Here is a 55,442-nt window from a genome sequence, read left to right on the forward strand (position 1 = left end):
GCCGCCCCCGGCCTGGCAGTCTTGTTTTGTAATTTAATTGTTATTTTAATTAAAGTTATACATTAACATAGGTTTTTTAAAAAAGGCAAAGAGTAGTACTAGTTTATAAGGAAAACAGATGGCTCTACCCTGTTCTTCCCTAACCCCAGGAGAAGCTATTTTTCACTCTTTCACAGCTTCTTCTCACAATTCCCAATACACACTTACACTCTGGGTTGGCAGAATAGTTGTCCTTCCTAACCCAAAGGTGTCCATGTCCTAATTCCCACAACCTGTGAATATGTTAGTTTATATGGCAAAGGGGAATTAAGGCCACCAGTGGAATCACGGCTGCTAATCAGTTGACTTTAAAATAGGAAAATTATCCAGGATTCTCTGGATGAAGCCAATGTAATCATAAGGGACCTTAAAAGTGGAAGAAGAAAGCAGAAGTTAGAACTCAGACTTGATACATCATCACTGGCTCTTTGCCATGAGCCAAGAGATGGGAGCAGCCTCCAGCAGTTCAAAGAGCAAATAAATGGTTTCTCCTCAGAGTCTCCAGAAAGAAACAGAGCCCAGCTGACCCCTAGATTTTGCCTGGATGGTCACTCCAGTGAGACTGGTGTTCGGTGTTAGATTTCTTTTTTTTTTTTTTTTTTTTTTGAGACGGAGTTTTGCTCTTGTCACCCAGGCTAGAGTGCAATGGCACGATCTCAGCTTACTGCAACCTCCACCTCCTGGGTTCAAGTGATTCTCCAGCCTCAGCCTCCTGAGTAACTGGGATTACAGGCACCCACCAACACGCCTGGCTAATTTTTGTATTTTTAGTAGAGATAGGATTTCACCATGTTGGCCAAGCTGGTCTCGAACTCCTGGCCTCAGGTGATCCGCCTGCCTCAGGCTCCCAAAGTGCGTGAGCCACTGCACCTGACCTAGGCTTCTAAACTGAAGAACACTAAGATAAATTTGTGTTGTTGAATGCTACTAAATTATTGGTACTTTGTTATGGCAGTGATAGAAAGTTAATGTACACTTCAATTCCGTGATTTTTTCTTTTTAATTCTAGAGATTGTCTATTGACCTGTTGTTGAAGGCAAAGATGTAACTTACACATGCCCTCTTTCCACCCTTCCTCCATTTCTTTTCTTCCACCCTCCCTGATAGTTACATTATATTTTAGTTAGAGTATTTAATATGTAATACTTTCTTTGTCATAGTATATATTTTGAGCTGAGTCATGTAGTGTACTATGATTATGTTTCTTTTCTTCTGCAGCTTTTTCTTTTCCCTGGAGCTAATAATTATCTTCTTTGTTTTCTTAGTTTTTTAGTGCTCACCACTAGTATATCCTCAAACGTTTCACTAGAAGTGTAAATATCCTCTCATGAGCTAATCTCTCAGTTGTATCCTTTTTTGTGAAGACATTTTTTGTTGCTCTCCATTCTTAAATTCCAACCCTGAATGTCTGCTCCCTAGGTTTGCTACGTGGTGGCTAACCTGTGTCTCCTTAATCAGCCATGCCAGGGATTCTCCTTCTTCTCTGTTAGGGCCCCTGCTTCTTGTATCCCGTTTTTTCTTCCTACTTTGTAACTGTCCTAATTTTTTCTTTCCTTTTTTTTTTAATAGAGCACATGCTCTAAAGCTTCCTAAATAGAAGGATGCATAAGAGGTCTGTTTTAGGAATGAATATTCTCAAAATATCTTTATTTTACCCTCAAACTTAATTGATGGTCAAGCTGGAAATGGAATTCTAGGTTTGAAATCATCTTTCCTCAGAATTTTGAAAGTTTTGCCCCCATCCAGTAGTTTGAGACATCTGAGGCTTGAGTTTTTTAAAATAATTTTCTCTCTTCAGTCCTCTCTTCTGGAACACACCTATTTTCTAGGATGTTGGATCACCTAGAGTTATGCTGTCATTTTATTTCCTACCTTGCTAGTTCTTTCTTTCTTCTTTCTTCTTCTTCTTTTCCTCCTTCTTCTCCTTCTTTCTCCTTCTCCTCCTCCTCCTTCTTCTTCTTATTCTTCATTAACTTTGTCTTCCAAAAATTTTATTGAATCTTTTATGTCTACTCTGCTTTTTAAGATATTTTAATTCTTGTTTTATGTCAACTCCTTTTACATAACCTCTGATTCTTATTTCATGGGTAAAATAATTTCTCTTGCCTTTCTGAGAATAGCAATTGCAGTGTTCTTTTATTTAAAACCATTACTTTGATTTTTCATGTTTAGTTTTAAATTTTGTTTGCTTTGATTTCCTTAAGATGTTCCTTAAATTTATTGTGCTCATTGATTGTTTGTATTTAAGACTGGTGTGTGTGTGTGTGTCATCTATTCATACATTTACTATAGGTCGATTCAGCTTCATTCTTTGGGAACCCTAAACCTTCAGCACTTCTGGATTTTTCTGTCAGAACGGCTACTTTTCCAGAGAGGTGGCCTCCCATCTTCTACCTGGGAGGCAGGCACATTGCTGTCAGATGTTCTCATTGCTGAATGATGGAATGCAGCTGCAGTTTTCGCTGCTCACTGTGTAACTGCCAGTTATTATTTTTTTATAGCCAATATGTGACTACTCCATAAAGATCTCCCTTGGATCTTTTTTTTAAACCATTTCTGTGCATCGCTTTCCAGGTATCAGATGCTTTTGCCTTCAGTGTGGGAAACTGTCCTTTTTAAATTTTTATTTATTTATTTATTTTTATTTAGAACTTCCCTTAGGATACCAGAGCACTTTGCTGATATGTGTGGAGTTGCAATTCCTGGGAGTTTACAATAGCCCTCCCCCAACGCTGGGCAGCCCTTGACCAACGATTCTCAGGGTGGGAATATGAAAGCCCAACAGCCTTGACTAGGGATAGGACAGCTCCAAAGCTTTTCTTAGCTCTAGGATTTGGTGAGGCTTTGCCTGAAGTTACCCCCTTGTTTGTCTTCCTCCCCTTTCCCTTCTCCTGCTTCCTGTACTTCACGACTTGTCTTCCCAGAAACCTTGATATATTGCTTGTCTTTATCTCAGGCACTTTTCTGGAAAGCCAATCTAAGACATTCCATTTTTAGTATAGTGCCCATCCTTGAAGTCACTCTTCAGGAAGACGTCTGATTCTTAATATCTGACAGCCTGTCAAGGGGAAGAAAAAAGTTACACTTAGAATGTGTAGCTCCTGTAGATACATCTTGGGTCTTGGATAGAACTTACCAGGAGGCAGATTTCAGTCCATTACAGGACTCCCATAGTAAGTAGTAAGTTCACAATCCCTGGAGGAACACCAGTAGAAGCTATATGCTTGCTTGATAAGGTGTTTGAAAATAGGGATTCGAACAATTCATGGGAGGCTGACCTCAGATTTCATGGCATTTGTATCTTAACATAGGCCCTCCTTAATGAAATCATGGTTATGTAGCAACAGAAAACCCTAATTGAGGGAGCAAAGTTTTAATTCTGAAGTTTTGTTTCAGTACCACGTGGTGCTTTTGAGACTGTGAGCACAATTAGGGCCTGTAAGATTTTTAGAGAGGTGCCCATGTGTTAATTTCCCAGCACCAATTATGGCTTGATTAAAAGAGTGCCTAAACAATTGCAGTACAAATGCATTGACAGCAAATGCTTTGTGTGTTCTTGGCATTTCTGTGCCTCACTTTCATTAGGAAGAGTGCTAGTCAGAATTACACATTCACACGCCTCCAGAATCACGTGCCTGTTGCTCATTGTTCCGGGATCTGTTTGTCATCTCTCCACTGTCAGTGTACACACACCGAACACAGTTTGCTGATTCAGCCCCACTATTCCATGTGTAGCTCTCTAACCCAACAATGGGCCGTTGTTTTCAACTATGAAGATGACCAGTCTGGGCTGAAAGGCAGAGTGCTGGTGATTTTATTTTGTACAATTGTGAAGACTAAAGGTTTGCCTCTCTGTCAATAAAGATTGAGACTTGAAATTCAAGGTCAGGGGCAGGGATACTATTGTCTCCCTCACCCCAAGTTGTCCCCATGGGTGTTGAGACATTTAAGCAGGAGAAGTAATTTGTCAGTACATGGAGGTATTTGGACACTTGTTACTAAGGTTTTTGAAAACCTGGGCCAAGGAAACACAAATAACACAGCTCTTTTAACCTTTCCATGAGAAGAGGTTTCTCTTTCAGAAAATAAATATTACTAACTCCACCTCCCTTCTTTTTTTCTTTTTTCACGGCAAAATAGCATGGCAAAACCTCTAAATAAGCAAGCCAACAAACAGAGTGGAGAAGCTAAGGCTTCATCTGTGTCAGCTGACTCAAGAGGCACCAGTGCCAGGAGCATTTGCCCCAGTCTGTGCACTAGATTCTGACTCTGGACACCCACACTAAGCAAGTGTCTGTGATGGACAGATTCTAAGGTGATCTTAGTGACGCTATCTCCTGGTGTTCATTCCTTTGTATAATGCTTTCCTCTTGAGTGTGAGCAGCACCTTTGACTTGCTTGGATGTGGCAAAGGTGACTGTGTGTCACTTCTGTGGGTGAGTTACATTGTGCAGAATTTGGACGTATGAGAGCTAGAGACTCCTGCTAGAGACGGAGGAATACCAAAGAGGCCATTGTAGCTGGGATAAGGTAAGCAAGCAGGTTGGGGAATGGTGAGGGATGAAGGCAGGTGGGCCCTGATGCTAACAACTTTGGATTCAAGGAAGCCTATATCTCAAACGGTGGTGGCCCTGATGAAGTAAGTGACCTTGCTGAGGAGGCCCATTGGTAAGGGACTGCAGGCAGCCTCTAAGACCTGAGGGTGGCTTCTAGCTAACATCCAGCAAAAAGTCAGGACACTCAGCCATAAGGAAATGAATGCTTCCAGCAACCTGAATAAACTGGGAAGCAGATTCTTCCCCAGGTGAGCTTCCAGATGAGAATATAACTCAGTCAACACCTCAACTGCAGGCTAATGAGACCATGAGCCAAGAAGCTATGCCCAGACTCCTAGCCCACAGAAACTGAGGTAACAAATGAATATAAGATTATGGTAGTTTGTTATGCAGCAATAGAAAATGAATATGCCACCTTTGATTCTTCTGTCATTTGTGAAGTGGTTTGTTTCCACATTTACCACTCTCTCTTCCTGCCCCCTCTTCATACTATTTCTTAGCAGAGGGATGTTGAGATCAGAGGCATGTGAGATCTGCTGGGAACTCCATTCACTTGCTTCCCGATAACCTCCAAGTGTATTCGTGTCTCCTCCCATTCTTCTCACGTTTTCTCCAACCCTAGCCTAGGCCAACTCCTCCATGCCTTACTGGGCTCAACCCTCCAAGGCCACCACAGGACCTTGATATACCCTGGGGTCCTTGTATAGTCGGTTGCTACCTCTCTGCTTCTTTCCTCAGCCTGTCTAGAAAGCTCATTCCCCCTTCTCTTAAAATAATCAAATAACAAACATATGACAACCAATGAACAAAACTTCTGTTAACCTTGCCATGCTGTCAAAGGGTAGTTTTTTTCTCATTCTCTTCACTACAACATTCTCTAAAAAGTAGATGCCATGTGTCAATTCTCCAACTTCATTTGTTTCATCTCTCCCATACTGGGACCTCCTTTGGTCTGTATTGCTTTGCAGAATGCTCTCAGTAAGGGCAAGCATAAACCTCTAGTTGCTCAATTCTCATTTCAGTCCTCACCTTGGGTGAGGGGTCTGAGTCATTGAAAGCTGCCTTCTTGAACACTCACTCTCCTGGCTCATGGGAAAGCCCTTTCAGGGATGGCCCCTGTGTAAAATAAAAGTTTCTTTGTAATTAATTAAGGAACTCACACCCCTAAATTGTATCTACTGCATTTCTCTGGTATAGTTAATCCCTATGGAAATTTTTATAGGCGATTCATTAATTCTTAATTATCTACTGTAACCTTTGTGGTGTTAATATGAGATTTTCCCCTAATATATTGTCTATTTCTTATCTCTTGCTATTAGGAAACACTGTTAATTAAACATTTTAAAAATTACAAATGATTCTTCATAGTTTTCTGGTTTCACAAGGGGAGAAGGGGTAATTTGCTGGGGAAGAGGAGGAGAAGGACCATGTATGAAAATAGATCAGAAAAGAAAGAGATTACACTGACATTCAATTGTTGACAGATTCCTTATATTTAATAGTGTCATTTTCCCCAACTATTCTCTTCGTATAAAATTTTATTCTTTAGTTTCAGGGTTATTTTGCTTAATTTTTTTTCTTTGTTTTTTCCATTTTTCTTTTTTTGTCATTTTGCTTCATATTTTAATATTTTGATATTTAAGACAATTTAATTCAAGAGTTTAGGCCTATATAATTTTTAATCTAAATTTATTAATAAGCAAATACTTATCACTTACTGTATATGTGACATTCTGTACATCTTGTGGGTAGGCGTCATTAGTTCCAAGTTGTGAAGGAAGGAAAAGATCCGAAGAGCTCCTAGCTAGCAGACAGAGGCAGAATTCCAATCCAGATGTAACTCCTGTGGCAGAGTCAAAGCCGCTGTATGTTTGCTACAGGCTTTACTTTCCCTAGGTACAGTGGAAGCCTACATTTCCCAGTGTTCCTGGCAGTGAGCTTCTGTCTCTGTGACTGTGTTCAAAGAAATGTAGGTGAAGTGATGTAAGGCACTTTCAGGGACGGTCTTTAGAAACATCCCATGCAATCTCCCGGACTCTTCCCCTGCCCCCTTTTGAAGTAATATTAAATGATGCAAATCCAAGATGGGACAGCTTGGATCCCTGAGTCACCACCTCGGGGAGATATGAACAGAAGAGCTTTTCAAGCCTCACTGAATTTTGCATAAATGAGAAATAAACTTTTATCACGTTTTACTACTAAACAAATATTGCTTATAGCATCACCCCAATTCTAGTACCAATTTCTTAACTAAAGTAAACAATTCTAGATGTTATTTATTACATTAGTTGACTACAATTTCTGTCGCAGCATCTAGAATTAAGGAAACTGATACTATTCTCTTTGATGAGGTAACATTTGAGCAGAGAATTGAATGAAGTGAGAATGTGAGCCATGCACGTATCATGGGGAGAAGTGTTCCCCGCAGAGGGGACAGGAAGTGGGAGTGTGCTCCTAGTGACAGGAATAACAAGGAGACAGTTTTGGCTGGAACAGAGTAAGCAAAGGGAGAATGAGGAGGGATGAAAGCAGGTAGGACCTAATCCTTTGAGACCTTTCAGGCCCTGCTAACAACTTGGGGTTTAAGGAAGGCTACATCTGTAATGGCTTGAGAAGAATCAAAGTGACTGAATAGAAAAGATCAATAAAACTATTTATTACTGTCTCAGTAATAAAATATCTCCTAACAGAAAGCTCAGGCCCTGGTGGCTTCTCTGGTGAATTCTACCAAACATTTGAGGGAGAATTAATGATAGTCCTTCTCAAACTCTTCAACAACAACAACAACAACAACAACAAAGCAAAAAATAAAAGAAGGGAAAGAACACTTTCAAACGTATTTTCCAAAGTCAGCATTATCCAGATATTACAGCCAGACAAGGACACTACAAAAGAAAAATTCACAGGCCAATATCCTTGATGAACATAGATGCAAGCATCCTCAACAAAATACTAGCAATTCAGGGGCATGTTAAAAGGATCATACACAATAATGAAGAAGGATTTATCCTTGGGATACAAGGATGGTTCAACATATATGTCTTATTCTATTTTCTATTGTTTGTAACAGAAATCCTGAAACTGGGTAATTTATAAAGAAAATGAATTTATTTCTTACAGTAATGGAGTAAAGTCTAAGGTCAAGGAGCCACATCTGCTGAGGGTCTTCTTGCTGTTGGGGACTCACTGCAGAGTCTCAAGAAAGCATATGGTATCACATGGTAAGGAAGCTGAGCATGCTCATTCAGCTATCTTCCTCTTGTTATAAAGCCACCAGTCCCACTCCCATGATTCCCAGTAATCTATTAACTCTTTAACCCATTAATTCATGAATGAATTAATCCATTTATATGGGCAGAACCATCTTTCCCCAATCACCTATTAAAGGCTCCGCCTCTCAATACTGTCACATTGGGGATTAAGTTCCAATATGAGTTTTGGAGGGGTCAAGTATTCAAACCATAGAAATATGGAAATCAACACATTTGATATACTGTGCTAACAATAAAGATGATAAAAATCATGTGATCACCTCATTAGATGCAGAAAACACATTTGACAAAATCCAGCAGTTTTTTATGATATAAACTGTCAACTAGTTGTAGGATACATGTACCTTAACATAATAAAGGACATATAAAACAAGCCCACAGCTTATACTATTATCAGCAGTTAAAAGCTCAAGGCTTTCGCTCTAAGATCAGGAACAAGACAAGGATGTCCACTGTCACCACTGCTATTCAGCATAGTACTAGAAGTCCTAATCATAGCAATTGGGCAAGAGAAATAAAAGCTGTCTAAGTTGGAAAAAAAGAAGTGAAGTAGTTTCTGTTTGAAGATGACATGATCTTATATATAGAAAACCCTGAAAACTCCACCAAAAAGCTTTGAGAAGCAATAAGCAAATTCAGTAAAGTTGCAGGATATAAAATCAACGTGCAGAAACCAGTAGCATTTCTATACACTAACAACAAACTATCTGAAAAAGAAAGCAAGAAAATCTCAACATGAGGTTTGGGGAGGAAAACATCTAAACTATAGCAAGCATCAGAAAATAAAATACTTAGGAATAAATTTAACCAAGAAGGTGAAAGGTTTGTACGCTGAAAACTGTAACACATTCTTGAAAGAAATTGAAGAGGGTATAACTAAATGGAAAGACATCCTGTGTTAATGCTTGTTTTTTTTTTGTTTTTTGTTTTTGTTTTAAGGTGGTCATTTGCAACCAGTGGCCATCACTGTTATGGTTTGTCCATAATAACTACGGTAGTTATTGTTCATTGAGCACCTACTCTGTGCAGGATTTGGGGCCTCCTTCTAGAGCCTGTGTTCTTAACCATTGTGCTTACTGCCCTTGCCCCTGTCTGGCAGAGGCACTCAACAAACGATGGCTGGTATTTTTGAAGTTGTATGGAATGGAAAATTATTTGAGGCCACAAAACAAGTGTGTGGAGTGAAATTTAAAGTCGATCATGTATTCTTGGAAGTTAAGCCTCCTGGAAGCAGTTGGAGACACAGCTCCCATTGGCACCTACACAAGCCACACTGTCCTCTTGGCTTCATCATGGCCAGGAGGGAGATGGCCATTCTCAGCAATGCTGTGTTGTCTCCGATGATATCAACTGACTGCCCCAGGAACCCCACAGCCTCCCCGACTCCAGCCTTATCTCTGAACAAAACACCCTCCTCTGCACATCATCGAGCTGCTTGTGAGGCTTGCTTTGCTCCTCAATCAGGCTCTATTCATCTGTGACCCTAGACGTGAGCAGAGGAGCACAGGGCAGGCCCTTCTTTCCACCTGAGTGGCTGCGATATGAAGCCTTGCTTTGGAACACTGAGGTGCCCTGAGCATCTCTGTGCTCCCTGGGCCCTGCACCACTGCATGAAAGACGCTTCTTGTTCTGTGAGCGGCCGACTGTGAGATAACCACCAAGGTGCTTTTCATGTGGCCACATCCAGGCACTCCCGTCTGCATTGTAATCACCAAGTTAAAGGTAACTCGATAGGCAGATAGGGCAGGAGCCTGGAACTCGGGCCTATAGCCCTTTATCCCTACTTTTAAAATTTAAGATGAAAATAGTTTTAATTGTTAAATTCCCCCTGCTTTCTTAAATATCTCAATATGCAGTTTGGCAAGCAGCTAAGTTTATTTCTTAGTTGGAGAGAAACTAAAGCCCCTGAAATGTTAGTCATTTGCTTATGTCCTATTATTCCAGAATCATTTGCTCATACTCATGGCTTCACAGTTGATCCAATAAGGCATGGGGTGAAGATCACAGGATGCCTCGTTATTATCTCCTGTGCAGTTCCTGCCTTCTGCCATGCTCTATTCACTCCTAGAAACAGCCAGGAGCCAGTCAGAGATAAGTGGAGTGCATGAATTCCTGAAGAGACTGAAGGATGTAGTAATATATACATTACTTTTTACTTTGGATGCTGATGTTGAGCAGGAAATGGCTATCATGGAAAAACTTTACTGGGTGAACATGGAAGAGTCACATGCCTCTGTAAGAGTCCATCCTCCAATCTGCAATGGTAAGGGTGTGATCAGAGATTCTCTGCCACATTGAGAATGGACAGTTATCTGAGACCTATTCGCAACAGTCCTGCAGGCCAGCTTCTGGAAAAGAGCATGCATCCTTCAAAGGTCACCTTGACGCCTAGGTTTGCTGATCATCCTGGCCTGCCTGGGAATGAAGGAATGAAGGAATTCCTGGGATGCTAACCTCAGGACAGTCTTGGGAAAATCTAAAAACAAGATTTTTAATTATTATAAGCACTTTTACCCTACCTTTCTGAATACGTTTATTAGGAAAAACTGCAGGATTTGTGTCGCATGCAAACACCTGTGCCTTGTTAGTAGTTAGTGTGTGCCTCTTTCAGATTGCGGCGCATTTTCAACAGACATCGCAGTGGCTCCATTGTAAGATGCTAGAACTGTGGTTCTCACAGGGACTAGGAGTGAGTCAAGCATTCCTATTTGGGGTCTAGGATGTCAAGTGTCCTAAAGGAAGGATTTCGTCCAAAACACTGGTAGCATCCCTGCTGAGGAACGCTGGCTCTAGCCAGGTTTCTTCCCCTCCCCCTGGTCTTGATCCTCGGTTGGTGGTCCAGCCCATTGAGCAAACGTAGCCATTCTTGGTGGTGTGAGGGTTCGGAGGGGGTGAAAGCTGCTCTGTAAAGAGAAGTGGCACTTCTACATTTCCTCATTCATTTATTTTAGGAAATATTTATTAAGCACTTCCTATGTACTCTGGGAATAAAGGGCAAATAAGGCATGGTTTCTTCCCCATTGAGTTTATACTGTAGCAAGAAATGCAGCAAAAAAAAAAAAAAAAAAAAGCTGGTGACTGCTAAGGATGAAGAAATCCAGGGTGATGAGGAGCCCAAAGCAGGGTAACTGACTGGGTGAGACCCTTCAACAGGGGTCACCAGAAACATTTTACAGGGGCATTCCTGCTGGCATCAGGTCAGTGCCCCTCTGGGACAGATTCCAGAGGAAGGAGCTGGCAGCTATCTTTGCTGTTCTGCTGCCTCCACTGGTGACACCTCCAAGTGTGGGAGGGACCTGGGTGAATAGAGCCTGAAGTGGACCCACAGCAAACAGCAGCAGCCCTATGAAATAGAGGCCTGACTATTAAAAGAAAAACAAACAGAAAGCAACAACAACAGCATCAACAAAAAGAAGTCCCCAAGAATACCCCATCCAAAGGTCAGCAGCCTCAAAGATCAAAGCTAGATAAACTCACAACGATGAGAAAGAATCAGTGAAAAAATGCTGAAAGCTCAAAAAGCCAGAGGGCATCTTCTCCTCCAAATGATTGCAACACTTCTCCAGCAAGGGCACAGAACTGGGCAGAGGCTGAGATGGATGAATTGACAGAAGTAGGCTTCAGAAGGTGGGTAATAACAAACTTGGCTGAGCTAAAGGAGCATGTTCTAACCCAATGCAAAGAAGCTAAGAACCATGACAAAACATTACAGGAGCTGTTAACCAGAATAACAAGTTTGGAGAGGAACATAAATGACCTGAGGGAGCTGGAAAACATAACATGAGAACTTTGCAATGCAACCACAGGTGTCAATAACTGAATAGACCAAGCAGAGGAAAGAATTTTAGAGCTTGAAGACTATCTTGCTGAAATAAGACAGGGAGACAGGATTAGAGAAAAAATAATGAAAAGGAACAAACAAAACTCTAAGGGTTATGGGATTATGTAAAAAGACTGAACCTACAACTGACTGGGGTACCTGAAAGAGGTGGGGAGAATGGAACCAAGCTGGAAAATATACTTCAAGATATCATCCTGAAGAACTTCCCCAAACTAACAAGTCAGGTCAACATTTCAAATTCAGGAAATTGAAACCCCAGTAAGATACTCCATGAGAAGATGAACCCCAAGACACATAATCATCAGATGCTCCAAGTTCAAAATGAAGGAAAAAATGTTTAGGGTAGCCAGAGAGAAAGACCAGGTCTCCTACAAAGGGAAGCACAACAGAATAACAGTGGACCTCTCCACAGAAACCCCACAAGCCAGAAGAGATTCAGGGCCAATATTCAATATTCTTAAAGAAAAGAACTTCCAACCCAGAATTTCATATGTGGCCATACATAAGTGAAGGAGAAATAAAATCCTTTTCAGACAAGCAAATGCTGAGGGAATTAGTCACCACCAACCCTGCCTTGCAAGAACTCCTGAAGGAAGCACTAAATGTGGAAATGAAAAACCGTTACCAGCCATAAAACACACTAAGGTACAAAGATGAGTGACACTATGAAGCAGCTACCTCAACAAGTCTGCAAAATAACCAGCTAGTATCATGAAGACAGGATGAAATTAACACATGACAATATTAGCCTTAAATGTAAATGAGCTAAATGACCTAATTAAAAGACACAGAATGGCAAGCTGAATCAAAAGACACAGAATGGCAAGAGTCAAGACCTATTAGTGTGTTGTATTCAAGAGACTCATCTCATGTGCAGAGACACAGATAGGCTCAAAATAAAGGGATGTAGGAAAACTTATCAAGCAAATGGAAAGCAGAAAAAACAGGGATTGCAATCCTAGTTTCTGACAAAACAGACTTTAAACCAACAAAATTTTTTAAAAGACAAGGGCATTAACTAATGGCAAAGGGATCAATTCAACAAGAAGAACTAACTATTCTAAATATATTTGCACCCAATACAGGAGCACCCAGGTTCATAAAACAAGTTCTTAGAAACCTGCAAAGAGACTTAGACTCCTACACAATAATAGTGGGAGACTTTAACACCCCACTGTCAGATAATCAAGACAGAAAATTAAAAAGGATATTCAGGCCTTGAACTCAGCTCTGAATCAAGTGGACCTGATAGGTATTTTCAGAACCCTCCACCTCCAAAACAACAGCATACACATTCTATTCAATGCCACATGACACTTTCTCTAAAATAGATCACATAATTGGAAGTAAAACACTCCTCCCTTGGCAAATACAAAAGAACTGAAATCATAACACACAGTCTTTCAGACCATAGCACAATCAAATTAGAACTTGAGATGAAGAAACTCACTCAAAACCACAACTATATGGAAATTGAACAACATGTTCTTGAATGGATCCTGGATATCTAATGAAGTTAATGTAGAAATCAAGAAGTCCTTTGAAACCAATGAAAACAAAGAGACAATGTACCTGATATGGTTTGGCTCTGTGTCCCTACTCAAATCTTACCTTGAATTGTAATAACCCCCACATGTCACAGGAGGGACTAGGTGGAGATAACTGAATCATGGGGGTGATTTCCCCCATACTGTTCTCATGGTAGTGAATAAGTCTCATGAGATCTGACAGTTTCATAAATGGGAGTTCCCCTGCACAAGCCCTCTTGCTTGCCATCATGTAAGACGTGCCTTTACTTCTCCTTTGTCTTCCACCGTGATCGTGAGGCCTCCCCAGCCATGTGGAACTATGAGTCCATTAAACTTCTTTCCTTTATAAATTACCCAGTCCTGGGCGTGTCTTTATTAGCAGCATGAGACCAGACTAATACAGTAAATTGATAGAGTGAGGAGCTGCTGTAAAGACAGCAAAAAATGTGAAAGCAACTTTGGAACTGGGTAACAGGCAGAAGTTGGAACAGTTTGGAGGACTCAGAAGAAGACAGGAAGATGTGGGAAAGTTTGGAACTTCCTAGAGACTTGTTGAATGACTTTCGCCAAAATGCTGATAGTGATATGGACAATGAAGTCCAGGTTGAGGTGGTCTCAAATGGAAATGAGGAAGGTGTTGGGAACTGGAGCAAAGGTGACTCCTGTTATGCTTTAGCAAAGAGACTGGTGGCATTTTGCCCCCTGCCCTGGAGATTTGTGGAACTTTGAACTTGAGAGAGATAATTTACGGCATCTAGGGGAAGAAATTTCTAAGCAGCAAAGCATTCAAGAGATAACTTGAGTGCTATTAAAAGCATTTGGTTTTATGTATTCACAAAGATATGGTTTAGAATTGGAACCTGTGTTTAAAAGGGAAGCAGAGCATAAAAGTTTGGAAAATTTGCAGCCTGACAATACAACAGAAAAACCCATTTTCTCGGGAGAAACTCATGCCACCTGCAGACATTTGTATAAGTAATGAGGAGCCAAATGTTAATTTCCAAGACAATGGGAATGTCTCCAGATGTTCAGAGATGTTTGTGGCAGCCCCTCCCATTACAGGTCAAGAGGCCTAGAAGAAAAAAAAAAATGGTTTCATGAGCCAGGCCCAGGGCCCCCCTGCTCTGTGCAACCTAGGGACTTGGTGTCCTGTGTCCCTAGCCTCTCTAGCCATGGCTAAAAGGGGCCACGGTACAGCTAGGGCCATGGCTTTGAAAGGTACAAGCCCCAAGCCTTGGCAGCTTTCACACAATTTGAGCCTGTGGGTGCACAGAAGTCAAGAACTGAGGTTTGGAAACCTCCACCTAGATTTCAGAGGATGTATGGAAATGGCTGGATGTCCAGGAATAAGTTTGCTAAAGGGGTGGGGCCCTCATGGAGAACCTCTGCTAGGGCAGTGCAGAAAGGAAATGTTGGGTTGGAGCCCCCACACCGAGTCTCCGCTGGGGCACTGCCTAGTGGAGCTGTGAGAAGATAGTTACCATCCTCCATACTCCAGAATGGCAGATCCTCCAACAGCTTGTACCATGTACCTGGAAAATCTGCAGACACTCAAGGCCAGTCTGCAAAAGTAGCTGGGAGGGAAGCTGTACCCTGCAAAGCCACAGGGGTGGAGCTTCCCAAGACCATGGGAACTCATCTCTTGCATCAGCATGACCTGGATGTGAGACATGGAGTCAAAGGAGATCATTTCAGAGCTTTAGATTTGGTTGCCCTGCTGGATTTTGGACTTGCGTGGGGCCTCTAGCCCCTTAGTTTTGTTTGATTTCTACCATTTGGAATGGCTGTATTTACCACTGTCTGTGTCCCCATTGTATCTAGGAAGTAACTAATTTGCTTTTGATTTTACAGGCTCATAGGCAGAAGGGACTTCCCTTTTCTCAGATGTCACTTTGGACTGTGGTCTTTTGAGCTAATGCTGAAATGAAGTAAGACTCTGGAGGACTGTTGGGAAGGCATGATTGGTTTGAAATATGAGAATGTGAGATTTGGGAGGGGCCAGAGGTGGAATAATATGGTTTGACTCTTTGTCCCTACCCAAACTTCACCTTGAATTGTAATAATCCCCATGTAAAATGTAAAAATGTCCACATCAAAAAGCTAGAAAGATCAAGAATTGACACCCTAACATTACAACTAAAAGAACTAGAGAACCTAGAGGAAACAAACCCCAAAGCTAGCAGAAGACAAGATCAGAGTGGAACTAAAGGAGACAGAGACATGAAAAACACTTCAAAAAAATCAATGAGTCCAGGAGTTGGTTTTTAGAAAAAAATTAACAAATAGACTGTTAGCTAGACTAATAAAGAAGAAAAGAGAGAAGAATCAAATAGACACAATAAAAAATGATAAAGGGGATATCACCACTGATTCACAGAAATTCCAATTACCATCAGAGAATACCATAAACACCTCTATTCAAATAAACTAGAAAATCACACTGAGTATGGCACTTTACCTTGAAAACGACAAAGTTTGCTGGTGGAAGTGGGTACTGAAAGAAGCAAACAGGGTTAGCTTGTGAGTTATTGTGAAGTGGTAGAAGCCAGGTTATCTAAAATGGAAAATCCTAAGACCACTGTAGATCGGTGTGGCTCATAGGTCTGAGCTGCTAGTGATAGCAGGAGTGGGTTTTGAATTCTAGCTGTATTTTAGAATCTTTGTGCTCAACTTCCAGGGCCTTCTGCCACTTTGCCCAGTGGCCTCTGGAGGCATCTCCTTGCTCTCAAAACACAACACCCAAGTCCTCACCATGTCTTCAAAGGCCCTACTCATCTTGGTTCCCCATCAGCTCTCTGACCTCATCCCCTCCTCTTCTCTTTACCTCCTCTGTACTCTACACTGACCCTCAATGTTTCTCCAATTCCCAAGTACACCTCTAGCTCAGGACCTTTGTTAATGTGATTGCCTAGAATTCTTCCCCCAAGTATTTGCTGGGCTCACACTCTCACTTCTTTTGAGTTTTTTCTAATCTCTGCTGAGCAGAGAGGCCTTCCCCAAGTGCCTTAAATAAAAAGGTACCCTTCTCACTATCTCTGTTCTCAGTGTTTAATTTTTCTTTGCATCACTTACTGACACATAGAGTATCTTTTGACTTTTTTTTTTTTTTTCATATACCATCCTTACACCTCTTGTTAGCTCCATGTGAAATGGAGATTGCCCTGTTTACTAGAGCAGATCATGGAATGTAGCAGGTGCTCAGCTGGCATCTGCTGAAGGAATTAAATGGAAAGATAGGAGAGGAGGAGTTGTTCTAGGTGGTGAGAAGAGCACACGTGAACCCACATGTGCCTACACTTTGTGCATTTGAGAACTTCTGCCTTTGAGGACTCCAAAATCAACGCCTCAAATTGGGACTGGCCAGAAGCTTATAGACACCAACTGGCAGGTCATAGAGCTTGGATAGCAGAAACAAAGTCAGAGATGAGAAAAATACAAAGACTATGCAAAACTTTCATCCCTTTCTTCCAAGAGTCCCAGAATTTTCAGCAAGGAGAACTTCCCAATTCAAGTTATATAGGTTAAAACCGGACAGTGCTGAAGGATTCTGCATCAGGGCCAGGAGCTTTTGTGAACTTGACTCTGACTAGATGGGTTTGCAGTTGATTTCCTTATAAACTGATTTCTCAGAGATTATCCCAAATAGGAAAATATTGCTTGCCATGATGCATGAATAGTCATCGTGGACCAGAAACTGAGTTAAGTGTTAATCCCAGCACTTTGGGAGTCCGAGACGGGCGGATCACGAGGTCAGGAGATCAAGACCATCCTGGCTAACACGGTGAAACCCCGTCTCTACTAAAAAAAAAAAAAAAAAAAAAAAAACTAGCTGGGCGAGGTGGCGGGCGCCTGTAGTCCCAGCTACTCGGGAGGCTGAGGCAGGAGAATGGCGTAAACCCGGGAGGCGGAGCTTGCAGTGAGCTGAGATTCGGCCACTGCACTCCAGCCTGGGCCACAGAGTGAGACTCCATCTCAAAAAAAAAAAAAAAAAACACAGAAACTGAGTTAAGTGTTTTACCTGGGTTGTCTCTTTAAATACCCAAAGTAGGATTAAAATGGCAGAGGTGGGTACCACAATTCGCATTGTTTTACAAGTGAAGAGAAAGAGGTACAGACCAATTAACTACCCCAGCCAAGATCACACAGTAGAGCAAGTGTGTGAACTTGGATGGTATAACTTCGAAGGCCGCCACACACTAAATTGTCACACTGTCTAGAATGGCCTTCTTGCAGAGAATAGAACACAACTTCAGAGCACAGGGATTTCAGAATAATCTGGATCATTAATTGTTAAAGAGAAAGGGAGTGGATTGCTCCTGGTCCACACTGCTATCAAAAGGCAATGTTTCTATGTCCAGACCCAGCATTTGAGGCCCTTCCCACTGTACTTGTAACCTGTGACTCCTGGGTAACCCTTAAATGGGCAACCATCTAAGGTAAGTGAAGACAATCCTTTTATCTTCAAAGACTTTAAAAATCTGAGTCACTTTTCCAACAAGGAGAATGTTTCTTTGCATCCACCACATGTGGTAGCAATAACCTTGACTTTCTGAACAAACTTGAAATTTTACAGATCTCTGGGTAATTACGCCATCATTCGGTAAACTAGTATTACCAACCAGTCTCTGAGGAGTAACTCAATGCCCATTGCTTGTCATAGCTCTGAAACCGCCCCCAGCTAAGTCAGGGGACAGGCCTGGCAAGGCACCTGCATCTGCCAACATCCTGCTTCACACAAGGCAGCCACAGCGAGGACTATGAGTAAACTAATGTGTGTGTGAGGGGAAGAGTGTTTGACTCAGTGGGTCATTGCCAGAAGGATTTGGCTTTGCAGATGGTCAGTCCCTCCGTGGAGAGAGAGCAGAGCACCTTCAGCAGTGGCACCCACCTGGCTGTACCCAGATCCTCTCCCACTGCTGTGGACAGTGATGGGCACAGCACGGGGAACATGCTTTGGGCTCCTGGAGCCAGTGGAACATGGCCAGAAGGGGTGGGTGTTGGAGTCAAATGGTGCCTGGCTCCCATCAGAGAGATGTTAGGCATATCCTTGTCCTTCTTTGAGTTATGGTCTTATCTGAATACAGGAAACAAATAAAACCTCAGAAGTCATTGCAAGAATTAATTTAGGCTATGTGGAGCAGGGGTCGGCAGATATTTTCTATGAAAGGCCAGATAGGCCTTGCAATCTGTCTGGTCTCTGCCACAACTACTCAATTCTATTGTTGCCAAAAGCAGTCATAGACAGTATGTAAATAAATGGGCATGGTTGTATTTCAATAAAACTTTATTTATAAAATAGGTAGCAGGCTGGATTTGGTTTGTGGGTTGTACTCCTGATGTAGAGCATCTGGATCAAAATCTGGCGCATGCTAGGTAGGAAGTAGAAGCCATTATTATCATCATTATTATAATCAGTACTTCTGTTACTACTCTGCTGATTCTACCATTTATGGCTGTGTGATTGTAAGCAGCCACGATTGATTGATGGTGTAAAAATAAAGTGAGATACACATATAATTATAACAAAAATAATCAAAAGTAATAGAGTTATTCTTACTCTAACCAACACTTAGAGAAGGCTTACCATGTGCAGTCGGTCTTCTAAGCACATTACACATATTAACTCGTTAGCCTTTTAAGCACATTACACATATTAACTATTGAACCTCAGGTAGATTTTATTGTTATCCCCCTTCTGCAGGTGAGAAAAATGAGACAAAAACATCTTAATAATTTGTCAAAGCATATAACTAGGATTCAAACCTAGACAACATTCAAACCTCAGAGCCCATAACTCATTTCTTTCCTTCCTCTTCAAGTGTGAGGCCTTCCTGAAGATTTGGGGACTGTGGCATTGCTCAGCCTGTTGAAGGGTTGGACCGTGGACCTGGTCATATCCTCAGCTTGGGCAGATTCTTCTCCACTGGTGCTTAGCTCCCTGTCCTTGACTCTGATTGCTGGCCAATGTGGGAGATGTTTTGGGCACAGCTAATTACGTCTGAGCACCTGGGCAGCTCTCATTTACTGGTGCTAATTAAATGACTTCAGTGCTAGTGGTACCCATTACCTAGCTGATTACTTTTACTCTGCTATTAACAGTGAAATTACTGAGCCTGGAAAAGGTCTGTTGGGAAAGAAATAACTCTTATTTGGGTGGGATGATTATTTCATTTTTACTATATATTACGTCCTTTTAAACAAACAACCTTTAGACATCATTTCATTTTGGAAACCTCTTTACCAATCCCCAAATCCAAAATTTGGCAGAATTTGGTGATGATAAAATTTCCACTTCAAGTAAAATTTTAATTTCTCATGGATTTATTGCCATTTTCCATGGCAGGGCATATTTCCCTTTGAATTTAGAGCACTTCTCCTTCGAATGTCTCTCCAGAGCCCAGGATGTGAGCGGATCTGGGAGACCAGGGGATTGACTTTGCTCTCTCCCCAGTGACCTCACAATGGCAAATTAAACCAGGAAAGTAAAACAATCAGTTCCTTTCTAGAGACATTGTAACATCAGCCCTGGGAAAGGAGAAACAGCCATGCCCTCCTGTTGGCAGCAAGTTGAGCAACATGATCTCATGGGTCTTTTCCATGTATGACATGTGATTCATACATATATATGAGTGCAGTTCTCAGTGAGCCAGGCCAATGGGGGAGAATAAACCTTGCTTTCTTTCCATTTGACTCCCATATTTATAGGCAGGGGTCTTTGGGCTCTCTACATTCTTTTCTTGAACACATTTGGAGAGATTATTTTTTCTGTGCATGGTGGGTATTCTCTTTGCGGTCACGCACTCTGCTGTTTCAAAAACCAACCCTGGGCGATCTTCCTCTGCTGGGTTTATTTGGAAATATCTGCATCCTCAGTACCACTCACCCTTCAAAGCTGGAGAAAGCCGCTAGCCAAAATCCAGATGGCATTTCTGTGCCGGTACACTCCCAGATGCACCAGGTGGCGGGGAGAAAGATGGAGGCAAGGTTTATGGAGGAGATCAACCAAGACAGGAGAAAAGGGAGTGCTCTGGATAAAAATAGCTCATGTATGAACTCCCGTCCCCCACTCCTTAATGATTTCTCTGCTGATGGTGTTTGGCTCTCAGAGGAGCAGTGGGCGCCGAGGTTGGTTACTCAACTGGAGAGAAGTGGAGGGAACCCGCCTGCCAGGTGGGTTTTCCAAGCCTGCATGGCTCTAAACTTCTCCACATGTGAACAAGTGTTTACAGTTTTAAAGATGTGTTGAGTAATTGCACATGCGAGATAGCTCCCCTTTAATGCGCCCAGCATGTTCCACGGCTTTCTACGAGAACACCCTGGTTGACAATGAAATTGTTTGCCTTCTCTGTGTTGAGGCTTAAGGAGGTACTGGTTTGTCTTGAGGTATAATTGGTAGCACTTGTGCCTTTGTAGTTCTTTTTTTAGCTACTGAAAATTACTGCCTTAATCCACTCTTTGCTTACCCGGATTACCATGGAAGCCCCACAGAGCCCCCTTCACATCAGAGAATAGAGTGGCAGTTCTTAAAACTTATTTTGATGCTCACATAACATTTCAAGATGCTGGGTAGAAAACAAAAACAACAATAGCATTAATTCCCTTTTAATTTCTCTCAATTTTCAAAAACTTTGAATCACTATAAAATCATATAATTGTTCTTTTGCTGTTTAAAAATCATCAAAAACCCTCCTGTTTTTACAGATGGGTTTCCCCACCTCCACCCCTTCTCTTAATTATTCCTTGCTCTCTTTATTTTCATGGGAAAATAGCTGGTGTCACCTCAGGGAGACAGGCAGGGCATTTTGCTTTGCTTGTTATTTTTTAGAGAGTTCTTTGTCTTCTCTCTGGCTTCCAGCAAAACACAGCCAAAATAGTTTGGCAGATCATTTTGCATTAGTAAAACTCTGCATCAGCCATAACCAAGGCCTGGAGTAAAGAACTAATGTCAACTTGCAAATATGTTGGAGAAACATCTCGAGATCCACAAATATCTTCCCCTCAGCTCTCAGATGGGATTCCATGAACAAGCAAGACTGATGGGTGGCTGAGATGTTACCTGCTTGCCAGTCCTTCACCTGCCCCAGGATCTCCCCATCTCAGTGGCAAATGATGGAACTTCACAATCTGGCTGCTTCCTATCAATAGTTCCAGGGCTGCATATTTCCAACTCGAAAATCTTTTTACTACTGTTTTGCAGTTTTCCCAACTGAGCACTTTGGCATCTGAGAAAGAGACTCTGAGAGGCACGGCGCTGTGAAGACTGAGCTCTCCCTCCTAGTTGGCCAGCTCTGCCCCTGCTCTGGACTCACTGTGGACACCACCTTCATTCTTCCTGCAGGCCTTCTACAGGAAGTTAGACAGGGACATCCTCACCTGAGAGATGTGTGCTTATGTGGAGAAGACCTATGATTTCCCAAGTCTTTTTAACATTTGAGTCTGAGCTTCTGTCTGGCTAGAATCAGACATTAATTACGTTTAAATAAGAAGTAAAATCATATTAACACTTCTTGCTTTCATCCAAACATTTTCCATGAGGCTGCACTGCCTCTCTTCCTCCTAAGCCAGGGTTAGGGCAGCCTATAGATGAGTTTTTCTGTTAGTATGGTCTGGTGGCAGCGATAACTGGAGAAGCCCCTGTCTTTTCCTCCCACTGCATCCCACTCCCATAGCTGTAGCAGTGGAATTGGGATGCTGATTATTCCAGGATAATTATTTGTTCCTTTGCCATTTTGTGGGATTCTTGAGGATCATTTCTGTAGTTGCTCACTTTTGTGCACCTCTGATTTTTATGTAGAGTAGGTGCTCAATAAATATTGTTTGGCTAAATTCTACATTCTCTTTGAAGTGGTGCTTATTTCTGATTGGCATTAATCCTAGAACTGGCACTAAAGATAAAATTCCTGCAGCATGGCATAGAGGTGCAAGGGCTATATTGGAAACAAGAAGCGTAGACATGGCCTTGGAGGGTCTGTAGTCAGTTGGCAGAGCAGTTGGGACCAGGTGCTCCCACACAGAGGATGGCGGTGATGCATAGGCAAGCCTGGAAGGTCTAGAAAAGATATAGAAGAATGCAGGCATCCATTTATTCATCAGCAGGTGTTGGGTGTCGGGGAGAGGGGAGCAGATACTGGCTGGGGTCCTGCAGTCCCAACAGTGAACAGGAGAAAAGCAAACACTCTCCTTCTGGTGTGTACCACTTACTGAGGGAGGCAGATGATAACATATGTTAAATTCCAAGAAGTGCTGCCAAAGAAAGGTACTCCCTCCCCAGCAGGGGCTCAAGAATAGCAGACTTGAATCCAGGAATCCTTGGACAAGAGAAAAGAGGGTAGATGATGAACACAGGGCCTTGGACCCAGAGCATCAGAGTGGGTACTCAGGATCATGACGGGGGCTTGAGGTGGGGATGGAGTTGCAGCAAGGGAGGCTAGATACTAGATCCCAGAAATCCAGGTTGGAACTCCTTAAATCTCAGTTGCCTCAGGTAAGGATTGGTCAGGAAGAAGGAGATAGGGCTGAGCTTAAAGTTCCAAGCCAATTTCACTCCAGTCATTCATCCATGGAGCACCCACCACATGACTGCTAATGTCATGGGCAAATAGAAAAATCAGCACAGTTCCTGTTCTTACAGAGTTTTCACTCCAATGGGAAAAACGATCAAGTAGCAATTACACAAATATATCTAACTGCAGACTGCTGAAAGTGCTACGAGGGAAAGAAACAGGAACCATAGTAACCAGAGGGTCTCATTTAAAGTAGATTTTTACTGAGGTCTCTCTGAGGACCCAAAGTTTGGCCTAGAGGAGTTGGGCTGATGAGAAGTGAGTGGAAGAGCACTTTAGGTAAAGCAAACAACATGTGCAAAGGGCCTGTGGTCTGCAGAAAAATGCCCCCGCCCCCCCACCCAGAGATGTTCCCACCTGAATCCCTGGAGCCTGTGGATAGCTTACCTAACATAGCAAAAGGAACTTTGCAGATTAAAGTTGTGGTCCTCGAGATGGGTTGATAGCCTGGATTATCGGGGGCCCCAATCTAATCACACGAAACATTAAAAAGAGAGAAGCTTTCCCAGCTGCAGCCAGAGAATGATGTGCCAACAGAAGGGTCAGAAAGATGCTACATTTGAAGATGGGCTGTACATTAGAATGCGGGCAGCTTCTAGGAGTTTGGAAGGCAAGGAAACACATTCTCTCTCACAGCCTCCAGAAAGGAATGCATCCTGGCAGACTCCAAGGCTTTAGCCCTGTGAGACCCATGTGGGCTTCCGACCTAGAGAACTGTAAGATAGGAAATGAATACAGTCTTGGTACATACCAAACAGCTTGGTACATTACAGAGACCAAAAGGTGGTGGCTGTTATGGCTAGAGTATTGTATATAAGACAAACACACAAATGATTTAAGTGACTGAAACAGGGAAAGACAGACATGATCTGATTTCTATTTTGCAATTCTACTTTAGATGTTAGGTGGAGAAAGGACTGGGGAGTAAGTGTAGAATGGAGAGACTAGTTAGGAGTCTATTTTAGGAGCCTTCACAAACGGTGGTAGGAGCTCCGATGAGGGTGGTGTCAGAGAAGAGAGAGTAGTGTATGCAGTTGAGAGCTGTCTGGAGGTGTAATTAATTAGATGTGATGATTGACTGGATTCAGGGAGCAAAGGAACAGAGGAATCCAGGATGCCCCCTCTCCTCCACAGGCTTCTGACTTGATCAGAGGGTGAGAGTAAAGGTCTAGAAAGCTGGACAGAGGCAGGGTTTGCAACACCCAGCTACTGCACAGATGGCTCCACTTGCCACCAGCAAAGCTGATCACTGAGAAGCATCTGTCATCTCAGAAATCCTCCAGAAACCCAGGGAACTGCCTACTGCAAGATCCACTGGTTGGGACTCTTTTTAAAGGTATGAGTGATAGAAAAACCTAAGTGTCTTAAGCCCAAAGATAATTTATGCTTATTTTTAAGCTGGAAGTCCAGAGGTTACATTTGGCTTAGTCTGAGCTTGATTCAGGGTTCAGATGATGTCACAGGGCTCATCCCTTGGCCTCACTTCCTTTAAGGGGCTTCATTCTCCATCACTGTGTCCTGACAGCCCCAAGTCCAGCAAAAGAGAGTGTCTTTGTCCCAGAATACCCACTAAAATTACTGAGATTCATTTTTATTGGACTAGCCTTGATCCAATCCTGCCAGCACCACTAAGGACACCTCAGGACAGGGAAGGGAAGGTGCTGGATGGCTTTGCCTGGGTCAGGAATTCCACTGCATAAGTTGTGGCCAGAGAGAGAGAGAGGAAGGGGTGGAGGCCCAAAGAGAAGTCAGAAACGCTCCCTGCAGGAAACAGGCTGGATAGCCGCAGAACAGCCAGCTCCTCAGCCCCCCATGTAAACATCCACAATCCCTGGCTACTTTACTGATGGATAGCAAAAGACCCAAACATACGGCTTTCTGACTGAGAACCGCGTGTAAAACTAAAGCGAGCTGAGTTCATCATCAGGGCTGTCTCTTCCACTGGCTGTTGTTTTTCATAGTCACAGTGTGAGCAGAACAGAAGTGCCAGGTTGGAGGGGATGGGAAGGGTAGATCATGTGAAATGGCAGGTGGTATCAGGGAAGAGACTGGCTTGGGAACTACAGATGAAGGCAGTGGTCTGGGCCCGCTGAGTGTGGGGGCAACAGAACATTCTGGGGCATCGCTGGGCTGTCCATCTCAAGTGTTGGGCACATCTCTGAGGAAGGGTCCTAGTTTTGGTGGCCCCTTTCCATGAGAAAAGCAGTGTCCCAGTGGCCAAGGATCCCCCCTGCCCAGGCATCTTGTCCCTTGCTCTCGTCTTGGTTCTTTCTTTTCGCTGCTGCAGCCACAACCATGCTCAGGCTTCAGAAGAGGCTTGCCTCTAGTGTCCTCTGCTGTGGCAAAAAGAAGATCTGGTTGGACCCCAAGGAGACCAGTGAAATCACCAATGCCAACTCCCATCAGCGGATCCGGAAGCTGATCAAAGATGGGCCGATCATCCACAAGCCTGTGACTGTCCATTCCTGGCTCATGCTGGATAAACACCTTGGCCTGCCACAAGGGCAGGCACATGGACATAGGTAAGTGAAAGGGTACAGCCAATGCCCGAATGCCAGAGAAGGTCATGTGGACGAGGAGAATGAGGATTCTGTGCCAGCTGCTCAGAAGATACCGTGAATCTGAGAAGATTGATCACCACATGTATCACAGAAGATACCATGAATCTAAGAAGGTTGATCGCCATATGTATCACAGCCTGTACCTGAAGGTGAAAGGGAATGTGTTCAAAAACAAGTGGATTCTCATGGAACACATCTACAACCTGAAGGCAGACAAAGCCTGCAAGAAGCTCCTGGCTGACCAGGCTGAGGCCCGCAGGTCTAAGATCGAGGAAGCATGCAAGCACCGTGAGGAGCGCCTCCAGGCCAAGAAGGAGTAGATCATCAAGACTTTGGTTTAAGGAGGAAGAGACCAAGAAGTAAAAGCTCCCCCTTTGTCTGTACATACTGGCCTCTGTGATTACATAGATCAGCTATTAAAATAAAACAAGCCTTAAAAAATAAATAAATGGCATATAATTTCCAACTCTTCCCCAATTCAGGGAGGCCATGGGAGTTTCAATTAGCCTCAGGGGGCTGTGTGTCTTCAGCAGACATTATCTGAGCGACTAGGCAGGGCCTGTAGTCATTGGATCCACCTCTTGGCCCTACTGCCTTTGGGTGGGCTCAGTAACTGAGTAATTGAGAAAGGCATGGGTAACATTCTGAAGGCTCTCTAGAAGGCAGTGATGTGCGTGTCACATCTCAGAAAAGATTCTAGAAAAAATAATGCTAAGACCTGGGCACATAGGCAAGGGACATTTTATTTGATATGGCCTGTGGGCAGTTCAGACCAAAGCAGATACCGTCAGGGCCCTGGCTATAGTACCCCTGCTCTCCTCATTGCTTTCTATGCTCACAGTTTGCTACTGCAAGCAGCTAAGGCTCCCCCGCTGATGGCATTCTGTGGCTGGGAATGTGCTTGTCCCTATTATAGGGTGGGCTGTGTTGCTGGATAGGTAACACCACCAGAAGCAGAAGCAGCTCTCACCAGCGACTGATGGGGGCTGAGGAGTGAATGTCCGGGCTCCCCCAGTGCCACATATTCTTAGGAAGACAATATCCTCTCTCAGAAGTTCCAGTGAGCAGAGATGAGCTGGTAAACAAGCTCTTTGGTAGGAGAGGAAGTAGAATAAGGGTCTCAGTGATCCACCAAATCCCTCACGGCCAGCTAGGAGGGGCATTGCTATGTGTGCCCCTCTCTGATTATATAGGCAGCCTTGCCCTTCACTACAGGGTTGTAGGTGTGCCAGGGACCAGCACCCTTCAGACCCTGACTCAGGAAGCCTGCCCACCTGCCATGGCAGCCCTGGCCTGCCAGAGAGGCTATTACAGCTGAGCTATGTCTCCCTGATCTCCAGGATAGTTAGGCTTCTGTCCAGCCAGCTTGCGCTGGCTCCAGCAGGCCTTTTTCTATTTGGCCCCAGCGCTGCAAGTCACGCTCTGAGACCCCTGGGTGATGGACTGAATAGATGGAGCAAATGGTTCTGAGTTCCCTTCTCCACTTTACCTTCCCCAGGGCATCTCACTTCTGGGCTGCCTTTATCTTCACACCAGAAGAGCGCTCTCTATGCTTTACTGTCAGTAGGATTTTTTAAAATAGGGTTTCTATCGTGAAACAATGTCCCTTGTTTGGAAATACACAGAGCTTTATAAAATATGTTCCTGTGTTTTCCTGGATCAGGGCATATTGTAGAGTCTAGGGATTTATTTACAATGAAGAAATTGTTTTTGCAAATTGTGGTTAAACAAAGGGATTGTTTTTGGAGAGCTGAGTAAAGGAGACATTGTTTATAAGTTATTTGGGACACAAGTTGCAAAGGGATGATTTTACAGGGAATCGGAGAGGGGAGGCAGTCAATAAGCACAGTTGTCCATTTCTTTGGAACAGGCAAACTCGGACTAAAACGCTGTCACCTCTATCATTCATCCCTTCTTTCTTCAAGCTTATTTCATCTTTTCTGCTTCAGTCCCTGCAAATGAGCATGTATCAGTGGTTCCCCCAGCATGGTCCTCTTTCCTCAGGGTTCCATCGCACTGGCTCCTCCAAAGCTCAGGAGTAGGAGATTTGCTGCAGGACCTTCCTTATCACACCACGGGTCTTTGCTTCCAAAGAGCTCTCATTGCTCCGGATATAGAAAATCTTTTTCGCCTGCACAAAGTCCCCAAGCAGGGGGAAAATGGAGCATGTCAGAGTTCATAAGATGAAAATAAGAGCAAATCCAAACTCTTTCCATTGTCACAGTCACATCTTAGGAGCTTTCCCGAGTGGCAAAACTAGAGCACAGAGGCGACAAGCCCTATAAATGAGACCTGCTTCTCTGGAGGATCCAGCGAGTGGCGTATCTGCCATTGGGAAGATACGTCCCGACTTATTTAAGGCAAGTTGTCTTCTTCCGGGGCCTAAGCTTTATGTATTTAGAATTTTCCTTTTGGGGGAGCAGAATGAACTTCAGTGACTGGGCATGAAGGTGTGAGTGTGTGAGATGGAGCTTCTTGCCCTAAAATATTCACTCCACAAATGACATTTTAGCACTGAAAGAGATCTTAAAGAATGTATTTTCCTTCTCATCCCCATTAGAGTGAAAATATCCCTAGGAAGTGTGAGCTTCTGAGTGATGAAGACCCAGACAGTCTGCAGCATCTGTGGTGACAGGCTGACTGCTGTTGGGATGCATGCAGGTGTGTGGACGGGAAGGGATGAGAGGGCTCCCTGATAGAAACAGTATGTGAGCCCCACTCCACTTACCTGGCAATTTTTCCAAGGGCAGTGGACATCTTATTCAGTATCACTCATGGGTAGTTCAGACCCATAGCCCCTCAGCGATCCCCATTCCCTTACAAACTAAGGGTTTCTGTGGCAAGCCACTGAGGCTTCCTTCTCCTGAGGGCATTCTGCAGCTGGGAGTATACGCATTCTCTTTTAGGGTGGCTGGAATCCTGAGTAGGGGACACCACAAGGAGAGGCTCTTACCAGTCACTGATGGGTGTTGGGGGAGAAATGCACCGGCTCCCTAGTGCCCTGTGCTCTCAGGAGGATGACTGTAAGGACAGCATCATCTCTGAGGCCCTCCGCAAGTAGCAGGTGCAGGTAAACAGGCTTTTGGGAGAGGATGGGCCCAGGTAAAGCCCCCATTTGTAGCATTTGCCAATTTCTGTGGTGTAAATACTGCCTCTCTCACTGTAGATGAATTTAGGTTACCAACAGATGTCCCTGAACTTGGAGTGGGGGAAGGATACACACCACTGGCCCTTGCAAGTCAGTTCCCACAGCTCCCACATGTCCCTGCCAGAGGGACTGAGGCCCTGCGGCCCCTGGTGGTAACATGCCGGTGCTGGCATTTTCCCCTTCCCTGTCTCCATGCCCTGCTGCCACATCATTGCTCCCTAGATCCCCTCCAAAATAAACAACTTGGACCCAAACACTTGTTTCAGGATCTGCCTCTGGTGGCCTGCAAATTAGACCCCGATATGCTCAGAATCTGTTGTTCTCTGAACAAAGTGGGCAGAATGCTCCACTGGCTAAAGAAATGTGTGTCAAGTCTTTCAGCCTTGCTTACCCCCACAACCTAACAGCTTTCTCTGATGTCCTCCCCACACCACTGAGGTCTCGCTCCCCAGGGGTTCTACCCCCGGCCTCACCTCCACTTGTGCCTCTCAGTCTTCCACCACTTCTTCAGGCCGGATTCTTGTCCAGCTTCCACTCAAAGTTCACTCCTGGTCTGTCTGGGCAGAATGAACTACTTCCTTCCTGTTTCATTGAGTTGTTTGAGCCTTGATTACAGCATTTATACGCACTCAGCTTCTATTAGCTTTGCTTGGGTTTGTGACTCTCCCTCCTGGCTCCGGGAACCTGGAGGGCAAGGACCATCTGAGCAGCGTCCACCCAGGAGCTGGCTGGGGGGTTGTCAATCATATTTGCTGAAATAAATGGACCTGACACTGGCCAGAGTTGTTCACTCCCCAGCTCCTGCTTCAGTTTTCTCCAGCTCACCACCGAGAGCACTCCCATCCTCAGAGCGGGCTGGTGCGGTCATGGCTCCATGCCCTAGGAGGGCAGTTTTAAGTGGGTGCCCATTGCTTCCATCCTAAAGGGGAAAGGATTCCAGGCTCCAAGGAAAATTTTCCAGTTATGCCGGGAATGTGTTCAGTATAGCAAGGAGAGGTGAGATAGAATCTAGTTTCCAAAATTTCCCTCTAGTGAGAAAATAAGGTCACCTGGCAGTCAACACAGTCTCGTGAACACTCTGATTGGCAAGATTGTCAGGGGACACATTACTTTGTTCTTTCATCCCTTTGTTTATCAAATATGTATCAAGAGCCTGGGAGTATCCAGGGATTAAGAGGCTCTGTCTGAGCAGCCTGGCCCCAGACTTGGTACCCTCTCTGTCACAGGCTGGGAAGCAGTGGAAAGTCATTTAACCCCCAGAGCTCAATCTCCACTTCTGGAAAATGGGGATGATGTAGTACCTACCTCTTAAGAGTTTGAGGAACGTTTGAATGAGATGCTGTACATGAAATGTTTTGTGTTTACTACCTGGTACAGGTAAGCGTTCAATATACATCAGCTATTGTTAAAATAAGAATGCGGGTCAGGCTCTGTGCGAAGCTCAAGCAGTAATCATTTGAGTAAGGTGTAGCTCCTGTCCTTGGGAAGTCCACAGTCCCAGGAAAGAGACAGAAAACAGACCCAAGATCTCAGGGCAGGATGCAAGGGGTCTGAAAACAAGATTTGCAGGGGTCTCAGGAGGGCTGGGGAGATTACACAGCAGGGCCCTTCCCCCAGCCAGGAGCTATTTTGTAATTCCTCTGACTTCCCATAAAAATGCTCAGTTTAGCTAAAACTCTCACCTTTATATTTCTACTCTGACATAGTGGAGGAGGCTAGCTGGGATAGAGTTGATATTGATGGAGCAAACAGGACAGTAGGGGAATGCTGGGGCCTCCCCTGCCATCTTCCGTCATCACAAAGTCCTCCTCCCCTAAGACAGGAAGGTGGAGTGAACGGGTCTCAGAGGCCCCTGGCTGATGTCTTCAATCCCCTGCAATTTCAAGGAGCAACTGCTGGCTCCTCCTCGGGAACACTTCTCGTTCAAATGAACTCTTGGGCTTTTTTTTTCCAGCTACTTAAACTCTTTGATTTGTTTAATCCAGGAAATGAATTGTAAAATGGGAACTCTCTTACTCAACTTCTGTTATCTCCTGGCTCTAAACAAAATTAGAAGTAATATTCCATATCACCCTTTTAGGTCTAAGGAAGCAGCGGTCTGCAAACGGGGGTGATTTGAGTCTCTAGGGGGCATCTGGCAACATCTGAAGATATTTTTGGTTGTCATGACTTGGGGAGGGGATGGTTGTGCCACAGGCGTCTGGTGGGTCGAGGTCAGGGATGCTGCTAAATATCCTGCAATGCATAGAACAGCCGCCACCATAAAGAATTATCCAGTCTAGGCCGGGCGCGGCGGCTCAAGCCTGTAATCCCAGCACTTTGGGAGGCCGAGACGGGCGGATCACGAGGTCAGGAGATCGAAACCATCCTGGCTAACATGGTGAAACCCCGTCTCTACTAAAAATACAAAAAACTAGCCGGGCGAGGTGGCGGGCACCTGTAGTCCCAGCTGCTCGGGAGGCTGAGGCAGGAGAATGGCATAAACCCGGGAGGCGGAACTTGCAGTGAGCTGAGATCCGGCCACTGCACTCCAGCCCAGGCGACAGAGCCAGACTCTGTCTCAAAAAAAAAAAAAAAAAAAAATTATCCAGTCTAAGATGCTGATAATGCTGAGGTTGAGAAAGTCTGGTCTAAGAGAATGAAAATTAGGTGGTGTGTGTGTGTGTGTGTGTACATGTGTCTGTGTGCAGGAAAGAGCAAGACCCATGGATTGTCTGTGAAGGGGGATGCGCTACCTTTCCAAGGTCATAGAAGGTCATGGAGCGGGTTGCCACTTTAGACTTCACTATATCAGAATCAGATTTACTGGTCAATTCAACTCCCCAATACAAAGTCATATTCAGTTTCTAATGAGAGCGGATGGGAAACAGATCTGTGAAATGAAGCCAGAAGTTGACTGAGTAGATGACATTTATGAGGCATCTGAAGCTCACACTTGTGTCCAGTGACGTAACTCTGATGATAGCTAGAGAAATCCAGACTTCAAAATTCCAAACAAAATAGGGAGTTGTGGCCGGGATCAAGGGGGTGAAGCGGAAAAGAGCCTGGTCATTATAATGGATCTCCTACCGTGACACCAGCAGCGAGCAAGCAGCATTAAAAAATAAACAGGACGTTCTCCTTCCAGGAGTCACGATCAACACTAATTGGTTTGGAAATACCTTAGTGACCGTCTGGGAGGGAGACCCCTCGCCTGGCTCTGGATGTCAGGCAATCGAGGCTCTGTGGTGACTGTGGTAAAACATCTGCTTTTTGGGCTTCATGGTCCCGGGCAATCTGGGCCACTGCTTCTCCCGTGAAACTTGCAAAGTGGCCCGAAGGCCTTTGCCCCCTTTGCAGATATCTGGCAATTACTCTCCTTTTGAAGTGGCTGAGCATTCCAGGGTGTTGGATGCCGTGCAGACTTCTCATCACGAAGGGTCTTGTTGGAGTCACTGTTGATTTTAACCTCTCCTACTTGCAGACTCTGAATTTCAGTCTCCAGCTGTAGGGCATTTCCAGCATGGATTGTCCAGGCAGAATGCAGCCAGAGAGCCAATAACCCTTGATGCAGAACACACTTCCAGAGTACTAAAGAGGCCCTAAAGTTGCTTAAGGAACCCAGCTCCAGACAAAGACACCATGGCACCCATGTATTTTGGAAGAGCCTAGGAAGAAAGCACAGGGCTCTGTGGGATAGCCTCCATCTATATCCAGTCTGATCATTTACATGAGTGGAACTATCATTTTTTGAATGATTGAATTAGTCGTTGGAACATTTCTTGAGTGTCTGCCATATTTTTAACAATGTCCTAGATCCTGGAGACTCTTGGGAAGGTAGACATTGGGCAAAGGAGGGAGGACAGAAAGAGACATACATAACCTCAAGGAGCCCAAGGGCTGAGTGCAGGTCTAAGGCCCTGCTCTTTTGTGAAATGAAGTCTCTAGGGCAATGGAGGTGGGTGTAAGTAACTTGCTGGCAGTGAGGGGAGATGCCCAACCAGAGCTGGGCTCTGTGCTAAGTTTCTTGGATTCCAACACACTGTGTGCAATTCAGGAGAAAATGGATGTGGAATCAGCAGTCCATGTAGAGAGGCCATAGGTAAGGCTTTTGATCCATTGGTAAAAATGGCTGGGGACATCCCCAAAGACTTTCCTGGTGGAGCCAGTTCAAAGCTCGTGTCCCAGGGAAGCTGTCAGGTCAGTTTCTTCTTGCAGGACCTTCCTAGGCCATTGGAGCATCATTGAAAGAAAAGTTTTCAAGAAGAATCTAGACATGGCAGGAAAGTGCTCTGATTGATCATTGCTGTGTGCCAAAGTCCCAAGAGGGAGGAGGGTGGTAGCATGCAGCACGCCTTCTCTTGGTAAAACTGCAACACTTCAAAGCAGCCCTGGGTGCCTGCGTCTATTCTGTGGCCTGCTGAAGAGCTTTGGTGAGGTTTGTGCCCTCCTAAAATGACTCTTGCACACGAATCCACCACCACCAAGAAGGCTGTGGTGAAGCTTATGGCACGGAAGACGTTGATTTTGGGAAAAGAGCTGCCGTTGTCACCACAGATACAGCACGTTGACTCTAAACCCAGGGCCATCTCTGGGTGCTGCTGTTGTTTATTTCCTGCTTCATGGTAAATGGTGCTATGGTTCTTCCAGAACTCTGCAGACACTTTGCAGAGCTACTGAGACCAGTCAACTCTTTAAAAAGTTCCCCTAGACTCTGATTTATACTTTACTGTTTGTCTTTCTTTTGTCTTATTTATTCATTTTTAATATATTAAATTGTGGCTAGAATAAGCCTATTTGATGTATCTAGAGAATCTAAAATAGCTTACAGTGCTTTTGAAATGTGGTTAGAGAAAGCTTACCTTGAGGAGGATTTTTAAATGGATTTATGAAAGGTTTCCGAATAACCTGCTGCAGAGAAATTTGTCACTCTCCGTGACTCTAGACCAATTCTCCCCTTTGTTTTAAAAGGCAATGGCTCTTATTTATTTTTCTAAATGTAAAAGCAAAAGAATATGCATTATAAAACATTTGGAAAATACTAAATATATATAAAAAAACAAAAATTGGCCAAGTGTGGTGGCTCACGCCTGTAATCCCAGCACTTTGGGAGGCCGAGGCAGGCAGATCATGAGGTCAAGAGATTGAGACCATCCTGGCCAAACTGGTGAAACCCCATCTCTACTAAAAATACAAAAATTAGCTGGGCATGGTGGTGGGCACCTGTAGTCCCAGCTCTTTGGAGGCTGAGGCAGGAGAATTGCTTGAACCTGGGAGGCAGAGGTTGCAGTGAGCCAAAATTGCCTCACTGCACTCCAGCCTGGCAATAGAGCAAGAATCAGTCTCAAAAAAAATAATACATGAATAAAAATTTTAAAAAATTCCCTGTTTTCCTCCACTAGGCAATAATTACTGTTGGCGTTTGGGTGTTTTTTTGTTTTTGTTTTTTTGCCAGCATTTTTCTGTGCATGTATAATTGATATACATTAGAAAACAAAATATACACTGTATTTAATTTTATTGTGTATATAAATATAATTGTATTACAATTGTATTGTGATAATTTTTTTGTATTGTGATAATTTTTGTATCCCATATTGTATTGTGATAATTTTTCCCCTCTAAAATCACTGGCCCACAAAATCAGGAGCAAAAGAAAATGGCTTTTCTAAGCCATTAAATTTTGGGGTAATTTGTAACATAGTGATACTGACTGGAGCACATTCATATATTAATGCACATTTCTTTGATTAATGGTGAAGAACATTTTTATGTTTAGTGGACATTTGAGATGCCTCTTTTGGTGGTCTATTTATATCACTTGCCAATTTTTAAATTTAGGGATCAGTGTTTTCCTTAGTGATTAAATAAATGTTTTTGGTTCATTAAAACTAATGAGTTTACAATTCTGGTTGCAAATAGTTTTTTGAGTTATCCTTTGCCTTCCTTTTCTTTAAAATGCTATTTTGGAATTCGTTTCTATGTCGTAGAGTCTGTTAAGTGTTTTATTTGTGATCTCATTAATCATTTCTAAGTTAGAAAGTTCTCCTTCTAGAGCTCAGTTGTTCAGCTGCATTTCTGGTTTTTTACTGTTATTTATTTAGCATTTAACACATATCAGTCTGTAGCTGTTTTGCAGTTTGATAATAATTTGGATTGACAGCTAAATTTCCCAATATTATTTCCTGAATAAACTATTTTTTACTAATTATGTTATACAGCTTATTTTATTATAAATATATATGACTATGTATTTGTACATACTAATAAATAATATATGTACAAATATGTTAATAAATGGATTCATACATTATGTGTATTATATATTTATAACATACATATTTATGTATATTATATATATAAATTTTTCATACACATATGTTCTAAGTTCATTTTAGGGCTATCTGCTCTATTTCATTTGCTGTTGGTTCTAGTTCCAGTAAAAAATTGTTTTAAATTCTGATAGGGCAAGATCTGTATAGCATTTTTAAATTTTAAAATAATCTAAGCTGTTCTTTTTTATTCTTCTAGAAAATCTTTAAAATTATCTTTTCAATTAAGTTCAGCATATACATTATTAGGAAAGAACTAATACCTTCGTAGTACTTTGGTTTTCTGTCTTGAAACATGATACCTTTCTCTGTTTACTCAGACCTTCTTTTTGTGTCTCCCACAAAGTTTTGTCATTTTCACATAATTTTCTTATGACATTATTCCAGTGTATTATTATTATGAATTGGTTCTTCTATTATCTTTTTAATTAATTAGTTCTGGTATTTTTAAGAAATTATTATTTTTGTATGTTTATTTTATATCTGGCCACTTTAATGACACTTCTATTATGAATGGGTCTCTTGATTTTTCTGGATATATAATCATATTGTTTACTTAGGGAAAAATTTTACATCCTCCTTTCTAGTAGTTTAGTGCTCATTCCCTTTTCTTATGTTATTGCATTGTCTAGATCAAGGCCTAGCAAATTGCCTGGCACATAGTAGATGATCAATAAAACTATTGTTGAGTACGTGAATTGGTGGATTCTTACTGAAAGTATTTAATTTGTTATTAGATGGCCTATTTTAATCTTTAGTTAAATATGAGATTCCAGTAGTTTCACCTAGTACAACATGGATAAAGTTAAACATGCTTTAAGATAAATACAGCATGTCTTTCCCATTCTTGCCCACGTCCTCTCCCCCATCTCTTCTCCATTGCTCTGGCAAGTGAATTTGTTGTTCCTCAACTCTGGGTGCCATTTCATTCAGCTGCTGTGTTGCCACTTCAGCTTGGTCCTGCCCCTCCCTCAGGGAGCCTTAGCTGTCCCCTGCACCTTCACTGAGCGGCACCACAGCCCTGGCACCACTACCCATCACAAGCTCTGCTGAGTAAAGCTGCATTTGCTGGGGCAGCTGCTGCCTCCTCCACTGAGTACCACTGTTCTGCCAGCCACTGTGGCCACCCCTTGACACCATGATTATTGATGTGGCCTTTACAACTTCCAGAAATCGAGGACTTCGTCTCCCAACTCTCTTGTGGTTACTAGAGTCTCTGTTGTATTCCATTTTTATAGTAACCTATGTGTAGTGGTCAAGAGCAAGGTCTTCAGTATCCCATGCACCAAGGCTTGAGCTCTGTTTGCTAAGTACTAGGTAGAGAATCTTGAACAAATCACAACCTTTCTGGACCCCCATATTCTTCATGTAAAAAACTGAATAAAACTCCAAATATCATCATTATAATTATTTTTAAACAGTGATGAGAGCTGAGTCCATGTTTTCAGTTATACCCATTATCTCTCACCCCTTCCTACCTTGTACTTCACACTCCAGATAGGCAAATACCTGCTTTTCTGTGTTGTTACACACACCTGAGCTGTTGCTAATTCTCTCCCTTTTGCCTAGAAGTGCCTCCCATAACCTTTCTCTGGCCACACTCCTACAGATCCTCTAAGACCCAGCTCAGTTGCCACCTCCTCATGAAGCTCTCCCTGATTGGCCGGCCTTGCTGCAGCACCCATAGCCCCTGAAGGTTGGGATGGGACCTGATTAGTAAGTGCTCAAAATCCACAGGGCAGACCTCATGCACTGATCACTTTGTTGTTGGGTTGTCTGTCTTCTCTGTTAGCTGATGAGCATCTCGGAGGCAGGTTCTTTGTTTTATTCTCTTATATTCCTGGTACCAGCATCATACATGGCCCTTAGAAAGCTCAGTTGCTATTTGCTGCACTTCAGTGACTTGCATGGATTGGATTGAACAGTATTTCTCTCTTGGGGGATGGGGTCCTCTTTGAATAGGGCACTGATGGGTTGGGATGAAAGGAGGGGAATAATGACCCGATCAGGCCAACCAGCAGAATCCACCCTAATGGATAAAGAGAAGACAGACGCGCTAGCCAGATGTCCTACACCTTTAAACTATGGCTGCTTGGTTTGGGGGCTTCTGAGCAGCTTTACTTTAAAATGGAAAAGGCTCAATGTTTCAGTACGGCCCTTACCAAAGAGCTGGCCCTGTCTCTTTCCTCTTGGTGAGGACAGCCAAGTTCAACATGCAGGAGGGATGGATGCAGAGACATGTGTCGCCCAGCAGCTAAACGCTTTCTGCTCAAAACAAGGCCCAATGGAAAGGATCAAAGGCTGCACATGGCCAGGCACTGACAAATTTATGAAGTCCAGTCATCCTCATGAAAACATTGTGTATTTTAATCTGCCCAGTGGAAATAATTCAATCTTGAGTTTCTGTAGAAGGAATTGCGAGTCAGCTACACTTCTCCATAAAGACATAAGAGATCTGTTTAAAGTAACTTTTCCATCTTTCAAAGAATCAAGGTTTTCTTAGCAATAGAGGCACCTAAATACACCTTTGTATTTCCTCGTGGTGAACATCTCGAGTTCCATGAGTACACAAGCTTTGTTATTACAGTTAGATTTACAAACAAAATTGTTGGCATGGAAAAGTCCGTGGTAGGTGGAAGAGACCACCCATACGTGTGCGGATGAAAGCCCAGTTGGAAAATCTCCTTATGTCAGCCAAAAGTGTGACTGCGTTTCTAAAAACTTGGCTGTTCTCTTGGTGGTCGAAACAGTGAACCTTTTTGTTCATTGAATGCTGAAAAAACAAGTATGCCAAAGAGTGCCTTTTCCTAAAGGGTTTCAAAACTCTTAGCTATTTTTGACTCCTTTCTCTCAGGGTTTAAGAACATTCAACAGACGTGAATCAGAGATGTCTGATTGTTTCGTGTATACATCGGAGATTTCAGGCCATGGCCAACAAGTGTTGCATTTGCCTGCCATGGCACTTACAATGAGGCCTCTTTATGCCCAGTTCCTCTGGCTGAAGTCAGAGATGGATGCTGAATGTGTTCACTCGGTGGGGATGTGGGAGAGACGTTTGGGCATTGGATGAGAGGGGAAAAAAGCGTGATCTTTCATCTCGGAAAGTCCATTGTGTAGGTGGCTGATCTAGGCTCCAAGCATAGTCTGTGGTTATGGAAGGGAGAGGCTGAGTCTCAAAACCGGGAGAGAACCAATGACTGGAATTTCATGAGCTTTCAACTTTTAACCAACTGGGCCAACAAATTAGCCAACTGGTGTGTGTGTGTGTGTGTGTGTGTGTGTGTGTACACATATATATGTAATTGTATATGTGTATGTATATACATATACACATATATATAATACTGTGTAATGCTGTATATGTATGTGGATATGTGATACATTATATAATAAAGTTGACACAATTTCTCTGCAGTATTTTTATGTTTTTGTCATGACCTCTGATAAACTGAAAAAACTTTTGAACTAGTTTTTTTAAATAAAAAAATTACTATATGAACTAGTTTTTTTAAATAAAAAAGTAACTATATGTACAAAGCAAAAACTCGAAGAGCACAATAAGCTCCTCAATAAAAAAACTCTCCCTTTTATTCTGGGTCCCCAAGTCCCCTCCCATGGCAACCACTGTTAACAGTTGTTTTTAAAGCAATCCTTCCAGAGATGTTCTAAACCTGCATTTGCACAAACACATATACACCTTCAAACCACACAGCCAAACCAAATGGGAGCATATTATGTAGCTCTCTACTTTTTCTTCCTAGTAATATATTTTGAGATCCTGTTCTAACATGTTCATCTACCTTATTCTTTTTAAGGATGGTGTAGTGTCCCATTTATTTAGATGTAGCCCAATTTAGCACACCATCCCTCACCAAAGGGCATGCAGGTCATTCCTAACTTTCCGTTACAATAAACAGCACCGTAGTTAATCTTCCATGTGCAAATATAGCTCTAGGAGAATCTCCTAGAAATGAGTTATCAGTGTAAATGGGTATATGCACTGCAATTCATTATTGACTGTCATTGTTATATTTTTATAGATATCCACTGAGGTTGAGCCAATTTATTCACCCACCAGTAAGGCCAAGAGCATCTGTTTTGTTATCCCCTCATTAGCCCCATGTGTTTCAATCTTTGCCAATTTGATGATGAAAATGCTACAATAAATGTGAAGGTTTATAAAAGCAGAGTTTAATTGCTTTCTTATAGATATTACAACATCACAATGCAATCACAATTTCTCCCTCATTTTACAGATGAGGGAGAAAGCTCAGGGCAGAAACAGCCCTTCGAAAGTCCATGCAGTACGCCCCCTGCCTCCCTTCTTAGGTGCAGAGCGGCTGTTTCTTGCTAGCAATGTTGTGTCAATTACTTGACTTCATCAATGGACTAAAGTTGCAGTATGATAGTACCCCATCATCCACCATTTTTGAAAATGTATATCATATATAGGAAAAGTTGGTAGCAGCACAGCCTTCTTGATCACTGGAGAAGATTTTTAAAAAGTTTCTCTTCTGGGGGAGGTGATGCATCACTTCATTGTCTGCAAGTGTATGATTGTAAGGTAGGAATGACTGACAGCAGATCTTTCCCAAGGGGAAGAGCTTTTTTTTGTGGAGTGAGAGGGAAGAAGGGCAGGCAGAGGAGGGTAAGAAGGAAAGGAGCCAGAGTTAGGCTGGTCCTCTCCTTTCTAGAGTTGCTACTTTGGGCAGGCTACCTCCAAGCATCAGTTTCCTCATCTGTAAAATGGGGATAATTATAACATCTATCTCTTATAGTTTCCATCAGGATTGATAATATAATACCTGAAAAGCATTTGGCATGGTGCCCAGCAGATTAAGCCCCAGTCTGTACAATGTGATAGCATCGATGTCATCTTTCATAGCTTTCATGAAGTCATTTCTTCTAGCCTTCATCCCAGTGGCCTCTGCTCGTCACTTTCTTAACTTGCTTATCCATTTTTTTCTCAGATGATCATGTGAAATAAGAACATTATCAGAGACAGTGAATTTCTCATGGAAGAAACAATCAGCACTCCACAGGAAGGCAAATGCAGGGTCTTCCCCAGAAAGCCCAAGCCCTGTCTCAGTTGTGGCCAGCTCTCAGAGATGTAGGTGGTGCAGATGGTATTTGTAACCTCAGTCCATCCAAGAGCATCTGGAGGCTTCAGGGTTGATCTTGACTTCCACAGAGCCAACCACAGAGTCCTTCAAATCCATGCCTGGCACAGCGTTCCTCTGACCCTGACTGATATTCCCCACTCATCTCTGATTTCAGAAGCTGGACACCCTTGGAGATAAAGACCCCATGGCAATGCAGAATAACCACCTGAAGACCAATCAGGGTCAACACAGCTTTTCTAGACTGCAGAAATGCCAAATATGAACTGTTCTCCTCCGGTATTTTAAATCTAAAATAAAAATGTCAGTCAGCCCTTTTTCTCTTTCATCTAGGAATGGTGCAGTCTGTGATCTAACTCCTAAGTTTCTGAGGCTAGTGATTGGTTGTAGTTCTGGGCGTTAGGGTACAAAGATGCTGTGTATTTGTCTCTTCTTCTTAGCATCCTTTTTACACCAATAGGAGAACTAGTTTCTAGGATATCTACTAGTTTCTAGTTCTGTACAGGACATATTCTGTGTGACCAGGTTGCAGGTTAGTATCTCTATAACTGTGTATTGTTTGGCCTCCTCACAGAAATGTCAGGTCTTTTTGATAGAGCTGAAACCAACGCTACATCCGCTCCTTTGCTAGAAAAGATTCAATATAAAGATTAGTTATAGGAACAATAGCCCCTTTTTAACCTCATTTTTATGTTACACATTCCTCTGATTTTGCTAGCCCTGCCTCTCTCCAAACAATCAGGGCTCTGTCAGAAAGCTTTCAACCATGTTTCGAGCACCTTTGAAAAACAACACACGTGTGCACGCGCGTGCACACACACACACACAAAGCACAATGCGTGCACTTCATAGTTAGCTTCAACTATAAGAAACATGTAGAAAAAATGGAATTAATAACACACGTGTGCACGCGCGTGCACACACACACACACACAAAGCACAATGCGTGCACTTCATAGTTAGCTTCAACTATAAGAAACATGTAGAAAAAATGGAATTAACTCTAAAGCATGAAGTTGGTGGGTAAGGGATCAGGGCTCTAGAGCTAGCAATGCCCCTCCCTCACTGCAGTGCACTATGACAGGTTGTCAGCCCTCTGGCCCTATTGACTCATCTGCATTACAGGACATTGGATTGGTTGATCTAGGTGGGAATGGAGCCCTTCCGTCTACAATATATCTCAACTTCAGGCTGGGATTACTGATTCTTTGTGTTTCCCTCTTGTTTTCTTTTTTCTTTTTTTCATTTTTGGAGATTTATAGGACAAAATTTAAAAAGAAAGTAGCCTTTTATTTCTCCTACCTCAAATTAGTAGATTGACATACAGTCATCCGTTGGTATTAGTAGGGGATTGGTTTCAGGACTCTGAGAGACACCAAAATCTGAGGATGCTCAAGTCCCTGATATAAAATGGCATAGTATTTGCATATAACCTACACATATCCTCCCATATACTTTAAATCATCTCTAGATTGCTTATAATACCTAATACAATGCAAATGCTGTATAAATAATTGTTACACTGTATTTTTTTCTTATCTGTACTGTTATTTTTCTGTGTTCCTGTCCTTCAATTTTCAATCCATGGTCGGTTGAATCTGCAGACGCAGAACCCATGGATAAGGAGGGGTGACTGTGTATACATTCAGAATTTCTTTCTCTTCTCTTGACCTCTTTTTTTTAAATTTGAAACTTTTATTTTAGGTTCAGGGTACATTTGTAGGTATACAGTTAGCTTCATCCATAGGAAATATGTAGAAAAAATAGAATTAACTTAAGTACCCACCCTTAAGTAGGACCCAGTGTCTGTTGTTCTCTTCTTTGCATCCACAGGTACTCAGTGTTTAGTTCCCACTTACAAGTGAGAATATGTGGTGTTTGGTTTTCTGTTCCTGCATTGGTTTGCTTAGGATAATGGCTTCCGGTTCCACACATGTTGCTGCAAAGGACATGATCTTGTTACTTTTTATGGCTATGTGGTATTCCATGGTGTATACGTACATTGACTTTATCCAGTCTACCACTGAAGGACGTTTAGGTTGATTCCAAATCTTTGCTATTGTGAATAGTGCTGCAATGAACATAGGCGTGCATGTGTCTTTATGGCAGAATGATTTATATTCCTTTGGGTATATACCAATTATGGGATTGCTGGGTCAAGCAGTAGTTCTGTTTTAATTTCTTTGAGAAATTGCCAAACTCCTTTCCATAATGGACGAACTAATTTACATTCCTACCAGCAGTGTATAAGCATTCCCTTTTCTCTGGAGCCTCGCCAGCATCTGTTATTTTTTTGAATTTTTAATGATAGGCATTCTGACTAGTGTGAGAGGTCTCACTGTAGTTTTGATTTGCATTTCACTAATGATTAGTGATGTTGAGCATTTTTTCATATGCTTATTGGCCACATGTATGCCTTCTTTTGAAAAGTGTCTGTTCATATCCTTTGCCCACTTTTTAATCGAGTTGTTCATTTTTTTTGCTTGTTAGTTTGTTTAAATGCCTTATAGATTCTGGATATTACACTTTTAGGTCAGATGCATAGTTTGAAAATCTTTTCTCCCATTCTGCAGGTTGTCTGTTTACTCTGTTGACAGTTTCTTTTGCTGTGCAGAAGCTCTTTAGTTAAATTAGCTCCCATTTGTCAATTTTTGTTTTATTAAAATCTTTGTCTACTAATTCCAACATTTATGTCATCTTGGAATCAGTTTCAATGACTACTTTCATCCTTGGATATGGGTCACATTTGCCTATTTCTTTTCATATTTTGTTTGTTTCAAAATTGTCTCCCTTACATTGTGTAATATATATTACAGATTCTCTGGATTCTGTTATCTTCCTTTGAAGAGTGTGAATTTTTTTTCTAGCCAGGAGTTAAATTACTAGCTAATCATCTTGAACCTGTGGAGGCTTGAGTTTATACTTTGTTAGGATGGGTTCATTTTACTTTTTCCTTTTGTCTAAGGGCGAATTCATAGTTCTAGGACAGTCTTTATTTATCAGAATGACCCTTCTGGAATTTCAATGAAAAACCTCAGCTATTTATCAAGCCCCTGTAATGTGGCAGGATTCAGACTCAACACTAGTTTCCCTGCTAAGGCCAGCAGCTGAAATCTCTGCTCAGCCTTTTAATCCTTCTAGTTGTATCTTTCTGCTACAATCTCTAGAGTTTCCCTAACTATGTGCAGATCACAGATCAGCCAGGGACTTGAAGAAAAGACTATGCATATTTGAGGGCTCTCAGTATAAACTTGCTGTGATTTCCTCCCTCATTTCTCACATGCTTTGGCTATCTAAAACTTAACTTTCTAGTATCTCAAACCAACTACTCTGTGGTTTTCTGCTTCAGTTCAAGCCACCCAACACTTTGTAGACTAAGGGGATGCCCTCAAGGAAAAATCATATAAACGTAGATCTTACCCAATGTAACTGTAACTCTCATCTGCCAAGGGTTGAATATCTTCCAGTTCTGCCTGACTTTGATTGCTCTCTAGCATATTTAAATAGTTGTTTTAAAAAATATTTTGTCCAGAGTTAGCCCAATAGTAGCTGCTTCACCATTATTGGAATTGAAACCTCATAGTAATTTGATTTTTAATAGTACATATTCTGTACCATTATGTACAATAATAATGAGTTATTATTATCCTCATTTTGTTTCCTTAGACCTGGGTCTCCATTTTTATCTAACTTTGTTGATTTAACATCTTATCTTAGTGTTACTGCTTTAAAAAAAATTAGAATATTCATTTATTCAGTAGCACTGTGCACACCAAAAGAGGATATGCCACGTTAAGATGTTGTTGATGGGAGAATAAGTCCTACCTGGCAATGCCGTTGATTCATTTTCAGCTTTGTATTCAAAATGTCATATTGCTCAAAGCTGTGTTGTCAGCAGTTTGTATGTTTACATACAATTTTTTCATTAGGACTCCTTTTGTTGCAAATGACACAAATTCTGTCTCAAATTGGCTTAAGCATGAAATAAAACTTATTGACAGAGGTACAGGGATTTGTCATTTTGCATGCTGCTTGATCCAGGGGCTAAAATGATGTCCCTTGGTCTCAGTCTCCATCTCTCCACCTCTCACCTACACCCCTCTTTGTGGAGCATGAGTTCCATTCTCAGCAGACTCATCTCATCATGGCAGGATGGCCACTCAAGCTCACTCTGGGCCAGGTTCAAGTCCAGTAGGAATATGAAGGACTGAATCTCTTTCAGCAAGAGTCATTGATTCTCATTGGCTCTGACTGCAACATCACCTGTCCCTGAACCAATCCGTGTGGAGGGAGAATGGGATCCTCTGATTGGCAGGCCTGAGTCAGTGGCCTCTTCCCATTACAGAACTGGAGTCAGCTCCACTAAAGCACAAGGATTGATGGTGCAGGGAAAAGTAGTTTTCCAAAGAAATACTATAGCAGGGTCAACAGAAGAAAGATCATAGGACTCTGGAAGGCCATGGAACAACATGTTTGCTATAAGAGTAGTGCATGGGGGCCGGGCGCGGTGGCTCAAGCCTGTAATCCCAGCACTTTGGGAGGCCGAGACGGGTGGATCACGAGGTCAGGAGATCGAGACCATCCTGAGCTACACGGTGAAACCCCGTCTCTACTAAAAAATACAAAAACTAGCCGGGCGAGATGGCGGGCGCCTGTAGTCCCAGCTACTCGGGAGGCTGAGGCAGGAGAATGGCGTAAATCCGGGAGGCGGAGCTTGCAGTGAGCCGAGATCGCGCCACCGCACTCCAGCCTGGGCGACAGAGCTAGACTCCGTCTCCAAAAAAAAAAAAAAAAAGTAGTGCATTGGTTGATGGATTTGGTCCAGGTATTATTTTAAAGCTGAATGACTTGAGGAGTTTAAACTTTCTGCTCATGACTTAACCTTCGGGGTATGTCTTAGAGCCTATAGGAACTGCCCTGGAGGAATCCATGTGTATTTCTTAAGCAAATACTCTGACATACAAGAAGCAGGGAGGTGCCTGTGGCCCAATTACCATTTATCAAAGCACTCCAGGTGTATTGGAGATAAAATAAGTGTTTGAATTTTATAAAATTAAATAGAAAATTGTTTCTTTAGGGCATTATGATTAAACATCCATTTACAAATATTTAATATTCTTAGCAAAAGATCCAGTGATAGGGTCTGTAGAGGATACTAAAGGTTTGCTCAGATCTTGCCTTCTTATTTATCCCTGCTTAAAAAAAAAGTAAGACTCTACTCTGGGTACAGTCTGGTTTTGCAAAGCTTTAAATCTTCAGAGGAATATGTAGAAAAAACGATCTACGAACACTATATGGAATTTGTTTTCAGTAAACCAGACAAAACTAGGAAGAACTAGATTGAGCTCCTTTGCTACGTAGCATGAAAAAGAATTATTCCGTGGGACAGACCAAAGCCACTTTTGGTGTATTTTTTCTCTAGGGCACTTAACTTTATTTATGGTCTCTGTTTCTTGTCACTTCTCAGGTTATCTGGGAACTTTCAAGGCATTTGCTGGCTGGTTAGTTTCTATTAATCAATGTAAGCATCGTTGCATCCTAAGCCTAGATTTTGCTGTCCTGGTAGATAAAGAGGTTATCATCATGCTATTCTCACATCTAAACTTCAGAAGTTAAAAAAAATTAAAATTCCACATCTGAGGATTTTCACAGATCTCTTATTCCTGTTTGATGTATGGAGGCGAGTGCTCAACTTGATACTCTTAGGATTAAGAGCAGGTTTGGGACCCTTAGGGTTTTTATTTCTTAAATGTCTAACCCGTTTCTGGGATATTTCCATAATATTCTTAACTAGCACAATATCCTCTACTCCAGAGGCTAATAAGAAAACCAATGACTATGTCTTGAAAACCTTTGGGGCAAAGAGTCTTGTACTGGGGGTCTCTCAGAGCAGAGGGAGGCACAGATATTTTCAAGTACTGGTTGTCTTCCATTCCATTTGATTAAAAGGTAAATACCTAGCATTTTTAAGAGATAAGTAAGTTGGAAATTAACACTTAAAAACAACCTATTGCAAGCTGCCCAGTATCTGATGACTCACAAGCTTTTCCAGGTGACCAGGGTTTGACTGAATACCTGCCTTGGCTAGGGGTCCCAGATGGCTGCTTGAACCTCTTGAGATGGTCTTTGCCTAAGGACTGTGCCATCTGGGGGACATGTTGTCATATGATCCACTTGCTTCCTAGAATATGAGTGACGCCTCTCAGAGAGGGGCGAGGAGGCTGGCACTGAGGGACTTCGAGGAGATTGCACACTGGCAAATCTACTTTGCCAAGGAAACTTCCGGCCTCCAGGATGTGCTGCCCCACTCTGATCAAGCCTCTGAACCACAATTCAAGTGATTTTGAAAAAGCACAACCCTGACCTTGTCACTACCCTGATGAAAACCCAGATGTCACCTTGTCACTGCAAGGTTACAACACTTTGGTGACCTCCCGCCACCCCCACTCCTTTCAGGATGAAGCCCAGATTCATGTGTGTGCCCTGCAAAGCCCTGGGGGTCTGGCCCTGCTGCCCTTCAGCCTCAGCTTTGCTACGCCCCTCCCACTGGGAGCTGCAGACCTGGGAAAATGTTGCTTTCTCCCAACCCCTTCCACTCTGCTGACCCCTCTGCCTGGTACCTTCACATCCCTCTCTTTTTCTCAGCCTCTAGCTCAGATATCAACTCCCCCAGGGAGTCTCCCTAACACTCCCCTCCCTGAAATCTGAGCCACAGAGCCTCCACCTGCTCCCTCCTCTGGACTCTGGAACAGAACCATCCTCAGCATTGTGTCCTTGGGGCCTCAGCATGTGCCTGGCACGTTATGGATGTCCAGTAAATATTTGTTGAATAAATTTAAGCATAGTTTACAATTTTTTCCCCAGGTGGGGCTATGGGGCAGAAAAAATGGTGGAGAGCCATTTGTTTTGCTTCCTCTTAATTTTTTTTGAAAGTTGTGTCATTTGCGAGTGTGGGTATGTGTGTGTGTATGTGTGTGTGTGTGTTTTAGTATCCTTCAGTATCTGCCATTTTGCCAAGGGCCTCTCTTGATCTATGGCTATCAGGACTGAATATCAGATAACGAAGAGCCTGGGGAGTGGTTTACTTGGATTTGGAGAGGTGAAACTGATGAATGGAGCCATTCCTTTGTGATCTGAACCATACTTGTTTATAAATAATGAATAGTGATGAAGTATTTCCTCCTAGCTTTGTTTTGTTTTGTTTTCCTTAAGACATCTTGCCTTGGGAAAGTGAGAGGAGAACTTGGAAAACTGTCCCTTGAAACATTCATTAACTGAAAAATGGGGAAAATATATGTCTCATGGAAGTGCAGCTTAGTTATCATACATATGGAATGTATTTTATTTGAGTCAAAAACTTTCTGAAGAAAAGAATCCCATAAATATACAAACTGCTTTATTTTGTTATTCAACTCAATTCAAAAATGCTACAGGGAATTTAATATGAGAAACGTTGGCTTTTGAAGACCACACCTAAAATTTTGTTATTGTTGGCATATTTATTGAAACATGTAGCATACATGATTGACTTATTTCCATGCTGTTTCGCTGAGCTCATGTTTATGTCTTGATTTTGGTTCAACGCTGAGTTGTGTCTTTGGAATCTTATTTGAAAGGTTTTTTTTTTTTACAATATGAGAATAGATCCATTTTAATTTTTATTTCTGCAAGTAGCAGAACTGCTCTTGGAACTTCCTTTTTATGGAAAAAGTGTTAAATTAGATAGTGCTGATTAGGAGAATTTCTGGGAGACTTCCTCTCAGAAGTGTCTTCCAGATGTGTTCTCCTCACTGGCTCAGACCTTCATAGCAGGACTACCTGCGTCAGTGTTGAGAATGCACATCGCTTTTTGATATGGCATGCTACTTATCCCAAACAGAAAAATAGATCTTGTAGGATCTCAGTCTGTGTTGAGAATCATAGGCTTGTCTGAAATGTGCATGCAGCTTATGTTTTCTCCTGTTTCTTTGACAACACTGGAATAAAATACATTTAAAGAGAAGATAAGACCCTGGTCAGTTGAGTGGAAAACAATAAAATGAGTATCTTACCACTAAACCCAGATTTCTTTTCACCAGCTCTGGGCTACCTCTGACATGATCAAGGGTCTTTGGGGAGATGCCCTGGACTTACATCAAGTGAAGAAAATATTCCAGCAAAGTTTGATTATGAGAATTTCTCTTATTGAAAGATGCCCTTTGTGGAAATGAGGAGGGAAGAACAAGGGGGACTTGGAGCTTGGCTGACAGACTGGAGAGGGCTGCCCCTCTCTTAGAAAACAATCCACCTAGGCTCCAGTATCCTGAGGCCACTGCAATCCCAGCTCTTCTTGTTGTAGATCCTTGAGAGTGGATCCTAAGTGCTACATCTTCGGTTGAGTAATAAATGAAGTGTTGACTTGCCTTTAGGTGCCAAGTTAGAAAAAAATACATACTAAATAGGAGAGTTGTTCACCCTGTGAAACCCTCAGTAAGGAGGTAGGGAGGGGTGGGAAGGAAGGTACACCAGAGGGAAGACCAGATGAATACTCATCTCCCAGTTCACATTTACTCAGGCACTTGGTCATCAATAGAGAATTGCCTTTACTATTTAAATTGTTATTCTTCCTTTCCCTTCCCTAACTCACCCAGCTTCACCCACACCCCTTTCATGCTTGCCAATAAATGAATGTGTATGTGATGTTATCCCATTATAAACCAACTAAGAGACTTTGTGATGGTAGGGAGCCTGTCAGTTTCAATCATTCCTGTATTGCTGATACCTACAGTGTCTGCAGTTTTCTGTGAATGTTTGTTAAATGAAGTAAATTATTTAGGAAGATGTGACAGGAGAAAAACAAAACAATAGTAGATGTTCCAAGAGATATGAAATGGGTGATATCAATTTTGAATCACAGCAGTAAACTCCATCAGGTGAAACTGATCAGGGGCGGCTTCCTGAAGAGTTTGGGATTTGAAATGGCCTCTGACAATAGAGTTTGATTAAACAGGAAGATGGCATCTAAAAGACACAAACACTGAATAAGTGGAGGCAGGAAATTATAAGCTGTGTTCCCAAAATTCTGGGTAGACCAGTTAGCTGAAAAGATTAGTAGGACAAAAATAGGAAATGTACATAATTAATCCAAAAGTTAGACTAATCTGAGTTAGTAATATAAGTAAAATTTTATATTTCTAGAATTTTAAATTTTATATTTCTGCCTTTCCACCCCCCCACCCATCCTCTTTGACTTCTCAATTTCCCAGTAGGCTTCTCTTTCCGGAACTTCCCTTGGATTGGAAATCTATTGGTCAAATGTCCTCGAGTAGGATGTGAGGAGGTGCTCAGGGGTTACAATTCCTGAAATTGGTGTTCTCAGTGACTAACATAGACAAGTCCACAATCTCCATGAAATGTGATACAAATAGGTAAAATAAAAGTGCTTCAAAATACATGGGGCAAAACCAAGGTGAATGTGATTTCCATACTTTTTTTTCAAATATGTATTTATAGGGGAAAAGAAAGTTTTTTAAGAAGGGAAATATACTGAATGATGGTTGTGGATTTGGGTAGGCAGAATAATTCATATACTGAAGATGGCTTAGTTATCTAAAAAGTGTTAACCAGTGGGGAATGCAGACAAGTTCCAAACATTTCTCAGTGCTCTAATGACAGAGCAAATGCAATAATCAGCAGCACATTTCCTGCATTACTATGCAAATCATGCTACCACTAAATTAATAGTTGTCATTTGTTGTGTTTCCTGGTTTCTCTTATCCCTTTCATTTTGGTATCAGAGATTAAGAAAAAAGGCATACTTCTGTTATCAGTCAACTTTTGACTACATGTATTTTTCACTCTTTTTGGCCAAACTCTAGTTCACTGACACAGACTTCATGGAAAGAAATGATAGTACTATTAAAAAATAATTATGGACTTAAAATAGCAGGCACATTTTTAACCACCATGGTTATAACAGAGATGGGTTATGATTAGAACCTTAAGCATAACTGTGAATTATCTTCCTTCTGCTGTTGGGAGCACGGGGGAGGGGTAGACATTGATTCTGAATGACATTTTTCCTTTTAGAAATTATTTTTGGATAGAGACATCATCTAGAGATAATTTTGCTGTGGCATGCTCCAATAAGCCAGTTTAATGGAGTATCGGTAATTCCCAAGGTGGGTGGGGAGGGTGAGCTGTGCATCAGCACCAGCAGGTGCATCTTCAATGTATGCCCTTCCTCTGGAGATTCTGACATGTAACTTAAGGGAGACCATTCTCCTTACTCTGTGCCAGTATGAACAACTTCCATTTATGAGTTATAGAATGTTCTTTAGCTATATGCAGATAAAGAAGAGTTGAGAACCACTGGCCTGAATGTGTTTTATCACTACAAGAATTAGGCCACTGTTGCTTAGCTTTCATATCTTGCAAGATAAGGTTAGCTACCAGTTCCTGAATATTCGTTACATGCTAGGTCGGTGCTACATGCTTACATATATTGTGTCCAATCTAAATATTATTCTTACTTAGAGATGAAGAAGTGAAGGCTTGGTATAGGGATTGTCCAATAAAATGGATTGTCCAAGACTACCTGCTAGGTGGCATTGCAGGGATTTACATCCTAGCTTTTCTGGCTCTCAAGCTAAATTAACAAAGCCCCTATTGATTCAAATAACTGGGGGGTGGCCCTGTAAAGAACATCTGTTTTTGCCTATCACCATCTCTTTCTTTCTTAGGGTAGCAGCACCCTGACTTTCTTTTAGGGGTCATTCCTTGCTCACTCTTAGTTCACATGGTTCTAGTACAGTCAATTCCCCCACTGACTCCTGGGATGGGCATTTTCCCTGGCGTAGCCGGTCAATCAGCACATCCTGTAACTCCAGCCCCAGTGATTGGTCCAGGGATGGACACATGACCCAAGCAGGGAAACCAGAACCGTTTCTAGGATTTAGGCTGAAATTTGAGAAAGAATCCACCAGGATTGCTAAGACAGAGTATAAGCCTGGAGCTGCTTGAAGGTTCTGCCTGAAGGTAGCCAACACTTTTTTATGAGTCAGTCTTCTCCAGAGAAACTAAACCAAAAGTCTGTACACACACACACACACACACACACACACACACACACACATACATACATACACAAGAGCCATGTGCTGCATAATGACGTTTCAGTCAGTAATAACTGATAAGATTATAGTCCATAGTTTTACCATTTCTTTATATGTTTAGATATGTTTAGATACACAAATGCTTACCATTGTGTTACAGCAGCCTACAGCATTCAGTACACTAACATGTTGTACAGGTTTGGAGCCTGGGAGCAAAAGGCTTTACTATACAGCCTGTGCATATAGTGGGCTATACCATCTAGGTTTACATAAGTATGCTCTATGATGCTCACACGACACTGAAGGCTGACAAGTGCCGAGATCTGCAGTTGGCAAGCTGAAGACCCAGGAAAGCCAATGGTATAAGTTTCAGATTGAAAGGCAGGCAGTCACAAGACTCAAAAAGAATGGATGTTTTGGTTCCGGTCTGAAGATTGGAAAAGACATGTCTTCGATCAAGTCAGTCAGGCAGAAGGAGTTTCCTCTTACTGAAGGGTCATCTTTTTGTTCTGTTCAGGTCTTCAAGGGGTTAGATAAGGCCCATTTTCATGAGGAAGGGAAATTTGCTCTAATCAGTCTATCAATTCAAATGTTAATCTCATCCAAAAACACCTTCACAGACACACCCAGAGTAATGTTTGACCAAATATCTGGGCACGCTGAGGCCTAGTCAAGTTGACACATAAAATAAACCATTACAGCCTTGAAGAGCGGAGATGACTGATATAAGACAGTTGATTCAGGTCCTTGGTGCCTCCAGATCTGGCCACCTCTCATTCTCTACCTCTTGTGTTTTCAGTTACCTGAGCCAATAAGCCCCCAGCTTTCTGCCTCCTTTTTCGGGGAAGCAGGAAAGTGTTCTTATTAATGCGAACCCCTTGCCACCCAGTATCTTCAAATCTTCACACAGCCTTAAAGAAATTGCTATAAATGGGAGAGCTGAGCACATGCCTACTACACTCAAATGCGTTGACAACATGTGAAGGTGCAATCGCTGATGACTATGTGGCATGTTCCTGCTGAGGCTGGGACTGATGGCATGGCTCCCAGGGCAAACACCTTGTTTATGGGCTTCTCACACAACAGCACTAATGTGTATTGTGAAAGTGAAATGTTTTTGATACATTTGCAATCTTTCAGTAATTTTAAATTTCTACATAGGTCTTATTTTTAAAATTTTTCTTTAGTTTGATTTTTAGAAATTTCAAATAAAAATACTTGATGAAGCAAAGTAGCCCTGTGATCTTGTGCACACCATTTAAAAGTTAACTTGGTTTTTCTGCTGAGCTATTTGGAATAAATTCTCAACAGCAAGTTAGGTCTTGAATGCTTCCTTATCTCCAGGGTCTTTTTTCTGGCTATTTCTATGTTCGGGAATCTATCTACAATCCTTGCACACATTCTCTTGTGATATAGAGATGGGACTTAAAAAAGCATAAATTCTAATTACTTCCCAAAGTGCTTTGTGCTCTTGTAGATGTGTCCATGAGTGCTGGTTCTGGATTCATGAAAAAATATTTATTGCTTAAAAAAAAAATAGGGAGCAGAAGCTGATCTCAGTATAACAATACAAATGGTTTCTGGCCAAAGGCCTCTCTTTGTGCTACACAAAGCTGAGACTGCATTACTGCTTGTTCAATAAGAACTGTGCTTGCTTGAACCGATGTGTCCCTGTCACACCTACCCCACTCTTTGATGCCTCCCTAGAACACAGAAACAATCTATCATTCATAAAACAGGACAGTTGATATTTTTTTAGTCTACTTCTTACGGCAATTTTGAGAATAAAGTAAGGGGTATGAAAAAGTACATTAAAATACTCCCGGCCAGGCGCGGTGGTTCACGCCTGTAATCCCGGCACTTTGGGAGTTCGAGGCGGGTGGATCACGAGGTCAGGAGATGGAGACCATCCTGGCTAACATGGTGAAACCCCATCTCTACTAAAAATACAAAAAATTAGCCAGGTGTGGTGGCACATGCCTGTAATCTCAGCTACTCGGGAAGTTGAAGCAGGAGAATCTCTTGAACCCGGGAGGTGGAGGTTGCAGTGAGCCAAGATTGTGCCACTGCACTCCATCCTGGGCGACAGAAGCGAGACTCTGTCTCAAAAACAAAAACTCCCAAAAGCACTTGCTACATATTATTCTTTGTAACATGGGACTGGGGGGGGGGTTCTAATGGGGCTGAGTGATGAGTAGCTTTTTAAACTAAAACCATTTTAGGAAGTTGATAATCTGAAGTCTTCTAAAGGTGCTAGTGGAGGTCAGAGGTTGCCAATCTTCCCCTGTCCCAGGGTAGATCACAATCACAATCCATAGGGAATACAGACTCCAAAAAACTCTGCACTGCAAATTTTCTGGGAAGTAGAGCCCTCCATGAATGTCTTGCCAAAGCTGGGATAGTACATGAACAATGGTGGCTCCCTCTGACCTGGGGTGTCTAGGAGAGAAAAGGATGGAGATAGTGATGGACTCCCCATCTCTACCTCCTTTTCCCTCAGAAAAGCAGATGGGAAGACAAATGAGTGAAAACAGGTCATTAGCGGCCATCCTAAAATCTGCTACAATTTTCTTTTGTCTTTTAAACTTTAATAACCTAACTACTTAAAGTCTCACTAGCAAAAATTACTTGAACTGCAACTCACAAATGAATTTGACCCACCAGTGGGTCATGATGCTATGGATGAGAATTGTTGGTATAGGGTGATAAGTAGAGCCATTTGGTAAGAAAGATTTTAGACGTGGTCCACCACATCTAAAAAACACCTGGGAAACTACTCCTTTAAAAGATCAAAGTATCCCTGGAATTTCAGAGTGAACCTTCATTTCTTTCCGGAAGACAGGCATAATGTTAGTATTTGAGATAATATATGGGATCACATAGCCTGCAGGTTCTCAATATATGTGGAAGCTAGTCCTACCTTCTGGTGCTATGTGCCTTCCCGGGGTGTTGTGGGGCAGGTGCAGATGAATTGGACATAATCTGTGCTCTCCTGGAGCTCCCCACTCACGAGGAAGGCACACACATGCCTAAGCAATTCCACTGTGACTGAGTGTGGATAAAACCTATATGGAAGAGGCAGAGGAAGTTCTATGGGGGTGGAATTAGCAGGGTAGAGTAGTATGTGTTTGCACTGAGCCAATAGATAATGTGCTTTGGAGCACCCCCTAAAAATAAGGCCTGCCATTTTACCTTAACACATTTTTACTGTGCAGAAAGATTCTTTTTTTTTTCCTTAAGTTTTTGTTTGTTTTATTTTGTTTTGTTTTTTGTAAATCAGGTTAGTCTGATGGGAACACAAAACCATTGCTTGGTGCCTTCCAAGGGATCACAAAGATAATTACAAAGGTGTAAAATGCAGTGATTACAAAGAAGTTGAGATATGAGCTTCCATCAAATGCATGTGTTCCCTGGCTAGGTATAATCAGTTTCAGCCTTTATTATACAAACAAACACTACCAGGTGGTGGCCAGGTAGACAGAAGGGGCTTGCTAGTAGAAGCGGTGGGAGGGCTGCTAAGAGCACTCAGCTCTTTTCTTCCTTTAACAATTTTTGCCCTAAAGAAAATAACTAAATGCTTTCCTTCCTTATAACTGTAACAATAAAGTGAGTGACTAAAGGTCCCACCTCCTGGGTGCTGCCTGCCCACTGGAGGGTGGCATCATCTCACCTCTATTGTCTGGCAGGACTTGGCCTGTCACCTGGGAGCCCAAGAGCTGGCCTAAGCTCCAGCTAGTTGAGCAGCTGCTTCATGTGCAGGCTGAGTTCAGACTGAATCCAGACTTTTGTCTTTCCCTGAAACTGCGCAATGTAGCCTCGGAGGCTGGAGAAGACCTTACTCCATCCGAGCCTTGCCCAGAGGAAAAAGCTGGAACAATGGCTTGCTTGGAACAATGATCTGTGGAGTGGTTGCCAGTGCATGGTCTGGAGGTAATGACAGTTATGACAGTGCGATCCCTTCACTCAGGAGCTGCATGATTAATGCGCCAATGCAAACACAATTGGACAGTCTCGGTTCTGAAATTGGGTCAGGGTAGGGCAGTCCCAAAGGTAGACAGGCATTGTTGCAACATAGAGGCAAATAAAAGCTCAGGCTTTTTAACAGCTCTGCACCCTTCTTGGTGAAACACTAAGGGAAAGGGGCTGGCATTTGAGCTCTGAGTTTGATGGCAATATGCTAGTTGCTTTCTAAAAGTTATTTGATCTGGACCCATAACAGTGTACAAAGTGGGAATATTAGCTTAACTTTGCAGATGAAATGGACACTCAGAAATTAGGGAAGTTGCTTGAGACATTTGCTTGAATAAGCCCAGTGGAAGAACCAGAACCCAAATCCAGTCATGGTAGACTAACACCATTCTCTATGCTTCCTTCTACCATGACCTTCTGTGAGGTCAGAGACCAGGTCT

At 42.5% G+C, this 55,442-nt stretch overlaps 1 pseudogene; it reads left to right on the top strand.

Annotated features, from left to right (window-relative positions):
- The first annotated feature begins 25,083 nt into the window (after positions 1 to 25,083).
- Positions 25,084 to 25,724, top strand: LOC105503367 (annotated as a pseudogene).
- Positions 25,725 to 55,442: the final 29,718 nt, after the last annotated feature.

The sequence above is a fragment of the Colobus angolensis genome, unplaced genomic scaffold (assembly GCF_000951035.1).
Source record: "Colobus angolensis palliatus isolate OR3802 unplaced genomic scaffold, Cang.pa_1.0 Scaffold85, whole genome shotgun sequence".
Classification (NCBI taxonomy): domain Eukaryota; kingdom Metazoa; phylum Chordata; class Mammalia; order Primates; family Cercopithecidae; genus Colobus; species Colobus angolensis.